Source organism: Lotus japonicus, chromosome 4 (assembly GCF_012489685.1).
Source record: "Lotus japonicus ecotype B-129 chromosome 4, LjGifu_v1.2".
Taxonomy (NCBI): Eukaryota; Viridiplantae; Streptophyta; class Magnoliopsida; order Fabales; family Fabaceae; genus Lotus; species Lotus japonicus.
In genome coordinates this window covers 10045716-10116931 of record NC_080044.1, presented here as the reverse complement: position 1 = coordinate 10116931, position 71216 = coordinate 10045716, and the positions used below count along the sequence as shown (strand labels likewise).

The 71216-nt window shown below is 40.8% G+C and overlaps 3 protein-coding genes and 3 long non-coding RNA genes across 9 annotated transcripts; 3 read left to right on the top strand and 3 right to left on the bottom strand.

Annotated features, from left to right (window-relative positions):
* The first annotated feature begins 2685 nt into the window (after positions 1 to 2685).
* On the top strand, positions 2686 to 7747 carry LOC130714662 (uncharacterized). Its single transcript, XR_009011374.1, has 3 exons — positions 2686 to 2916; positions 5543 to 5906; positions 7150 to 7747. It is a non-coding gene; the product is annotated as an uncharacterized LOC130714662 (long non-coding RNA).
* A 7522-nt stretch (positions 7748 to 15269) lies between these two features.
* LOC130714147 (uncharacterized) lies at positions 15270 to 17376 on the top strand. The gene is made up of 2 exons (XR_009011172.1): positions 15270 to 15734; positions 17135 to 17376. It is a non-coding gene; the product is annotated as an uncharacterized LOC130714147 (long non-coding RNA).
* Positions 17377 to 20469: 3093 nt separating this feature from the next.
* LOC130714114 (uncharacterized) lies at positions 20470 to 22647 on the top strand. Its single transcript, XR_009011161.1, has 2 exons — positions 20470 to 21000; positions 22406 to 22647. It is a non-coding gene; the product is annotated as an uncharacterized LOC130714114 (long non-coding RNA).
* Positions 22648 to 26791: 4144 nt separating this feature from the next.
* On the bottom strand, positions 26792 to 27568 carry LOC130710126 (uncharacterized). 2 transcript variants are annotated; one of them, XM_057559276.1, is made up of 3 exons: positions 27221 to 27354; positions 27075 to 27140; positions 26792 to 26984 (listed from the first exon to the last, which is right to left on the bottom strand). In XM_057559276.1, exons 1-3 carry the CDS (start codon positions 27344 to 27346, stop codon positions 26919 to 26921), a joined length of 258 nt encoding a protein of 85 aa, XP_057415259.1. In that variant the 5' UTR covers positions 27347 to 27354; the 3' UTR covers positions 26792 to 26918. The 2 variants fall into 2 exon arrangements, 1 of the variants encoding a protein (XP_057415259.1); XR_009010300.1 differs by adding an exon at positions 27398 to 27568 and having other exon boundaries at positions 26963 to 27140; positions 27221 to 27322.
* A 767-nt stretch (positions 27569 to 28335) lies between these two features.
* Positions 28336 to 28799, bottom strand: LOC130710125 (uncharacterized). Its single transcript, XM_057559275.1, has 2 exons — positions 28640 to 28799; positions 28336 to 28528 (listed from the first exon to the last, which is right to left on the bottom strand). Exons 1-2 carry the CDS (start codon positions 28787 to 28789, stop codon positions 28340 to 28342), a joined length of 339 nt encoding a protein of 112 aa, XP_057415258.1. The 5' UTR covers positions 28790 to 28799; the 3' UTR covers positions 28336 to 28339.
* Positions 28800 to 44416: 15617 nt separating this feature from the next.
* On the bottom strand, positions 44417 to 47661 carry LOC130715518 (uncharacterized). Of its 3 annotated transcripts, XR_009011682.1 has the most exons (3): positions 47373 to 47661; positions 44937 to 46805; positions 44417 to 44843 (listed from the first exon to the last, which is right to left on the bottom strand). XR_009011682.1 is itself a non-coding variant. In XM_057565624.1 (2 exons), the coding sequence occupies exon 2, from the start codon at positions 46800 to 46802 to the stop codon at positions 45699 to 45701; it is 1104 nt and encodes a 367-aa protein (XP_057421607.1). In that variant the 5' UTR covers positions 46803 to 46805; positions 47373 to 47661; the 3' UTR covers positions 44887 to 45698. The 3 variants fall into 3 exon arrangements, 1 of the variants encoding a protein (XP_057421607.1); XR_009011683.1 differs by lacking the exon at positions 47373 to 47661 and having other exon boundaries at positions 44937 to 47137; XM_057565624.1 differs by lacking the exon at positions 44417 to 44843 and having other exon boundaries at positions 44887 to 46805.
* Positions 47662 to 71216: the final 23555 nt, after the last annotated feature.

Sequence of the window (71216 nt, the reverse complement as noted above, 5' to 3'; positions counted from 1 at the left end):
CTTAAATCCAATTTAAGGCTGTGCTTACTCTTTTCTCAATTGTCTGACGTCGCCCAATTGATAGACCTTAGCTGATAAGTTTTCGCTATGGGTAAAGGAAATAAATAAAATGATACGCCCTTGATCACTTTATAAAGGTTATGCCTCGTTAAAAACTCTCCCGCCTGGGGTAGAGAAAAGAGTGCATACCTGTTATTCATTAATAGTTGATGCCTCGTTAAAAACTCTCCCGCCTGGGGTAGTGAAAAGAGTGCATCAAATTTTGTCCTACACAACAAACATAGTCTTAAACGATATAAAGAACAAACGTAGTCTTCAACACACACAAACTGAAACAACGAAACATAGACTCAGACACACATAGACTGAACCAACTGTACAACACAAAGCAAACTGGACGATCACCCTGCACTTCAAGTGTAATAGTAACGGAGATGCTGTGCGTTCCAAGCCCTTGGGACCCTTCGCCCAGATAATTCCTCCAAATGATACGCCCCTTGACCAAGCTCTCGCAGAATCCTGTAAGGTCCTTCCCAATTAGGTGATAACTTCGAATCATCAGGTCCCTTTGCCTTTCTACGCAGCACCAAATCACCCACTTTCATTTGCCTCGGAACCACTCTGGAATTGTATCGCCTTTCCGACCTCTGTTTTACCATTGCTTGCCTCAGGCGAACTTCTGCTTGTGTTTCCTCTGTCAAATTGAGATCAACCAATCTATTCATGTCGTTCTGGTCTTCATTATAAGTCGCCACCCTGAAAGTTACATCTTGCAATTCTGCTGGGATCATAGCATCTACCCCGTAAGTCAACTTGAAAGGTGATTCGCCAGTAGTTGATTGAGGAGTAGTATTGTATGCCCAAATTACCGTGATCAACTCTTCAGCCCACAATCCTTTAGCTTCGCCTAGCCGCTTCCTAATTCCATTGAGAATGACTTTATTCGCTGACTCTACTTGACCATTTGTCTGAGGGTGCTCGACGGAGGCGAAGCGCATTTCAATTCCCATTTCTGCACAAAAATTCTTCACACTCCTGCTAGTAAACTGTGTTCCATTGTCTGAGACGATAGTTGCTGGCACGCCAAACCTGCAAACCAATTTTCTCCAATAAAACTTCTGACTTTTTCTGCTGTTATCTTCGCCATTGATTCCGCCTCAATCCACTTAGTGAAGTAGTCTACTGCAACCAAAATAAATCTAATCTGAGAACCTGCTGGAGTAAACGGTCCCAGAATATCCACTCCCCACATTGCAAATGGCCACGATGAACTCATTGAACTAAGAGTTTCAGGTGGCGCCCTATGTAAATCTGCATAAATTTGACATTTTTCACACTTCTTCACATATTCCATACAGTCCCCTCTTAAAGTTGGCTAATAGAACCCTGCTCTGAGCACTTTCGCCGCCAAAGATCTGCCCCCCACATGACTTGCACACACACCTTCATGAACTTCAAACATGATTCTTTCTGCCTCATCTTTAGAGACACATCTCAATAAAGGCACTCCAATCCCTCTTCTGTACAATTGATCGCCCAACAATGTGTAACGACTTGCCTCGCGAACTTGATCCTTAGAAAATGTCAGCACGTCAGAGCCTTCTGCCTCCAAACACTTTTTGATACGCCCCATCCAATCTGAATTTGCTAAAGTCAACACCATCATTGTCTCATCCTCTTCGATACTTGGGCTGCTTAAAACCTCCTGGATGACTGACTTATTGTTCCCTGGCTTCTTGGTGCTTGCTAACTTTGACAGAATATCCGCCCTTGTATTCTCCTCCCTCGGAACATAATTGACCTGCACTGTGCCTATCTGTTTTATCAATCCTTGAGCTTTCAGTAAATACTTAGCTAGCTGTGCGTCCCTCGCCTGATATTCACCCTGAATTTGCCTGGAAACTATTTGAGAATCTGTTTTAATCATTATGCTCTTGACCCCCATCTCGATCGCCAACTTCAAACCTGCAATTATAGCTTCGTACTCTGCCTGATTATTACTTGCTTTGAAGTCAAACTTGAGTGACTGCTCAACTGTCACGCCTCCTGGTCCTTCTAGGATTATTCCGGCTCCACTTCCTTTGACATTGGATGAACCATCCACAGACAAATTCCATTCTCCAATTTCCATAGTTTTCTCACTGGAAGACATTTCATTGACAAAATCTACCAATACCTGTGCTTTGACCAGACCTTTCCTGTCAAAAGTGATTTCAAATTCCGACAACTCAACAGCCCAGGAAACCATTGATGACCCGGGATTTAAGGCTATTTTTCTAGTTTATTTGCATGCATTTTAATATATTAATTAAGATATTTTAGTCATTTTAGGACACTTTAGGCTTATTTCATGCATTTTAATATTTTTATTTAGGTTTAGTATTTTTCTACATTTTATATTATTTTTCTAGATTTTATTAGGATTTAAATTAGCTTTATATTCTATTTAATTATTATTAGGATTTATTTACTTTAATTTAGGATGAGATAAGTTTATTTTAAGGTGTTATCTTATTTTTATCTCTTATATATTTTTATTTTCTTTATTTTAGGAGATGATTTGGAGAAAAATAGAAAAAATCCAAGAAATAAGGAGAAATTCGTGCCTGGCATCTTTCCCAACGGACGAAACCGCTGCAATAGCACCAGATTTCACCTGCTGTTTAATGTAGCGAAAATCAAACCGCCGCGAAAGAACCTGACGGACCAGAACGAAAAAATTACTATAAATTCCGTTTTTGACATACTTTTTGGGATCTTTCCATCTTTTCTTTTCTCCTAAACCTAATAAACACCTTTGGGAGACTTGGAGGCAATTTCGTGGTGGAGAGGGAGGCTAGGCCCTTGAGGGCCGGTGTCAGGGTCATGGAGGAGGTGACAGCTTCTCCGGACGTCCATGGCTCCGTTCTATTTTGGGTTTTGCTTTTCTCTTTACCTATTTTTGTGTTTTGACTCTCTTTTGGTATTTGGAATGATGTTAGTTTGATTTTACTCTTAGTCAAAACATCTTTATGCAATTATAAGTATGATTTTTCATTATTTGGTGCTTCTCTCTATGTTTAATGCTTCAATTGGTTAATTGGTAATTTAAAGAGTTTATATTAATTCATAAATAGATTGAGAAATTGATATGAGTTAATGTAGGCTTAGTTCATAGAAAGGGGAAAAATTCCTATGTCTTAGGTTATTAATTCTCTTTGCGCGTTCATGTATCTTTTGCCAATATGATGGTTTTTAGGATTTGCATGACAATTGAGAAGTTGGTGTGAATTTAGTTAATGAGAGAAACCACTCTTGCATCAGTCATCTTAAGAAAGGCATGTCTTAGGTAGAGTTTAGGTTTTCTAGGTGACAATAGGAGACATTAACTCTTAGGTATGAATATCATGAGTTGGAAAAGAGATCTATACCGAGTGACAAGTCGGGATACTCACCTCTCTAGGATAGGATTATCTAGTTGGAAAAGAGATCTATAATGCTCCTTTTATGATCACTAGGGCTTAAGAGATTAAGGCTAGGTTCTTAATGGGTAGATTCGCTTAGCTAAGAAATTAGTGGGTGAATAACTCTTATCGACATCTTAAATGCTAATTTCATCTTATAAAAGTATATTAGTCGAGAATAAGTTGTAAATCAAGTGAACTCATTTTCCAAATACGCTTTCTTCTTTGTTTACCTCCGTGAACTTCTTTTATCGCTTTATTTTTCTTTTCCCTTATTGAAATTTAAACAAAACCATATTTTACTTTTTAAACCATTCATCCAACATCTAGCTAGTGAGATTAATACGTAGCAACACAATCCCTGTGGAGACGACAAAACCCGATACTATACTACGATTGAGTCTTGAAACGGATTTGATAGTAGTTAGTGGAGGAGAACCTCTTCATTAAATATCCTTTCATCAAAATGGCGCTGTTGCCGGGGATTGTGCTTCCGCTTCTATTAGTTAAGCTACTCGGGTGTTGTTTAGAACATTATCATAGTATGCATTTTTTATGTTATGCTTCTTATATGTCAATTCAATTGATTTGTTCTTGTGCTGAATGCTTGTTGTGGCCTGATCAACTATAACATGATATGAGGTTTGGAATTCTGTGAACCTGACTTAGAATGAATCAGCTAGTGGATTTAATGAGAATTAAGTTCATTAGTAAGGAATTGATTATTTGATGCATAGAATTTTGAGTCATAGTGTCTCATTAAATTATTTGAGTTGTGTTGTGGTGTTTTAATCTGTGTGCTCATTTTTGCAAGGACTAAGTAATTTTACAGGAATTAATCTGAGTAGAGGGCCCAACTAACCATGTTCTGGTGCTTTCAAGTTTGCACCCAATTTGAGTACAGGGAGTTTTTCTAAACCACTCATCTCTCATTTAATTTCATGATCATGCATTTAGCATTAGTTATTTAGATTGCACACACTAGTATGCACATGCCTTGGATTCTTGGTATTCACACTTTTGTGCTTGAATAATGCTTGTTGTTATTTTTAATATATGTTCTGAGTTTGACGCTAGTTGTTATAATAAAATGAGCTTGATGCATGGGTGTGAGTGAAACTTGTGGAACATGTGGAGAGTTAGGTGATAGAGACTTGAGTGAGTTTTGGAAAAGTGCAGTAAGGTTATTAAGATGCCAGGTTAGTGTGGATAATGCATAAAATATGTAGTTTTCCTTTTAATCTTTATATTGAGTCTACACTCTTTTTGGCTGTGAGGTTAAACAAGGGGCGCACATGTGAAAGTAAAGTGTTAAAGATGCAAAAAATGGTGAAAGAATGTGAGTAAGGGAATGGGAAGTATTTGCACCACTGAGCATACCCCCAATCATATTCTGACATTGTTAAATAAAAGAAAATAATTTCGCCCTGAGTTGGTAATAACTGTGAAGGGTTGAGACAAAGCTAAATTGAAAAGGAAAGAACATGTGTGTGCTCATAATAGAATAAAACCGTTGGCCATCATTAGTAAATTCTCAATATAGGGTTGGGGAATTAGGAATAAAATGTGAAGCCCCACATCATGGTATTTTCTATAATTCTTGTTTGCACTTACTAAAAGGGTACTCAGTTTTTAAAGCTTAATTTTCAGCAAGAACTATTTTGAGGAACTCATCTCATGTATCTTTTGTGAAAATATGTTTACTAGCATCTTACTTTGAACTATTTTCTTGAGCTTGAGGACAAGCAAACTTAAGTTTACGCTTGAGGACAAGCTGCCGTTGAGTATAGGGGTATGATGACCCGGGATTTAAGGCTATTTTTCTAGTTTATTTGCATGCATTTTAATATATTAATTAAGATATTTTAGTCATTTTAGGACACTTTAGGCTTATTTCATGCATTTTAATATTTTTATTTAGTTTTAGTATTTTTCTACATTTTATATTATTTTTCTAGATTTTATTAGAATTTAAATTAGCTTTATATTCTATTTAATTATTATTAGGATTTATTTACTTTAATTTAGGATGAGATAAGTTTATTTTAAGGTGTTATCTTATTTTTATCTCTTATATATTTTTATTTGCTTTATTTTAGGAGATGATTTGGAGAAAAATAGAAAAAATCCAAGAAATAAGGAGAAATTCGTGCCTGGCATCTTTCCCAACGGACGAAACCGCTGCAATAGCACCAGATTTCACCTGCTGTTTAATGTAGCGAAGATCAAACCGCCGCGAAAGAACCTGACGGACCAGAACGAAAAAATTACTATAAATTCCGTTTTTGACATACTTTTTGGGATCTTTCCATCTTTTCTTTTCTCCTAAACCTAATAAACACCTTTGGGAGACTTGGAGGCAATTTCGTGGTGGAGAGGGAGGCTAGGCCCTTGAGGGCCGGTGTCAGGGCCATGGAGGAGGTGACAGCTTCTCCGGACGTCCATGGCTCCGTTCTATTTTGGGTTTTGCTTTTCTCTTTACCTATTTTTGTGTTTTGACTCTCTTTTGGTATTTGGAATGATGTTAGTTTGATTTTACTCTTAGTCAAAACATCTTTATGCAATTATAAGTATGATTTTTCATTATTTGGTGCTTCTCTCTATGTTTAATGCTTCAATTGGTTAATTGGTAATTTAAAGAGTTTATATTAATTCATAAATAGATTGAGAAATTGATATGAGTTAATGTAGGCTTAGTTCATAGAAAGGGGAAAAATTCCTATGTCTTAGGTTATTAATTCTCTTTGCGCGTTCATGTATCTTTTGTCAATATGATGATTTTTAGGATTTGCATGACAATTGAGAAGTTGGTGTGAATTTAGTTAATGAGAGAAACCACTCTTGCATCAGTCATCTTAAGAAAGACATGTCTTAGGTAGAGTTTAGGTTTTCTAGGTGACAATAGGAGACATTAACTCTTAGGTATGAATATCATGAGTTGGAAAAGAGATCTATACCGAGTGACAAGTCGGGATACTCACCTCTCTAGGATAGGATTATCTAGTAGGAACTATTAGGATTTCTTGAGTGACAGTCAGAGATTCTATCCACTAGGACATGAACTTCTTGGGTTAGGAACAGAACTTGGGAATGTCTTATCGAGTAGGTATGTGCTATAATGCTCCTTTTATGATCACTAGGGCTTAAGAGATTAAGGCTAGGTTCTTAATGGGTAGATTCTCTTAGCTAAGAAATTAGTGGGTGAATAACTCTTATCGACATCTTAAATGCTAATTTCATCTTATAAAAGTATATTAGTGGAGAATAAGTTGTAAATCAAGTGAACTCTTTTTCCAAATACGCTTTCTTCTTTGTTTACCTCCGTGAACTTCTTTTATCGCTTTATTTTTCTTTTCCCTTATTGAAATTTAAACAAAACCATATTTTACTTTTTAAACCATTCATCCAACATCTAGCTAGTGAGATTAATACGTAGCAACACAATCCCTGTGGAGACGACAAAACCCGATACTATACTACGATTGAGTCTTGAAACGGATTTGATAGTAGTTAGTGGAGGAGAACTGATAAGTGCCAAATTTACCTGATTTTCTATATTAATTTGGGTACTTATCTGTTCTAAATGTGTAAGTTATCTTTCAAATTATCTCTCAAATAGGTTAATTTAGTAAGTAGATAGTTTATATATAGATATTATGTAAGATGTGTTAGTTTTATCATTTAGACTCTTTGGTTTTTATTGTAGGAGAAAAGTCAAGAAGATCCAACTATTTGAAGATCAAAAGGGGCTAAAAATATTGAAGTTCGCTTAAGCCAAAAGTTGACTCGCTTAAGCCAAACTACATGGCAGTAGCAGTGGCAGATATATTGAAGTTCGCTTAAGCCAAATGTTGCCTCGCTTAAGCCAAATTACATGGCAGTAGCAGTGGTTCTGGAAGACAATTCGGCTTAAGCGAGAAATGGTCTCGCTTAAGCCAAAGACCTTACCTGAACGTGAAGAAACCTGCTCGCTTAAGCGACATCTTTATCAGCTTAAGCGAGATTGCTGTCCTGTTTTATAAAAAGCTAGACCAAATCAGAATTGGATGATCTCTTGACATATTTTGGACCTCTTAGAAAGAAAATTGCATAGAGAAGAAGGAAAGGAACTTTGGGAGCTTTGATCCACCATCCATCGTGCTGGAGACACACCGAGGACGGCACGGGTCACCGCTTTCACCTTAGTTTCCTCTTGTAAACTTTGTAAGCAATCCATGGATATGGGTTGCTAAGTTTCTTTGTTGGATTTGGATGTAGCCTTTAACTATGATTTGTTCTTCTTGATTTCTATATGTAATATAGTTTCTATCACATGATTCAATGGTTGTCTCTTGTTCTTAATGCTATGTTTTAGTTTGCACACCTAGAACATATCGCTTGATTCGGCGTAAGAGCGGAAGCTACGACGTCTAGAGTTCGATCTAGGATTAACCATCTTATAAATCTAATTGCTAGGAATAGAGTTAGGTTTGTTAGTCCCTTAAACATCTGAGCTTAAAGATAACTTAGCTTTTCTATGCATGTGAGGAATCAATGTTTAGGAAAGTAAGTTATAGATATCCACTCATGTGAGGAATCAATGAAGTAGGGTAGAAATGGTGTAGATGAATCATGGATAGGAATGGATATTCATATAGAATCATAGGACACTAATAGTTAAACGGTGAACTCCAATTCCAACAGCTTTCTCTCTTGATATCAATCATCTTTTATTCTCGCTTTATTTAATTTACATTAGCATTTGATCACTAAAATTATCAACCTTTTGAAAATCTATTGCTTGAGTAATTTACTAGAGAACGGCATTTGTATTAGCAATTCCCTGCGGATACGACAAAAACCCTATGCTATACTACAATTGAATCTTGAAAGGGATTTGAAAGTAGTTGTGGTAAAAACCTTTCAACAAAAATGGCGCCGTTGCCGGGGAATTGCGTCAATACAATAGCATTGCTTTAGTTTTCTTACTTTGAGCAATTGTGAATATAGTGTATAGTTTTAATTTCAGTTAAATTTTCCTTGTTGTTGCTAATCTCTTGTGTTAGCTTGTGTTTTCTTGTTCATTCAATCGACTAGCTTAAGAGAAAATAGCAACAAGAAGCTTCTGAATCACCCACTTCCAAAGATGCAACAACCATCCTTAAGAGATCAGGTAATGTGGTGTGATATTTGTTTTGATACTCACTATGTGGGTTATTGTCATTTACAGGAAGAACAAGTTCCACCACCACCATACCTACCATATTACTCCCCAGAACATGATAAGATTGCTAGGCTTGAGGATACCTTGGTCCAATTCATGCAGATTTCAATAGTTAACCAAAAGAATACCGAGGCTTCCATCAAGAACCTAGAAAATCAAGTGGGGCATCTAGCACATCAAATAGCTGAATATGGTAAGGTTGTTGTGGAAACAAAAGAAATTGATAAAGAAAATAAGGAAGAAGGTGAGGAGGAAGAAGAAGTAAAAGAAAAAAATGATCCACCAATTCACAACTCACCTCAAAATTCCCCAAAGGTAAAACATGAAGAGGTTGAGGTAAGCTTTGAAGTTTTTTATGATTTTCAGCATCACCAATGCAATGGTATGATTTATATCGTTGAACATACAGATTCTGTAATTGGTGATAGGTTTGATGAAAATATTTCATTGAATACTTCAAAGAATGTATATAGCTTAAATTGTGAATTAGGGTTGATTGAAAAAAGAAAGAAAAAGAATGATTTTTGGATGGCTTGGAAAGGTTTTGATAGAACACTTGATGAAAACCAGGTCAAAAAGCCAAAGAAGCGGAAGGGGTTATACTATAACCCTTGTTTGTGGTCACCATGATAGTTTTTGTGTCAAGCTAATGACGTTAAACAAGCGCTTCCTGGGAGGCAACCCAGTGTTTAGTTAGATTTTCCAGTTTTCTTGTTATTTTAGTAAGTGACATGGTGATTTTGTGAAGTTTCACTTTAATTTGTATTTTCCTGTGCTTCACAGCTTTTGATCACCATATTGAGTATGTTCAAAGGCTTAGAGATCAATGATTTGATGGATTTGTAAAAGATAGGGTTGTGACTTGTTTTTGCATGTGAACTTGAATAAATTGTGCATCCTGTGATTTTCTGTTTAAAACCTGAGTTTCAAAGTTATAGCAGGTCTAATTTGATGCTTACCATGCATATGAATTGATGATTTTTGAGGTTGGTGTGTTTTGAGAAATTGAGGTATGTAGTAGTGTGCTCATGATGAAAAACAAGTCACTCTAGGTGATTTTCTGCATTAACTGTGCAAAATTGATTTCCATAACTTTTGAACAAACTCATGTTTGTGTTTTAATGTTATTTTTCAAATATTAGAATAGGATCCAATGTGAACTATTTGGCTTTGAAGTGAAAATGCATTAAGATTGCTCATTGTGGAGTTTTCTTGATCTTGGAGTGTGCCATATGGCGATGTACTTCAGCTGTGCAGTTTAAGGCCTCTCACAAGTTTTAAATGATATGAATGGTGAGTCTAAGGACTTAGAAAGCTAGGAAAATGTGAAAAGAAGAAATTGAGGTGTTGGGTTGTGAAAATAGCAGAATTGTGTGTAAAGGATGAGTTAGAGTATGAAATAAGAATCTTGTGTCTCTTTTCATGATTTTAGTCTTCACACAAGTTTCTTAGATGATAAGTAAGTGATTTATCCTCTTATGAAGCATTGATAATTGATGAATCAAAATTTGAGGTATCCACTTGTGTAAATAGTCAAAAAGAGTGCTAAATTGAATTCATGTTCTTTAATGATTAACATGTGGAATTCAAGTGAATCACAGGTTTAAATTGAAGATAGAAATGCCTCATCATGATTGAAAATCAAGGAAGAAGAGAAATACAAATTTTGGAGGTTAGACTTGTGAATTTTGGCAAGACTTAACAGTATTATGCTGCATAATTGCAGGTACTTCGCTTAAGCCAGCCAAATGATCGCTTAAGCCAAAATCAGAAAGCAGTTACAGTGTACCAGGGTTCAATTTCGCTTAAGCCAGAGCAAGTTCCGCTTAAGCGACACTCTAGAAAGAAAAGATAGCACAAGAACTGGCATGTTCACTTAAGCAAGGAAATGTCTCGCTTAAGCGAGATACCTATTAAAAACAAAAAAAAAAAACCAGTCACTCTTTAAAAACACAAACCCTACCTCACACACAAAATCATGTATCACTTCCTCTCATACACAAGAGCACGTAACTTAGTTCCATTGCACACACGTGAGCAGGATTTTCAACTCTTTGGTTCAGTTTTCTCCATTCTCTCCTTGTCAATTGTACCAGGGATTTTGATTGTGTAAGCACTTATGAGCATTGAGGAATTTGTGATCTCATTGGGAAAAGAATTGCATGCTTTGAATAGGACTGTTTGAGGCTCTTAAGTTTGGTTACGGGATTGTAAACTCAAATTGTTATATGCTTCATATGTTAAAGGTTGTGCACCCTAGGTGTTTGACAAAATGCATGAATGAAAATGTTAAAATTGTCTTCTACCTAATGCATTAGATCTAGGCTGTTCAGGAGCATATGTTGCAGCACAAACAGGATCGTGATGCTTGGCCTGAGGACATGCCAAATTCCAGGGAGGAGGAGAGAGCTGCTGGACATGGAGATGGAGATGAAGCTACTACTTCTGCAGCAGCTAACTTGAGAGCTGATGATTACATGTTTGATGATCAGGAGCAGGATGGAGTTGAGGATTGATGACCACAGCCACTGATCCAAGTTCACTTTTATTTTCTGTCATTTCATTTTCTAGCTTTATTACTTTTATTCGTTTATAGTACTTGTTAGTATGAACTTGGTATTTTGTGTTATTTTGTTGTGTTCTTAATTGCTAGCACATGTTTGGATTTTGGATTAGGAGTTTGTTTTTCTCACTGTTCTGAATTGCAAATGATTGGTTGTTGGTTTAGGTAATGAGCATGGGCTATGAAAAGCTAGGTTGAGCATGATGTGTGTTTTTAAAAGTTCATAGTTCATTGTGATTGCACTCACTTGGGGTCATTATATGATATGAATGCATCATTCACATGAATGTCATAGGCTCATTTTGAAAATGATTGAAATCAGGGACTCCTAAGCCTAGTGAGGAGTGTAGCCAAACACTTGGTGAGATTCGAGAGATTCGCCATTGTTTTGCACAGTTTTACTTGTTTGAGTCTCTAACTGTTGAATTGCATGGGAATGATAGAAAATGATCAAGGCAATTTTGTTCTTTAGTGTACATAAACTACTTAGCCAAATAAGCCTACCATTGATTAGGAATTCCAATTGCACCCCTTTTGAGCTTGAATTAAAATTTTGTTGTTCTTTGTATATGATCCCGAACTTAAATGAAAAAAAAAATGTTTATCCCAGACTTTTTAAGTTAAGAGAGCATTTATGTGAGGATTGTATGCTAATGTGCTAAGTTGGGGGGAGTGGAGGCTTTGATATCTTTTTGTTTAGTTTTCTATCCTTTGTACATATACTGATGAAAAAAAAATGCTTGTGTATAGTCTATCAAAAAAAAAAACAAAAAAAAATGATTGAAAAAGAATGGAAATGAGAAGAAAAGGGATTATGTGCATGAAATTGTGTAAAAGGGGTGAAAAAGAGGGTTGGTAGAAGGAGAGCGAAAAAAAAATTCATAATTATTGTGTGAATCCAAATGTAATTGCTCTCTTGACTTGAAAGTATCTTGAAAATCTAGAAAAACCAATTTTCTTGATAACCCTGGCCACATTACAACCCAGAAAGACCTTTGTGATTCTTGAGTTTCCATGCAGTTTTAATAGTTGATGAGACAGGTAACAAGTTTGACATGTTGTGATTCAATGGCTGATTAGTGTGAAACACTTACCTCATAGAGAATTGAAGAGTAGTGAACAGTTTGATGAGAATTTGAATGGTTCCCTGATTGAATAGTATTAGATTCAATGTTATGCCAATGGTTTCATGCTGGTGTGTTTTTGTATCATTACTGTAACCATTTGTTGTGGGCTTCACATGTTCTAGTTAGTAATTGATACGTGAATCATGCTTGTGAAAAGAAACTGAGATTAGTAGTTCATAAGCCATGCTCGTTCAAGAACCTTTGTGAATATGTTTTTTTTATAGCCAATACCTTTTGTTTGAGGACAAACAAAGTTCCAAGTTTGGGGGAGTTGATAAGTGCCAAATTTACCTGATTTTCTATATTAATTTGGGTACTTATCTGTTCTAAATGTGTAAGTTATCTTTCAAATTATCTCTCAGATAGGTTAATTTAGTAAGTAGATAGTTTATATATAGATATTATGTAAGATGTGCTAGTTTTATCATTTAGACTCTTTGGTTTTTATTGTAGGAGAAAAGTCAAGAAGATCCAACTATTTGAAGATCAAAAGGGGCTAAAAATATTGAAGTTCGCTTAAGCCAAAAGTTGACTCGCTTAAGCCAAACTACATGGCAGTAGCAGTGGCAGATATATTGAAGTTCGCTTAAGCCAAATGTTGCCTCGCTTGAGCCAAATTACATGGCAGTAGCAGTGGTTCTGGAAGACAATTCGGCTTAAGCGAGAAATGGTCTCGCTTAAGCCAAAGACCTTACCTGAACGTGAAGAAACCTGCTCGCTTAAGCGACATCTTTATCAGCTTAAGCGAGATTGCTGTCCTGTTTTATAAAAAGCTCGACCAAATCAGAATTGGATGATCTCTTGACATATTTTGGACCTCTTAGAAAGAAAATTGCATAGAGAAGAAGGAAAGGAACTTTGGGAGCTTTGATCCACCATCCATCGTGCTGGAGACACACCGAGGACGGCACGGGTCACCGCTTTCACCTTAGTTTCCTCTTGTAAACTTTGTAAGCAATCCATGGATATGGGTTGCTAAGTTTCTTTGTTGGATTTGGATGTAGCCTTTAACTATGATTTGTTCTTCTTGATTTCTATATGTAATATAGTTTCTATCACATGATTCAATGGTTGTCTCTTGTTCTTAATGCTATGTTTTAGTTTGCACACCTAGAACATATCGCTTGATTCGGCGTAAGAGCGGAAGCTACGGCGTCTAGAGTTCGATCTAGGATTAACCATCTAATAAATCTAATTGCTAGGAATAGAGTTAGGTTTGTTAGTCCCTTAAACATCTGAGCTTAAAGATAACTTAGCTTTTCTATGCATGTGAGGAATCAATGTTTAGGAAAGTAAGTTATAGATATCCACTCATGTGAGGAATCAATGAAGTAGGGTAGAAATGGTGTAGATGAATCATGGATAGGAATGGATATTCATATAGAATCATAGGACACTAATAGTTAAACGGTGAACTCCAATTCCAACAGTTTTCTATCTTGATATCAATCATCTTTTATTCTCGCTTTATTTAATTTACATTAGCATTTGATCACTAAAATTATCAACCTTTTGAAAATCTATTGCTTGAGTAATTTACTAGAGAACGGCATTTGTATTAGCAATTCCCTGCGGATACGACAAAAACCCTATGCTATACTACAATTGAATCTTGAAAGGGATTTGAAAGTAGTTGTGGTAAAAACCTTTCAACAAGAACCTCTTCATTAAATATCCTTTCATCAACCATTCTTCCAGCCAGATCAGGCTTTTGCAAAACTTGGCGAAGTGGCAAGTCAGTTTTTACCACAAGTGGAAAGCCTTGAAAATAAGGTCTTAATTTCCTGGCGGATATAATTAAAGCTAATGCAGTCTTTTCAATTTTCTGGTATCTAACCTCGGCTCCTTGAGAAGCATGACTCACAAAATATATGATCCTCATATCATCTTTATTCTCTTGCAACAAAACTGAACTAACTGCATTATCAGATATGGAAATAAACATTGACAATAAAATACCTGGAATTGGTTTGGCTAAAATGGGTGGGCTGGACAAATGATCCTTCAAACTTTTGAACGCCCTTTCACATTCTTCAGTCCACTGAAAAGTTTTGTTCTTCCTTAAGCATTGAAAGAATGGTGCTGATTTTTCTCCAGAACACGGAAGAAACCTGGACAAAGCTGCTATCCTTCCTGTTAATTTCTGCACATCCTTTAACTGAGGTTGGACTCTGCATATCAAGTATCGCCTTACACTTATCAGGATTCGCCTCAATTCCTCTCTTTGTGATCATGAAGCCCAAAAAATTTCCACTTTGAATTCCAAATGAACATTTTTCTGGATTAAGTCTCATGTTATGCTTTCTTAGCTCGCCAAACGCCTCTTCGAGATCAGAACAGTGTGCCATCATTTCCTCTGACTTGACCACCATGTCATCTACATAAATTTCCATGTTCCGCCCCACCTGCTTGTCAAACACCTTATCCATCAGCCTTTGGTATGTTGCTCCCGCATTCTTTAGCCCAAACTGTAAGGCCCTAAGTTCAATTTGGAACAATTTTATGGAAGTTTGAATAAAATTGAAGTTTTAGCTAATGTTTGATAACTGGCAGATTAGAACTGTCAACTTGTGTGAATTTTTAGAGGGTCTTAACGACTTCATTTGGGAAAACTTCCTTCATGAGAGTTGTAGACCTTTAAGTTAAGAAAATTCTCGATGTGGTCTCGTGTAAATCCGATATCTGTAGCTCCAGATATCCCTGTTTTAATGAGCAAAGGTCGGGCTGTACAGTACCTACGAAATTTTATTAAAAGTTGGGTTTGTGTTTTGGGCTTAAACCTTTTTAATTTGGGTTAAGTGGTAGATTAAACTCATAATCAGAAGGTTCTTAGGCTGAATGGAGCATTATGGGCCAAGGAAGGCTGATCCAAGGAAAGAAGCAAGGGTTTTGAAAACCCTGAGGCTTGGTGAGCCGTCGGCTGCCCATGGAAAAGGAAGGGGGCTGCAGCTGGTTTTTCCTCTGAATTATGAGCTTTAATGAGTCATTAATACTCTTTTCTTGGGCTGTATCAGATCTGAAACCAGAACCCTAGCCCACACAAGCCCTGGCCGCCACCTATAGGCAAGGATTAGAGTGAAATCCTTATTTTCTTACATGCAAAACAGCACCAGAAAATATTTCACGTAAACACCAACCAAACAAGCAAACCAGCACCCTTCCCCTTGCTCCTAAGAGGCCTCCACTCGTCACCCTTGCACCACCAGCAGCCACCGCCCACCAAGGAGGAGGAGACACGAGAAAGAGAGAAAAACCGCAAGGAAGGAGAGGAAACGCGAGAAGGAGAGGAAGCACGTGGAGGAAGGAGAATTTTGGACAGCAGAGGAAGCTCTTTCTATTCTTCACTTCTCTCCATCAAAATCCTGCTTCTTTTCATCTAAATTCATTCAAAACCCGAGGTAAGGGCTGGTTCTAGGAATGGGTAGGTTCTTTAGGGAATATGCCATGAATTACCATGAGAAACAACTTGAGTTTTGGACTGTTTTTGCATGATTTCCTGTACATGCTTGCTTGCTGGAATTTTTCTCTTGAAAAGCCATGAATATGATCCTCAAACGTTGTTTATGATCTGAATCTATGATTTTATGCGAGTTGTCATGGTATTTGTTAAGTTTTGTGCTATTTTGCACTTGTTATAACATGATCCTTGCTAAATGTTTGGTTCTGAAATTTTGAGTGGATATTTGGGTTGTTGGGGCTGTACCAAGACTGCCATGATCAAAGGGAAAGGAAGGAAAATTATTTTTGAAAACCATAGAGCCATGGGAGTTTCGCTGCCAGTTTCCTGTACTGGACAGCAGACTTCAGAGCCCCTTTTTACCTGTTTAAGGTCATCAAATGAAAACGTGATTAAAATGAAAGTTGTATATTTTCGAAATATCTTTCCAGACATATAAAAATCATAATTTTTGGTTTAGTAATGTGATCTGGGGGTCGTGTTTAGTAACTGTCACACCTGCTGTTTTTCCTGTTCCGGACAGTTAGCTTTAAGGCCTAATATCACCTAATTCTGGGACTCAAATGAACAAGTGTGTAACTAGAGAGTTGTAGATATTTAAAATAGCTTTCTAGAAATGTATCATACGTGATTTTTTGTTGAAAGATGCATTTTGTGGCTCTATTTTTGTGAAAGTTGTTTCTGCTGTCAATATGTTGAAGTTGCGATGATATATTATGTATGAGTGAATGTTCTTGCGTTCCTTTACGTGGATTATATTTATTTTCTCAGTTAATGGTTCAAGGGTCGCTCACCTAGCCGTAATTCCCTTGTAACCCGTGAATGTTGTGTTGTGAAGGTTGTTGTATAAAGAGTATGATAAGACTCTAGGATTGACTTTAGAGACTTAACAAAGAGAAAAGTGTAATAAACTCGCTTGCAAGTAAATGTGAATAATTTGGACATAGGTCAGGTAGACTATGGTCCATGAGAACGATGGTACCTTGCACGCGAGGGAGTTATTTGGGTTGACTGCGGTCTCCCGTGAACCTTGTGGGCCGGTGTGGCTTCACGTGATTTGGTTGACTGCGGTCACCGTGAACTTTTGTGGATCATTGCGGCTCCACGTGATTTGGTTGACTGCGGTCACCGTGATAACCGTGCCTCTACGGAAGCACGAAGATGGCCATGGAAGTTTTGGTGGGTTGTGTGAAGTGAGATTCCGTTAGTAACTGACTCCTTCCCATAAAAGACATATAATGTACTTATATTATATATGTTGTTGTTGATTTTGTCATTATCATTCTTTTTGTTGGACCTGACCCTGCTTGTTTGCTATGTGTTTATTTGGGGGGGGGGTAGATGGTCGTGAAGATAATGGCGATGACTCATTCTTGGGAGTTGATGCTACGTGACGTGCCAATACCGGAGGACGACTACACTTCAGAGGAAGAGGCTAAGGAATAGGGTTTGGGTTGAGAGTCTTTTGTTTTCTGTTGGGGTTGAGAGTTTCCGAAGTGTTGGTATCGAACAATTTTATTGCTTAAATTCGAATGAACAAGTTTTGATGTAATCTTTATTTTCATTCAGGCCTTTGATTCGTACTCTTTACAGTTGGTTATTTAAAAAGTTTTACGATGTTGGTTACTTCCGCGTGTTTTTGGAAAGGTTATGTTTCAAGAGTTTTCGTAAAATGAAAGGTTTGTCATTAATTGAAGATTAATAAGTGAATCGACGAAAACTCTTTACGAAAATTGGTTAATTAGTTATTGTGTAACACTCGAGAAATCGGGGCGTTACATTGTGGTATCAGAGCTCCGGTTGAGAAACCAGAGCACTAAGGGTTTTGGGTTTACGAGTTTCCGAACTCGTTGATGTTTTTGTTTTTGATAAAGATGTTTTCAAAGCTTCACGGTGAGATTGGGTAGACTTGTTTGCTAAGATGTTTGCTTGGCTGTGAGATTGTCTGTAGTTAGTATCATTGCCGTGATACTTGAGACTAAGTGTTTGATTATATTAAGATGTTTGAACTCTGAGATCGATTGATGGAATGTCAATCGAAGGAAGAGTGGGCTTTGGAATCCCTTTTGCGCCCAAGGTGTACGCCTGTGTGCGTTTGTGTGCACCAGTGCTGTTGGTGAAGCAGAAGGATGGAAGGTCCAGACTATGTGTGGACTACCGACAACTCAACAAAGTGACCGTGAAGAATCGTTATCCGATGCCTCGGATAGATGATTTGATGGATCAACTTCGGGGTGCTGTTGTTTTCTCGAAGATAGATATGAAGTCAGGATATCACCAGATCCGTGTCAAGGAGGTTGACATCCAGAAGACCGCATTCAAAACTCGATACGGGCATTATGAGTACCTTGTGATGCGTCACACAATGGTTTGGGGTGTGTAATGATGCAAGATAAGAAAGCAATTGCCTATGCTTCAAGGCAGTTGAAGACTCATGAGAAGAACTACCCCACACATGACTTGGAGTTGGCTGCCATAGTTTATGCTCTCAAGATTTGGAGGCACTACCTCTACGGCAGTACGTTCACGATCTACAGCGATCATAAGAGTTTAAAGTACTTATTTGATCAGAAGGATCTGAACATGAGGCAGCGGAGGTGGATGGAATTCCTTCAGGACTATGAGTTCACTATACAGTACCATCTGGGGAAAAGCAATGTCGTAGCCGACGCTCTCAGCCGGAAGGCTATACATGTGTCCTCAATGATGGTCAAGGAGTTAGAACTGTTGGAGGCTTTCCGAGATCTGAGCTTGGACGTTACGCTCGCACCAGGAAAACTGAGTTTCGGAATGGTGACGGTGTCAAGTGGACTCTTGGAAGAGATCAAGTCTAGACAAGAGACTGATGAAGGGATAGCTGAGTGGCGAGACCGTGTGACTCAGGGAAAGGCACCAGAGTTCTCTATTGGGAATGACAATATTCTGCGATGCGAGGGACGGATATGTGTGCCTGACGATGTAGAGATGAGAAGATTGATCCTGGATGAAGGACACAAGAGTAGACTGAGTATCCATCCCGAAATGAACAAGATGTATCAGGACTTGAAACTTCACTTCTGGTGGCCTGGGATGAAGAAGCAGGTTGCAGAGTATGTTTCTACTTGCTTGACATGTCAGAAAGCGAAGGTAGAGCATCAGAAGCCCGCAGGGAAGCTGCAACCACTAGATGACCCAGAGTGGAAGTGGGACAGTATTTCTATGGACTTCGTGACGGCTTTACCTTTAACTCGGAGGAAGTTCGATGCAATTTGGGTTGTTGTTGATCGTTTGACAAAGACCGCTCATTTTATCCCAATCAACCTGAAGTACAAGGTGGAGAAATTGGCGGAAATTTATGTGGCTGAGGTTGTGCGTCTACATGGTGTACCGACCAGCATCGTGTAAGACAGAGATCCGAGGTTTACCTCTCACTTTTGGGGAGCCTTGCAGCAGGCCCTCGGAACTAAGTTGAGGTTGAGCTCTGCCTATCATCCCCAAACCGATGGGCAGACAGAGAGGACAATCCAGTCGCTGGAAGATTTGCTACGGGCCTGTGTGTTGGATCACAAGGGCAGTTGGGATGAGATGCTGCCATTGATCGAATTCACTTACAACAATAGTTTCCATGCGAGCATCGGCATGGCACCTTACGAAGCTTTGTACGGTCGGAGGTGTCGTACGCCCTTATGCTGGCATCAAGATGGAGAAAATTTGGTGATTGGCCCGGAATTGGTGCAACAGACCACCGAGGAAGTCAGGAGAATTCAGGAAAAGATGAGAACCGCGCAGAGTCGCCAAAAGAGTTACGCCGACAACCGACGGAAGGAGTTGGAATTTCAGGCCGGAGACCATGTCTTCTTGCGGGTTACCCCGATGACAGGTGTCGGAAGGGCAATCAAGTCCAAGAAGCTTACTCCGAAGTTTATTGGGCCATACCAGATCACAAAGCGAGTTGGACCGGTGGCGTTCAGGATCGCCCTACCACCGTTCCTATCCAACATCCATGACGTTCTTCATGTGTCGCAGTTGCGGAAGTACATGGCAGATGATTCGCATGTGATTACGCCAGACGACATACAGCTGAGAGATGATCTGACAATGGAGGTGCCACCCATCAAGATCGTCGACCGAAGCATAAAGCGCTTAAGAAACAAGGAGGTGCCTTTAGTGAAGGTCGTGTGGAACCAAGAGACTGGTGACGCGACCTGGGAGTTAGAGGATAAGATGCGGGAGTCACACCCCGATTTATTTGTAAACCCTTAAGTTTCGAGGGCGAAACTATTTTAAGGGGGGTGGTATTGTAAGGCCCTAAGTTCAATTTGGAACAATTTTATGGAAGTTTGAATAAAATTGAAGTTTTAGCTAATGTTTGATAACTGGCAGATTAGAACTGTCAACTTGTGTGAATTTTTAGAGGGTCTTAACGACTTCATTTGGGAAAACTTCCTTCATGAGAGTTGTAGACCTTTAAGTTAAGAAAATTCTCGATGTGGTCTCGTGTAAATCCGATATCTGTAGCTCCAGATATCCCTGTTTTAATGAGCAAAGGTCGGGCTGTACAGTACCTACGAAATTTTATTAAAAGTTGGGTTTGTGTTTTGGGCTTAAACCTTTTTAATTTGGGTTAAGTGGTAGATTAAACTCATAATCAGAAGGTTCTTAGGCTGAATGGAGCATTATGGGCCAAGGAAGGCTGATCCAAGGAAAGAAGCAAGGGTTTTGAAAACCCTGAGGCTTGGTGAGCCGCCGGCTTCCCATGGAAAAGGAAGGGGGCTGCAGCTGGTTTTTCCTCTGAATTATGAGCTTTAATGAGTCATTAATACTCTTTTCTTGGGCTGTATCAGATCTGAAACCAGAACCCTAGCCCACACAAGCCCTGGCCGCCACCTATAGGCAAGGATTAGAGTGAAATCCTTATTTTCTTACAAGCAAAACAGCACCAGAAAATATTTCACGTAAACACCAACCAAACAAGCAAACCAGCACCCTTCCCCTTGCTCCTAAGAGGCCTCCACTCGTCACCCTTGCGCCACCAGCAGCCACCGCCCACCAAGGAGGAGGAGACACGAGAAAGAGAGAAAAACCGCAAGGAAGGAGAGGAAACGCGAGAAGGAGAGGAAGCACGTGGAGGAAGGAGAATTTTGGACAGCAGAGGAAGCTTTTTCTATTCTTCACTTCTCTCCATCAAAATCCTGCTTCTTTTCATCTAAATTCATTCAAAACCCGAGGTAAGGGCTGGTTCTAGGAATGGGTAGGTTCTTTAGGGAATATGCCATGAATTACCATGAGAAACAACTTGAGTTTTGGACTGTTTTTGCATGATTTCCTGTACATGCTTGCTTGCTGGAATTTTTCTCTTGAAAAGCCATGAATATGATCCTCAAACGTTGTTTATGATCTGAATCTATGATTTTATGCGAGTTGTCATGGTATTTGTTAAGTTTTGTGCTATTTTGCACTTGTTATAACATGATCCTTGCTAAATGTTTGGTTCTGAAATTTTGAGTGGATATTTGGGTTGTTGGGGCTGTACCAAGACTGCCATGATCAAAGGGAAAGGAAGGAAAATTATTTTTGAAAACCATAGAGCCATGGGAGTTTCGCTGCCAGTTTCCTGTACTGGACAGCAGACTTCAGAGCCCCTTTTTACCTGTTTAAGGTCATCAAATGAAAACGTGATTAAAATGAAAGTTGTATATTTTCGAAATATCTTTCCAGACATATAAAAATCATAATTTTTGGTTTAGTAATGTGATCTGGGGGTCGTGTTTAGTAACTGTCACACCTGCTGTTTTTCCTGTTCCGGACAGTTAGCTTTAAGGCCTAATATCACCTAATTCTGGGACTCAAATGAACAAGTGTGTAACTAGAGAGTTGTAGATATTTAAAATAGCTTTCTAGAAATGTATCATACGTGATTTTTTGTTGAAAGATGCATTCTGTGGCTCTATTTTTGTGAAAGTTGTTTCTGCTGTCAATATGTTGAAGTTGCGATGATATATTATGTATGAGTGAATGTTCTTGCGTTCCTTTACGTGGATTATATTTATTTTCTCAGTTAATGGTTCAAGGGTCGCTCACCTAGCCGTAATTCCCTTGTAACCCGTGAATGTTGTGTTGTGAAGGTTGTTTTATAAAGAGTATGATAAGACTCTAGGATTGACTTTAGAGACTTAACAAAGAGAAAAGTGTAATAAACTCGCTTGCAAGTAAATGTGAATAATTTGGACATAGGTCAGGTAGACTATGGTCCATGAGAACGATGGTACCTTGCACGCGAGGGAGTTATTTGGGTTGACTGCGGTCTCCCGTGAACCTTGTGGGCCGGTGTGGCTTCACGTGATTTGGTTGACTGCGGTCACCGTGAACTTTTGTGGATCATTGCGGCTCCACGTGATTTGGTTGACTGCGGTCACCGTGATAACCGTGCCTCTGCGGAAGCACGAAGATGGCCATGGAAGTTTTGGTGGGTTGTGTGAAGTGAGATTCCGTTAGTAACTGACTCCTTCCCATAAAAGACATATAATGTACTTATATTATATATGTTGTTGTTGATTTTGTCATTATCATTCTTTTTGTTGGACCTGACCCTGCTTGTTTGCTATGTGTTTATTTGGGGGGGGGGGGTGGTAGATGGTCGTGAAGATAATGGCGATGACTCATTCTTGGGAGTTGATGCTACGTGACGTGCCAATACCGGAGGACGACTACACTTCAGAGGAAGAGGCTAAGGAATAGGGTTTGGGTTGAGAGTCTTTTGTTTTCTGTTGGGGTTGAGAGTTTCCGAAGTGTTGGTATCGAACAATTTTATTGCTTAAATTCGAATGAACAAGTTTTGATGTAATCTTTATTTTCATTCAGGCCTTTGATTCGTACTCTTTACAATTGGTTATTTAAAAAGTTTTACGATGTTGGTTACTTCCGCGTGTTTTTGGAAAGGTTATGTTTCAAGAGTTTTCGTAAAATGAAAGGTTTGTCATTAATTGAAGATTAATAAGTGAATCGACGAAAACTCTTTACGAAAATTGGTTAATTAGTTACTGTGTAACACTCGAGAAATCGGGGCGTTACACAAACGGCATAGTCTGATAACAATAGTTCGCCTGATTTGTCATAAAAGCTGTCTTCTCTTCGTCTGGCTGATACATTCTTATCTGGTGATACCCTGAATATGCATCCATGAGGCTAAGCATTCCGAATCCAGACGCCCTATCCACAAGCTTATCAATATTCGGTAAAGGATAAGAATCCTTAGGACAATGCTTGTTCAAATCTGTATAATCTGTGCACATTCGCCACTTTCCATTAGCCTTCTTCACCATTACTACATTCGCCAACCATGTTGGATACTTAACCTCCCTAATGAATCCAGCTTCCAGTAACTTGTTTGTTTCCACCTTTACTGCCTCTGCCTTTTCTTCGCCCATCTTTCTTTTGAATTGAACAACAGGTTTCGCCCCGGGATTTAAAGCCAATTTGTGACAAATAAACTCCGGATCGATACCTGGAAGATCCTTTGCACTCCATGCGAATAAATTCATATTCTCAGATAACAACTTTACCAACATGTCCTCTTGACTTGTAGTTAGATTGACACCAACTTTCAAGTTTCGCTCACCAATCTGGATCGCCTTAGTTTCCTCTTCTGATGTCATCTTGTGCTCAATGAATCCGTCTCGAGGATCCAAACTAATGTCTGATTGTTCTATATCCACTTCATAGACTCGATGCCCCTCTTTCACTGCCTTCTTTCCCATGTGCCCATACTGCTTGAAGCTTTCTGAATAACACTTCATGGCAACTATTTGATCAGCCTTTAAAACTCCAACTCCTCCTTTGCTCAACGGATACTTAGCTGTTAAGTGTCGTGTGGAAATGATCGCCCCCAATCTGTTTAGTGAAGGCCTTCCAATGAGTACATTATAAGGCGAAGTACACTTTACTACCAAAAACTTAATAGCAAATGTCTCCGCATTTTTCCCTTCTCCAAAGACAGTCTTCAGCTCCACATAACCTCGAACAAATACTTTTTCTCCAGAAAAACCTACCAAAGAGCCATCATAAGGTAACAAATCAGATTCAGTTAGCCCCAACTTCTCAAAAGCATCGCCATAAATCAGATCCGCCGAGCTCCCTTGATCTAGGAGTACCCTCTCAATTTCATAATCAGCAATTCTCAACATTACAACAATTGGGTCATCTTCATGAGGTTGAACTCCCTCAAAATCTCGCACAGTAAAAGTTATATCGGGTTGATTGGTCGCCCAACTTCCCCAATCGTTAGAATAAACAACATTAATGGAATGAACATACCTCTTACGAGCTGAATTAGTCGTTCCTCCACCACGAAATCCACCGAAAATAGAATGAATCCGCCCCTTAGCTTTTCCTTCTGACTGCCTATCTTGACCATCACCCTCAATTTATTTTCCATCTTCAGTTCGCCTTATTGAAGTTCTTGCCTCATCAGGATTGCTTCGTCCTTCAAGCTGTTTCATGCATCCAGCCTTCACCAATTTATCTATCTCCTTCTTCAGAGTGAAACAATCATCAGTATTATGTCCCGAAATCCTATGATACTCACACCACTTCTTCTTATCCACATAACCCGTTGACGGCTTTGGCTGCCGTGGAAAACGAATAACGTTCGCCTCCAAACACGAGTGCAAAGCTTCAGTCAAATTAACCGCCAAAGGTACTGCACGATCATTTTGACTCCGAGTCCACGTCATCGAATGTCCTGGCCCACGCAATCCATACGGTTGAGCACGATTTTTGAAATTAGAACGGTTATCAAATCGGCCGTCATAACGGTTGCGATTGTTATACCCTGCGTTGCCACGTTCGGTCCATCCCTTCGAATATTGATCTGCAACCGCTCCCTTCTTCGCCTCAAACTGCTGTTTCTGCCCTGTAACCGCTGCATTTGGGCGGTTGTTCTTGATCTGATCGCTCTGCTCCTCCCTGATGTATCCTTGTACCCTTTCGCGTAAATGCGCCATTGTTTCCACATGTTTTCTACTCAAGTTACTGTTCAAACCACCAAGCTTCAAACCCAATTCAAAAGCTGCAATGCAAATTTCCGGCATTTTATCCTCCAAATGAACAGATAATTGATTGAAACGCCCCATGTAAGACTGCAAAGTCTCATTTGGTCCTTGACGAACATTGAATAATGTCGCCGGAGTTACTTTTTGTGCACGACTGGTAGAAAACTGAGACAAGAATTTTGTAGATAATTCTGTGAAATTGACAATTGACCTTGACGGTAGAGTTGTAAACCAAATCATCGCCGACTTCTTAAAAGTTGATGGTAACATTTTGCACTTCAACGCGTCTGATGCGCCTACAATGACCATTTTAGTGTTGAAACACACTAAATGGTCCTTTGGATCTGAATCGCCATAGTAAGAATCAAGCTTTAACGTCTTCAAATTGTGTGGGACGGCGGTGTTCGCTATTTCCTCTGTGAAAGGTTGAAAATCCACCACCGTCTCAGCCATTCTTCGATCGCCCTCTCGTGAACCCTGAGTCTGATTGAGATCAGTAAGTTGATTTTGTAACTGTTGATTATGTTGACGAAGTTCATTGAGATCGTCCATGATCCGCTGAAGAACATTGAGAGGAACATCATTTTGTTGAACATGATTCCTCTCTCCGTTCGCCCCGGATCGAGTCACCGTCGCGGTGAAAAACGAAGCCTAGGAAAGTATCCTTCGGTCCCACGGTGGGCGCCAATGTTCCGGTATAGAACCTTAGACGTGGGCTAATCAAACTGAGAGCAAACGAAGTAAGTGAAAAACTAAGAAAATTGTGTAAAATGATAGTTCCTTGCCGCTTGGGCGATCCTCTTTTATTTATAGCTTGAGTTTTGGCCCGGCTGGACCATGGGTTGCCCGACCCATTTGTTACATAATAATAATAAGCCCAAAGTAAAATGATCCGGTCCGCCCATATCAGTCCAATTTCCACTATATTTGTTTCTATATCTCTCTTTTTATCATCTATCACATCTCATACTTTCTCTCTCTTACTTTTTTTTTCTTCTTATCTCTCTCCTCATTCCACCTCAAAAAATAATGTGTAAGTAACATTATTGCTTAGGCCCGTTTGGGGTGGTTTCAGTTTTAAGTTGTCAAAATTTTAAACCAGTTTTTAGTTTTAAATTTTCAGTTTTAATAAGGAAAGGTTGGGTCCACCCACGTTCACCTCACCATTAACTGTATTAGATGAGATAAAAGTAAAATAAATGATAAAAAAATGAGAAATTGAATGCAGCCATTCTCTCATGTAAATTGCAGCCACCAAAATCAAAGCCTATGATGATATGGAACCCTACGAATGGCTTTCTACCTTGTTAATAAAAAAAATTGTTAATGGTCAAATTGGTCTCTGTGTTTGTAGTGAGTTTTAATTTTAGTCCCTCCCCGAAAAAAACTGGCCAATATCTCCCTGGAGTTGCAAGCATTTTGGTTCTAGCCCTCACCGGAGGGCGGAGCTCTAGCGAGAGTGTTGAATGACAAGTCATAGCTGACATGGCATGCCACATGTAATTTTTAATTAAAGTTTTAATTCCACATGTGTAAATAATAATTAAAATTAAAAAAAAAATCACAAGAAAGGGTGAGAAGAATCATGTTCCACGCAATTCACTTGAGCCCGTCAATTGCATCAATTTAACAATTGTATTAAGTGCCACCTCAAAATTAAGTCCATTTCTTAAACGATTTTTGCATACAGTTGAATTACAATTCATCATATGCATTTCATCTCTCCTCGACGGGAATTAGATTTCCCACCCCTGGATTTAGAATTGCCACCCTAGTCTTTTTAAAAAAATGCCGGGAATACCCTCCGGGACTTAAACCTCCATACCAGTCCAGAGGTTGATGTTCTGGACTAGTCCGAGAGTTAAACCTTCGGATTCTTTAATTACAGTTAAAATAACATGACTTTAGTCCAATTGCAGCAAATATAACATGACTTTAAAATTGAAAAGTTACTTAATCCAATTTAAACAAAATTACAATACATAATCCAAGTTAAGCATTGGAAAAGTAAAGCAAAATAACAATACGAAATCTAAGTTCAGCATTTCAAAAGTTACACAAATAGTCCTTAATATAGAATTAGTAAAGAACTAATATTAATCTTCTGTTATGTTTGTGAAGCTTCCAGGTGGAGGTGGAGGTGCACTGTCCTTTGAAAATACCTGTATAATGAAAACAGATTCAAATGCTTTGTTGTAGATGTGGAAAAGATTCAAATGCTTTATTTTAGATGTGGAAGAAGATTATCATACCTTGACTACATTGGACAAGGTTATATTCAGATAACAATTAGACTTTCTAGGAGAGAACACAGCGACCTGAAAGCAAAGTGAAGAAACGATGTGATGTCCAAGTTGTCCAAAGAAGCTTAAAATGTTAAAGTTGCCTATAGATTAACCTTTTGGAGAAGCAGAACAGATCCAACAGTTATGTCTTTCGCAAATACGCTTTCAGTGAAGACCTTGTGATGGATACTAGCGCCAACAGTGCCCGTAGGGTCCTGAATCTCAATCTCAGATGTCATGAGAGAAACATGAATCATTTCACTGAAATATAAGGAGGAATAAGGAAATACCTTGAGTGTAACTGTTGCATCTCCAAACCCATTGGGATTGCAGGATTTGATAACACCGATGACGTGATCTACTCTTTCATGATGGTGAGTGATTGCGCCCAGAGGAGTGGCAGATCCGTTTAATTGCAGGGCTGAAAGCCAAGCATTGGATTGGAAATCGGGATCGGTGTCGTGGCCTTCTTGGAGGACTTGCCTAACGAATTGTTGGGTTGAAATGTTTGGTTTGTCGTCGGTGGATCTGCGGTGAATCATGGCGGCCTGGACGGCGCCAGCTGGGCCGGGAATGAGAGGACGAGAGCTGGAGGCAAGGTTGTCTTGGCGTTTGCAAGGGCGGATGAAGGTTGATGGTGGATCTTGTTCCATTTCTTCTGGTTATTTCCTGCAACAGGGGAAGAAGGGAAGTAATGTAATGGTGTAGGATGCCTTTGGTGCATAGGGGACTAATATAGGAAGTAAAGGGATTTATGGTGTAGGAGGAATGAGTAATGGGGTTGGTGGTGAAGATTAATGGTGGTCAGAGTTGGTTGTGTAGGCAGTGATGGTGGTTGAGATTGTAATTGATGGTGGTCAGAGTTGGTTGTGTAGGCATTCTGCTGCTTGATAAGGGTGATCCAGGACTATAAGTTTCGGATCACTCCAGGACTTTAAGTTTCGGATCAATCCAGGACTATAAGTTCCGGACTGATTCATAATTAAATTTACCACCCCCCCTTTTTAAGACGTCCGAGAGTTGAAAACCCGGATTAATATGAAACTTCAAGATTCGTACCTCTAAAACCAGATACTGTCACAGACAGAAACGTGAAAATGCAGTGACAATAATATGGGACAAACAGACCTCGTTACAATACTGGAGCATTGTCTTAATACATGTAGGAAAATATTCTTGCTAATAATATGGTTACAGACATGGTTACAACATTACAAGCATGAATCATATTATCAATCTTCTGTTATGTCTGTTAAATCAAAGTTGGTAATAACACAAGGACCAATCCAAACAGTGTGTTCAGCCATAAATCTATCCAAACGCTCTTTATACGGTTTACACCATTCGGACTCGGGTTCTTCAACGTTGTATTCCCATTGGGGAGCAATTGGCGGCATAGGATGTCCAGACACCAACTTCAGCTACATTTAAGAGTATAGTAGTAAAATTAGATATATTTCAATATAAATTGTTTAACGTGACAAGAGAGTGTATTAATAAAAAAGAAGATATGTATTTAACTGAGGATATACCTGTACAAAGTGATTGGTCACATGACCAATAGCTATGACAGGATGTTCTAACGGTGGGGCGCCTCCTCTCATCGGAAGGTAAGTGTAACTAGATTTTAACGAGATGGAGATGAAAACCACCCGAAACCGGTTAGCAATAAGGTACCCCATCTCCGGTAGATGCATCCATTTGGCTTTAGTGGCTCTACCATCAGGAGGGAGAGTGAGACGATTGTGCATGGCTTGTACCACATCATAACCCCACATGCGTGTATAGTGTTTCTCATAGAGTGTGAGTTCTACAATCAGCTCTTCCCTAACCCGAGGCCAACCGTCCTGACCGTTCTGAAGGTCCAGCAATGCAGCGACGGCTCTGTATCCACAATTACCATCCCCGACAACATCTATCACTTCATGTATATATGGCCATAAAAAAGATGGCAACTCCGGTAAGTAGATTTTGGAGCCGGTGGCCGTCATAGCCTTCTTGTTCTTTGACTTAGGAGCTTGCGATGTTGGAGTTGTTTTAGGAGTTTTGGTGAGCCAAGGTTTCCTCTTGCTAGCTTTCGATTCTTGTTCTTTGGTCTGATTGTCAACATGTTCCCAATGTGAAAGGTCACGCTGGGTGGATCCTATTGATTGACCTCTGGGAGGTTTGGTTTTCCTCTCCTTGGACGATTGATTGTGCTTTATATTCACTTCAGGAGGACACAATGAACTGATTTGAGGACAATAAAGCTCTTTAAGCTTCCTTCTCAGCATACTTTGGCCCGCATCATCCAAGTGAAGGTATGAAAAACGGTAGAAAGGGGGGGTTTGAATAACGTTTTCAGTATAAAACTTCCACCTTAAAGATTTTGACAAATCTTTCGAGAACTTAAGTGCTAAAGATAAGAGATAGAAAAGCACACAAGGATTTTATCCTGGTTCACTTGATAAATCACTCAAGCTACTCCAGTCCACCCGTTAAGGTGATTTCTTCCTTCTTAGAATGAAGGCAATCCACTAATCAGGTAAGAGTTACAACTGCACTTGAAACCTACAAGTGACTAACAATTACACTGACTTAGCTCACACTAAGATTCACTCTCTTAGTCTTCTCTAGGATCCGATCAGCCTTGATCTCCTAAAGGAACTAAACAAATTGTTTATCAAAGAATTGTTTACAAGAGATTTGCTTCGAAAAAGCTAATAGTAAACTCAATGAATTTCAGATGAAAGAAAGCTTAGAAGAATTTGAAAATGTCTTGCGCGAATGTGAATGCTTCTAGCCGCTTCTTTCAGTCTTCAGCCTCTTTAAATACTCCAAGGATTAGGGTTGAGCGTTGCATGGAAAATGCTACCGTTGGAGGGCAGTTCTGGAAAATCCAGCTTCTGCTGTGTCTGAGACTGTTAGGTAGGTCGTCAGGAAGGTACAGTTGCTTTTGTACTTGGATAGCGACTTGACCTTTAAACCTAGGAGACTTCTGATCAGGGGAATGCTTCATATTGGAACTTGTGAAGCCGGTTGATCAGAGTCAGAGGGAAAGCCCAGATCCTCTGACCATTGTTTCTTCTGATTCTGAACTCAGAGGGAAGAACATGGTCTTCAGAGTATCTTGCTTCTGGACAACAGAATTTCACTAATCAGCTTCTGGATCTTCAGAGTCTTCTACACCATCAGAATATCTGAGCCTTCAGTGTTTCTTGGTTATCAGACTTTCTGGATCTTCAGAGCTTCTAGTGACTGAGTCCACATCAGAGTTTGTATAACTTCAGAACTTCTGAAGCTTTTCCACTGTTCATACTGAACATGGTGAATGCGAAAGCGTTGCTTGGGTCGCTCTTTATACACAGTGCTTCTGATTTGTGTGAGATTGAGTTGAGGTCAGAGCCTGTAAGTAGCACACTCAGAAAAACACGTTAGAGTACCACAATTGTTCATATCAAAAGGTTAACTTGTAATCATCAAAACATAGAGTTGTACTACTAGATCAAAACTTGATCTTACAATCTCCCCCTTTTTGATGATGACAAAACTAAGATTTTTGATGAACAATTCTTAAACATTAAACTGAATTCACTCAGAGTTTAGAGATATAGAATAAGACTTATCCTGATGTGAATAGTTTATCTTGCTCATTCTGAATTCAAGTCACTGCTTGATTCTGAGCTTAGCTCCCCCTGAATCTAATACTTGATGAAAACGTTAGTAAAGTCTAGATTCTGAGCTAAATGATATAAGAGTTCAGAGTGAAAAACTTATGACATAGATGAAAATCGAGTAATCAGAGCGCATAAGTAATCAGAGTCACGGACAAGGTATCCGAGTCTTGGGTATCAGAGTCAACTAGAATCACTTCAGAAGAAGTGAAATGTATTCCTTGTATTTGCCCAGTGACACATCTATGGTCATGAAGGTGGAACTCTTAAATTCTCCAAAAGAAAAAATAAATCACACTAACACATCTTACACATCAAAAACTGGGTTTACTCCCCCTTTTTGTCATAAGCAAAAAGCGTGGGGTGTGAAAAACTTAGCTTGAAGTACAAGGTACTCCCCCTTAGAGAAGGTCTAAGTTTAAAGAAAATGAAAACGATGCAAGAATCAGAGTTAGGCGAAATAAATAGAAGAGTTAATGCAAGAGAAGAACGTTTACCACCGGTCAAGGGAGTAAAGAGAAGGGTCAGTTACCAAGAACCTAACCTCGAGAAACTGTAGGAGCATTAACTTTCAGAGAGAAAGTAAGGCCTATATAAAGCGTTGGAGAGAAAGGTAAGCTTCACACCTCGAACAATTTTCAGTAAGGAAAAAAAATGGCGTCATACATCGTAGCACTAGAAGAGCTGAGGAAGAAGACCTTCGAGGAGGACTTGTTCCTTAACATCAGGCATCCAGAGGGTACAACGACCATCTCGGAGCTAACACGGACACTGCTGGAGGAGGACCTGCGTCCAGAGTTGAAGAGAGACCTGAGGGAATTTCTTGCCTTCGTGGAGGAGGTGCAAGAACTCAGCCGGCTTGAACTCAAGCTGCTGGAAGAAAAAGAGAGTTTGGAAGAGAAGCTCAAGACTGCATAAGAGATTCTGGAGAGGGATGAGCTAAAGAACAGGCTCAACAACATCCAGCATGCACTGGAGCGTCTGGAGAAGGATAGGTCAGAGCAGCGCCAGGAGTGCAGAAGAATGAGGAGGGATCCTCCATTCTAGATTTTAGGGAAAGAATGTATGATGTAAACATAAAGAATGTATGATGTAAACATAAAGAGATGATGAATAAAAAGATTTTTGCAAACATATGTGACAGAAATAATATATAGATATGCATAGATAATCACAAACGAACAAAGTAGAATAATTAAATAAAAAGAAAACAGAAGTTAACAAAAATAAAACAACGTTAAAGAAAAAGAAAAACGAAGAGATCCTAAAACTAGGGTTTATCAGTTCGACGCAGAAGTTCCATCATCATGTGCTTCATTTCAATTAGCATGGATTCATGAGTGTCAAGACGCTGTTCCATGATGTCGAGTCTGGATGAGCTTGACTGAGTAGAACCAGAAGGAACATTCTGAGCAGCTTGAGGATCTGGAATGGAAGTAGAAGCAGCAGGAGTAAACACTACTGGTGCAAGTGCTTGGCATCTAAGGGCTTCAGCCTCAGCCTCAAGTCGTTCTGCCTCTAATCTGGCTTGTTCAGCCTGAGCTGCTGCTTGACGTGCAGCTTCTTCTGCTTGAGCTTTCTTTCTCTTGGCTTCTTCAATAGCTTCAAGAAGCTTATGTCTCTGTTCTTGTTCATGAAGAGCCACCCTTCTAGCAAACCTTTGCTTTGCAGCCTCAATCCTCTCACTTCCCTCTGCATGCAGGAGCTGCATCATAATTGGAACTTGAGCCACCAGCCAAGTGCCCAGATTGTTCCACTCATCAGCCACACGTTCAGCATTCTCACTTAGGTCAGTCTGACCGTGCACATTGCGTAGCATCAAAGAGGCTTCATGATAGAAAATATTGATGCACTCAGAGAGAGATGTGGGTCGGAGGTGAGTATAAGGAATTATGGAGAGGTTGGTTTCAGGAGAGGCTGGGTGATTGCTGCTGTGAGCTTCAGAGGCACCTTGTGGAGAGCCAATGTTAAACATTTGAGCATTGGGTTCAGAGGTTCCAAGGTGAGGTTCTGAAGTTTCAACCAGAGGATGGGGTGATCTAACCGAGGATTGGTTAGACACAGATTATTCTGGTTCAGGTTCTGGTTGAATAGGCTCTTGTTGGTCAGGGGCAGGGTGAGCTTGTTGAGCCAAAGGGTCTGCCTTATGTAAAGGGTCGGCCAAGATAGGTTCATCTGGGTCAACTAGACGTTCAGGTCTAGGGCCAGGATATCTCCTAGGGCTTGGACAAGTGAGATAGTATTCTTCTAAGGTAGACACCTTTTCTTTTCTGACCTCCATGAATTTTCTAATGGATTCAGAGTTATTGGAGGGAGAAGAGTCAGCAACATTGGTTGGGAAGGATACAGGTGTAAAGGCTGTGGAAGAGTCTGTATCCGTGGGTCTGAGAGCCAGACGTTCTGATGCTCGTGGGACAAAGTGATCAGAGGTTCTGGGTCCAGGTTCTGTGTGGGTAGGCTCTGGTTGTTCATGAATGATGGGTTCAGAAGTTAAGGGGTTGTATGGAATGGTAAAGGGAGAGGTTGGTTCTTCTGACCTAGAGGGTTGATTTTGGAGCAAATTCCAGAGAGGTGCTTCAATAGGGGAAGGTTGAAAGAACGAAGACCTTGGGGAATGTGGTGGAGAGGTGGTTTGTGCAGCTGGTTGGAACTCAGGAATAGGAGTGAGGGGATTTGAAGAGTGTTTGAGCATGGCAGATATGGGGAGTGCATCAAATAAATTCAAATCATCATCAGAAGCAATTGCAGACTTACTTGAATGTGCTGATGATCTTGTCACTCTGGCAGGAGGTTCAGTCCTTCTGACCACTTCAGCAGCTGGTTCCACCCGAGTAGGCTTCACCACGATTCTGACCTGCTTCTTCTTCTTCTTAGGAGGACCATCCTCATTATCACCATCATCACCATCATCAGGCTTGCTGGTTTCATCTTGCTTTCTCTTGGATTGACCAGCCTTCTTCTTTTTGATCAGAGGGACATCTGATTCCTCAGAAGATTCTTCTAGGATCATCTTCCTCTGAACTTTCTTCTTGGGAGGAGAAGGAAACTCTGGAGCTGGCGGCAGTCTACTGAAGAAGTCATCGAGATCAATTTCGAATCCTTGAGCCCTTAGGTCTTCAACATAGCACCTAATGGCGTCAGGATTGTATGCCTGTGTCCACAGAGGGTAGTCATTCAGAGGCATCCTTCTACTTCTGATCTCAGAAGATGTGTCTTCATGGGCAGGAGCAATCTTCTTCTTGATTAGGCCCATCTTCTTTAGAGAATTTGCAGTGAAGACATCACTGACAATGGTGGTCAGATCCTCTGTGCATCCAGCATTTATCAGATCTTGAATGAGGCCACTCTCAATGAAGAGATCAGACAAAAGTCTCCCGAAGGGAATATACTTGATCGCTGACTTGATGGAGGCAGTGGTACGAGATTTCCGGATACATTCCTTCAAGTAGGAGAACAGGAAGTAGGGAAGGCAGATCTTCTTCTGGTCTTGGATGAAGAACAACATCACCTTCTGGTTGAAGTTGATGTAGTCTGGGGAACTGCCCTTTGGTCTCTGGTTTATGCAGTGGAGCAAAATTTTGTGCCAGATCCTGAGCTTGGGATGAAGGTCCATCACCTTGTAATTCGTCTTGCCCGGTTTGTAATTGGTGTACAGGGCCTTGTTGATCTCATCCTTCGTCTTGGGTTTCAGCTTCGATTCCGTGAATTGGAAACGATACCCAAAAGCAGTGTCTGCACCCAGCAAATTCACGAAAGACTTCTCTGTGATGATGATCTTTCTTCCAAGAATGTGAGATACCACCTGAGTATCATCGCAGTCGGCGTGCTTCCAGAATTCCTTGATCAGTTTATCATACACCGGTCCTCGAAGTCTGTTGAAGTAATTTCCCCAACCTTGAACTTGGACTTCAGGACGAAGATCATACCCATTTGTAGCCAGGTTGTCGAGGTCGAATCTCCATTCTGCCAGGACTTGAAGTTCCTCAGAAGCATATACGCAGTGAACGGCACAGCCCCGTTCTGCAATTGGAATAATCTGCTCTTGAGCTTGACCTAGATCTTGAGTCGGATTCCCAGGGCCCCTTTGACCCGTTGCTAGACCAACTACCATGTGAGGGAACTGGGTTGCATCTGCAGTAGCTCTTCTGGTTTGACTCACCATTTTTGAAGCGGTTGAAGGTTTGAGGTAGAAGATGAAGGTTGAAAGATGAAGAGAGATCGAGAGAGAAAACGAGGGTAAGCGGTTTTGAAAAAGCAGAGAGAGAGAGAGTAAAAACCGGAAGTGAAAGAGATCGTGTGTGTATAGTGGGTTTTGACAAATAACCGTTGTTGATTCAAAAAGCACTTTAAGATCAACGGTTGAAAATTAAAGATAGATAGTAACAGTAAATACACAAATCACACACAGGAGAGAAGCACATCTACACGCAATCATAACAGACTGTCACACGGGCACAAGGAACTATGCATCAGAAATACTGACACACGTGTTGCTGTCTCAGCTTCAGAGTCAGTACCAGTGGGTACACACACTCTGATTGAGTTACCTTCTGGACTAGACATCTTCTGATCAAGAAGTATCATCGTGAGAGGTTCTGATCCATCTTCACTCTGGACAAAAGTCCATGTTCAGATTTTTCAGAATAAAATTAAATCTATCCTCTGCTAAGGGCTTTGTAAAGATATCTGCCCATTGATGGTCAGTATCAACAAACTTCAGAAGAAGTACGCCCTTCTGTACATAATCTCTAATAAAGTGATACTTTACCTCAATGTACTTTGCCCTTGAATGCAAGATAGGATTCTTACTCAATGAGATTGCAGCAGTGTTATCACAATAGATTGGAATATTGCTCTCAAGGATCTGATAATCCTCCAGCTGATGTTTCATCCAGAGCATCTGAGTGCTGCATATTGCTGCTGAGATATATTCTGCCTCTGCAGTTGATAGTGCAATGGTTGATTGCCTCTTGCTTGCCCATGAGACTAGATTGCTTCCCAGAAATTGACAATTTCCAGAAGTACTTTTTCTCTCTGTTCTATCTCCAGCATAAGCAGCATCACAGTAACCTGAAAGCTTATACTCTGATGTTTTCTTATACATCAAGCCAAGGTTAGTGGTGCCTTTCAGATACCTTAGGATCCTCTTAACAGCAGTTAAGTGGGTTTCCCTTGGATCTGATTGGAAACGAGCACATAAATGAACACTAAATAGTATGTCTGGCCTAGATGCAGTTAAGTATAGAAGTGAACCTATCATGCCGCGATAGAGCTTCCGACATACTTTACCACTTTTATCTTCTTTCTCCAGAATGCATGTAGGATGCATTGGAGTCTTGGCCACTGTAGATTCCAGCATATTGAACTTCTTCAGAAGTTCTTTAGTGTACTTGCTCTGATGGATATATGTTCCTTCTGGTGTTTGATCAACTTGTATTCCCATAAAGTACTTTAATTCTCCCATCATACTCATCTCAAATTCAGCCTGCATCATCTCAGAAAATTCTTTGCATAGAGATTGATTAGCAGAACCAAATATAATATTATCAACATAAATTTGCACAATTAAGATATCATCTTTATAAGTCTTGCAGAAAAGAGTTGTATCTACTTTACCCCTTACAAACTCATTCTCCAGAAGGAATGAGCTGAGTATCTCATACCATGCTCTGGGAGCTTGCTTCAGACCATAGAGTGATTTCTTCAATTTGAACACATGGTCTGGTTTCTTCTCATCTTCAAAACCTGGGGGTTGATGAACATAGACTTCCTCGGAGATATAACCATTTAGGAAGGCACTCTTCACGTCCATCTGATGTAGAACTATGTTGTGATTTACTGAGAAAGAGATCAACAGTCTGATTGCCTCCAGTCTTGCTACTGGAGCAAATGTTTCAGTGTAGTCTATTCCTTCCTGCTGGCTGTAGCCTTGAGCAACTAGCCTTGCCTTGTTTCTGACTACATTTCCTTTCTCATTCAGCTTGTTTCTGAATACCCATTTCGTTCCAATAACATGGACACTCTCAGGCTTCTTCACTAAGCTCCAAACATCGTTCTTGGAGAATTGATTCAATTCTTCTTCCATGGCCAGAATCCAATCCTTGTCCTGAAGAGCTTCATCTATGGACTTGGGTTCAATTAAGGACACCAATCCTTTCAGACTGAGCAAGGTCTCTTCAGAGGGTCTGAAGGCAGATCTGGTTCTGACTGGTTCGTCTTTGTTTCCCAAGATCAATTCCTTAGGGTGAGCTGCAGTGATTCTGCTCTTCTTCAGAGTTTGTGAGTTAGAGGGACCAGCTTCTTCCTCTGGTTCATCTTCCTCTGGCTCAACTTCCTCTGGAGCTTTGCCTTTGTCAGAAACATTAATGCTTAAATCAGCAAACTTTTCAACTAGCTTTGACTGGTCAGAGTCAAGCTTATCGTCAAATCTAACATGAATAGATTCTTCAATAGTCTTAGCATCAGTATTATAAAATCTAAAACCTTTAGATCTATCAGAATAACCAAGTAATAGACATTTAGAAGACTTAGCATCAAATTTATGCAATCTATCCTTAGTATTGAGAACATAACAAACACAGCCAAAAGGATGAAAATAAGAAATGTTGGGTTTTATGTTCTTCCACAATTCATAAGGAGTCTTATTCAGAATTGGTCTCACAGAGATTCTGTTCTGAATGTAACATGCTGTATTTACTGCCTCTGCCCAAAAGTGCTTAGCCATGCCAGTTTCTTGGAGCATGGTTCTAGCCATCTCCTGAAGAGTTCTGTTCTTCCTTTCAACAACACCATTTTGTTGAGGAGTTCTGGGACAAGAGAAATCATGTGCAATTCCATAGGAATCAAACAGACTCTCAAATTTGTCATTCTCAAACTCTCCACCATGGTCACTTCTGACACGCACAATCCTACAAGCCTTCTCGTTTTGCACTTGAGCAATGAAGGTAGAGAACACAGCATGAGACTCATCCTTGCGGGTTAGAAACTTTACCCATGTCCAGCGGCTATAGTCATCAACGATAACCATCCCATATCTCTTGCCACCTATAGACTCAGTTTTCACTGGTCCAAAAAGGTCGATATGCAGAAGTTCTAACGGCCTTGAGGTTGAGACAACATTCTTTGCCTTGAAAGGGACTTTTGTGAATTTGCCTTTCTGACATGCTTCACAAAGAGCGTCTGAAGCGAACTTCAGATTGGGTAAGCCCCTGACAAGGTTTAGCTTGCTCAGCTGAGAAATCTTTCTCATACTGGCATGCCCTAACCGTCTATGCCATACCCACTGCTCTTCATTAACAGACAGAAGGTACTTCACATTCTGAGCCTCCAACTCAGATAATCTAATCTTATAAATGTTGTTCTTCCTCTTGCTGTTAAACAGAACAGAGCCATCGATTTGACTTACAGCCCGGCAGGACTTTTGATTGAATATAACATCATAACCCTTGTCAGCTAATTGACTTATAGACAATAAGTTATGTGTTAAGCCGTCTACCAATAACACATTATCAATGCATGGACTGCTATCTACACAAATAGTACCAGTACCAACAATTTTACCCTTTTCATTTCCTCCAAAGCCAACTTCGCCTCCAGGCTTAAGTTTCAGCTCTCGGAACATACGCCTTTCTCCCGTCATGTGACGCGAGCATCCACTGTCCAGATACCATGATTGGTGTTTCAGTGGAGCTATCAAGGATATCTGCAACATAGATAATCTTGTCCTTAGGTACCCACTTTCTGGGTCCTTTCTTGTTAGTTACCCCAGAGGTTCTGATCACCTTGGGTGTCTCAACATGATATTTTAAAGGAATATTTGCATGATATTTAGACATAGAGAAGGATCCCTTTTTAAGAGGGTTTTTAGCAACTTTAGCAGGTAAAGGATCAGGCAATATGGTACCAGAGGGAACAAAGCATTCATACAAGGATTTAGCTTTAGACACAGAGGGCTCATTTCTAATTGGTTTAGAATAGCCAATGCCATGCATTCCATTTCTGCTTACGCCATAGATCATTGAAGCCATTAAGCTTCTATCCACGCTTTTAGCTAGGAATCTTTGAAAAGACTTTTCATACTTAGATTCATTTCTACAATCAGAGGCATCACAGGCAACAATTTCTTCTAACTTAGCAATCTGGTTCTTAAGCACAGAGTTAGAATTGATCAAGGCATGATTATCATTTTTCAAATCAGAAATAATTTTCTCATGTTCAGAAGAAGTCTTCGAAACAGCAGATAAGTTCTTTTTCAGCTTCTTATGCTTAGACAATAAGGAGTTATACTTATCCATGATATCAGACAATGCATGTTTCAGTTCAGAGGTAGAGAAAGAAGCGAATACCTCATTTTCATCGTCTGAGTTAGGATTTCCTTCTGATTCTGAGTCAGAGTCAACAGCTCCCTTTGACTCTGCTTCCTTGTCTTTGACAATAGCCATGAGTCCTTGGACTTCACCATCAGAGTCAACATCCTCTGACTCTGATTCATCAAATGTCACCATCAGACTCTTCTTTGTCTTGAAGTGCTTCTTTGGCTTCTTGTCCTTCTTCAATTTTGGACAGTCACTTTTGTAGTGCCCTGATTCTTTGCACTCAAAGCATGTGACTTCCTTAAGTGAGGACTTCTTCTGACCTGAGGATTCAGACTTTCCTTTTGCCTTTCCAGAGCCTTTGTATTTGCTCTGCCTGTGCTTCCAGATGCGATTGAGTCTCTTGGAGATCAGAGTCAGCTCATCTTCATCAGAATCTTCTGATGCTTCTTCAGATTCCTCTTCTTCAGCTTGAAGAGCTTTTGACTTCTCAACCTTAGCCTTTTCAGATTTAGATTTCAAGGCTATGGACTTTTTCCTCAGATCTTGCATCTCTGAGCGCTTCAGCTCATGGCATTTCAAAATGCTGATGAGTTCTTCTAAACTCATATTCTCAACGTCTCTCGTGAGCTCTATTGAAGTCACTAAAGGCATCCAACTTTCAGGAAGACACCTGATGACCCTTATGACATGATCTTTTGTTGTGTAGCTCTTGTTGAGAGGTCGTATGCCAGCTACAAGCAACTGAAATCTGGAGAACATTTCTTCAATGGACTCATTTGGCTCCATGATGAAGGATTCATACTTTTGGATCAAAGACAATGCCTTTGATTCTTTGACTTTCTTGTTTCCTTCATGAGACATCTTCAGAGATTCGAAAATGCCTTCCGCAAACTCACGATCTGTAATCTTCTGGTACTCTTCATAGGAAATAGCACTTAGAAGAATTGCTCTTGCTTTGTGATGTTGTGAGTACAGCTTCTTTTGATCTACAGTCATCTCTGACCTTGGGATCTTCTTGCCATCTGCATCAACTGGACGCTCGTAGCCATCCACAATAATATCCCAGAGATCTGCATCGAAACCCAGAAAGAAACTTTCCAGTCTATCTTTCCAATATTCGAACCTTTGACCGTCGAACATAGGAGGCTTTGCATTGTAACCATCTCTTTGAGTTTCACTGGTGGTGGCAGCCATTGTTTTTCACACCGGCCCGGATCACTGAACACTGTTAGGTGTGGTAATCAGAACTTGCGCTCTGATACCAATTGAAGGTATGAAAAACGGTAGAAAGGGGGGTTTGAATAACGTTTTCAGTATAAAACTTCCACCTTAAAGATTTTGACAAATCTTTCGAGAACTTAAGTGCTAAAGATAAGAGATAGAAAAGCACACAAGGATTTTATCCTGGTTCACTTGATAAATCACTCAAGCTACTCCAGTCCACCCGTTAAGGTGATTTCTTCCTTCTTAGAATGAAGGCAATCCACTAATCAGGTAAGAGTTACAACTGCACTTGAAACCTACAAGTGACTAACAATTACACTGACTTAGCTCACACTAAGATTCACTCTCTTAGTCTTCTCTAGGATCCGATCAGCCTTGATCTCCTAAAGGAACTAAACAAATTGTTTATCAAAGAATTGTTTACAAGAGATTTGCTTCGAAAAAGCTAATAGTAAACTCAATGAATTTCAGATGAAAGAAAGCTTAGAAGAATTTGAAAATGTCTTGCGCGAATGTGAATGCTTCTAGCCGCTTCTTTCAGTCTTCAGCCTCTTTAAATACTCCAAGGATTAGGGTTGAGCGTTGCATGGAAAATGCTACCGTTGGAGGGCAGTTCTGGAAAATCCAGCTTCTGCTGTGTCTGAGACTGTTAGGTAGGTCGTCAGGAAGGTACAGTTGCTTTTGTACTTGGATAGCGACTTGACCTTTAAACCTAGGAGACTTCTGATCAGGGGAATGCTTCATATTGGAACTTGTGAAGCCGGTTGATCAGAGTCAGAGGGAAAGCCCAGATCCTCTGACCATTGTTTCTTCTGATTCTGAACTCAGAGGGAAGAACATGGTCTTCAGAGTATCTTGCTTCTGGACAACAGAATTTCACTAATCAGCTTCTGGATCTTCAGAGTCTTCTACACCATCAGAATATCTGAGCCTTCAGTGTTTCTTGGTTATCAGACTTTCTGGATCTTCAGAGCTTCTAGTGACTGAGTCCACATCAGAGTTTGTATAACTTCAGAACTTCTGAAGCTTTTCCACTGTTCATACTGAACATGGTGAATGCGAAAGCGTTGCTTGGGTCGCTCTTTATACACAGTGCTTCTGATTTGTGTGAGATTGAGTTGAGGTCAGAGCCTGTAAGTAGCACACTCAGAAAAACACGTTAGAGTACCACAATTGTTCATATCAAAAGGTTAACTTGTAATCATCAAAACATAGAGTTGTACTACTAGATCGAAACTTGATCTTACACCAAGGTATTGAAATGAGCCCACAAAGCCTCAATCTCTAGCGGCATGCATCCACTGTTTGAGGTTTGACTCTCCACAACAGGCACTTGTTCCCAAGAAAGTATCTTCCAGAATGGATCAACTGCTGCATACGGAATTGAGGCCATACTCTGAAGTGCACAAGCGCAAGGTAGTCCATGAGTGACTTTCATCACGCAACCGCATTTCTCACCATGACCCCAAAATCTGTTTTGTTCATCATACATTAGGTGAAGTGCATGTTTAGCAACGAATCCTCTCATATTCTTATACATTGGAGACTTGAAACGGTGCTCTACAATGTTAATACTGCGCTCAAACGATGCTTGTATTGCATTGTGGCGTACAATGGTCAACCTATCAATTGCTTCCCATGAATCGCACAGGTTACCCTTGCCGTTCCTAAGCATCTTCTTCAAGCTTGCATGTGCACTTTCAGCCCTGCATACAAACATGAAGCTAGTCTATCAAGCCTATCAAATGCATACAAAAAATGAAACAAGCCTATCAAATGAATCAATTCTATCAAATGAAACAAGTCTATCAAATGCATACAAAAAATGAAACAAGCCTATCAAATGAATCAATTCTATCAAATGAAGCAAGTCTATCAAGATTGCATGTGCGTAGTACCTGTTACTTGTTGTCGTTCCAAAATGCTTCACTCTGTTTGTCCATGCCTTCACAAATTTCTCCTTGTGAACCAACCAAGTGTCATAAATGTACGATGTGAACCTTGGATGATCCTTACACATATCACACATGTCGCTCCATTCCTCCTCAAATTGTGTAGTTGTTTCCGCATATACCACTTCATTCCACTTTTGCATCACTAAGGCTTTAAAATCCGTTGTGTCAACCCACAATTTGCACTTTGCCTCAACATTCTTGTTTATGTGGAATAGGCATAGTAAATGGGTAGCCTCAGGAAAAATATTCCGAACAGCACTGAGTAAAGCCAATTCCCTATCAGTCACAATCACTCCAGGTAAGCGGGCAGGGTCAGCAAGTAGAGATTTCATGCACTCCAAGGCCCAAACATAGTCAGGTGTGCGCTCACGAGTCATGTAGCAAAATGCAATGGAGTAAGTCAGACCAGTAGAAGTGAGGCCAACCATTTCAAGCAATGGAATTTGAAATTTGTTTGTCTTGTATGTGCAATCCATGATTACCACGTGAGGGAATGTGTTGAAGAGTTTAATAGCATTAGGATGAGCCCATAAAAGTTCCATAATGACACCCGAATCTTCTTCATGTCTTTCAAAGTGAACATAGTTGGCTTCTGCCAACTTCTTCAGCAAATATTGCATCTCTGTAAGTGGCCCGCGGTCTAATTCTTTAACTTTTTTGATGCGATTATACACTTGAGTGATGGTAGACAAGTTACCCGGATTATTTTCCTTCAAAGTGGCCAACATGTGTCTCGGTGGGACCCAATTGTTATTCATGCTGTCGACTTGAACCTTCTCTTCTTCTGTTAGTCGACCAGCATAGGAATGGCCAACCAAAGATCTAGCTGGTTCATGGTTGTGTACCCCTTCCAACACTTTCAGCCACCAATTTTTATCACCCTCCATAGGTCGTCCTTTAAGTTTAAAAGGACAATCACATTTTTGTGATCCGGTGGAGTTGTACTTGAAGGACTTAGGGTCCTTGTACGGGATGTACACACCATGCTTCGAGCACCGCAGAACAATATACATATTTCCACCTTTTCTGGAATAATCAGACCTTCCAGTCACAATCGCATATCCATTGTCCTTCCCAACATTCTTAGCCCATTGTTTAAGGTCATCAACAGTTTCAAATATCTGTACAGGGGTAACATATCATTTTAAAATTAGTAATCAATTCAAGCATCACTAAACAATAATGTCATTATGGTATACGCAATGAATACCTGATCGGTCGACCATAAATGAGTGGTATCCACACTTATAGGCCGAACATTATCTTGTTGTTGAAGCAACATTCCTTCACTGACATCATTATCTTGTTTTAGAAGCAGCATTTCATCATCATAGAAAAATGTGCTCGTCATACTGCCTGCATAAACCAATCTGCCACTGGTTAACAGTCCGTATAATGAACATTCGTACTAATCCGAGACTATAACTCTCGTACTAATCCGAGACTATAACTTTCGTACTAATCCGAGACTTGAACATTCGGATTTATGTCGGGGCAGAAAAGTTGAAGTGATGGTGGTGGCAAAAAATGAAGAGAAATTTAAATGGTAGAAAATATAAACAAACGTATATTATTGGCAAATTATAATGGATGCAATGATACATACCAAGGTGGTGCTGGTTGATGAAGGTTGTTGTTGGTGGTGCATGAAGGTTGTTGTTGGTGGTGCAATGATGGTGGTGGGGGGTTGAGGGGTAGTAAGAAAAGAGGAAGTGAGGGAGTGAGGGTGATCAGAAGTGAAATGTAATGGGGGGTGGTTTGGTGGTTGAGGAGTTTATGCAGGCCATAATGGTGGTGAGGTAGGTGAAGCTATGGAGTAATGGTGCTGAAAAAGGTGGTAGAATCTGTCAGAGGTGTCCGGAAGTTGAAGTTTCATACTAATCCAAAGGATGAAGTTTCATACTGATCCGAAGGTTGAAGTTTCGGATTATATCTTGAAGATTAAACTTCATTACAAGGGTTTGTGTTGTTGAGTGCCAGGTTTTGGTTTCCATTACAAGGGTTGATTATTAGGGTTGGTTATAAAAGTTATTGATTTTTAAAATTATTAGGGTTGATTATAAAAGTGAAAAAGAAAAAAAAAATGTTAAAGTGAAGATAAAGCTCACAAATTATTAGGGTTTAGGGTAAAAGTGAAAAATAAAAAAAAAATATACGTTAAAGTGAAGATAAAACTCATACTAATCCGAAATAGTAGTGCAAAATACATAGTCCCCTAATATCATAATAGTAATGTCAACAAAATGCTCATACAACTAATGTCCCCTACTGTCCCCTACCCCGACGACCTCCCCTACCCCTACGACCTCCCCTGGCTCCTGCCCTGCCGTCCTCCCGGCCACCTGCTGCCCTGCCGCCCTCCCGGCCACCTGCTCGGCCACCTGCTCGGCCGCCGGCTCGGCCACCTACTCGGCCACCTGCTCCCAGACCTCCTCTCCCAGCAGCGTAAGCAATGCCCTGTGTCCCAGCCAAGTCCTGGAGGATGCGAAGTGCTCTCTCCGTTAAAGCGCGGGCCTGTGTGCCTGGCAGCAAAGCATCATTCACCTCAAGTGACAACTCAAGGACTTCTAAAGCCCTACGCAAAGCAGCCTGAAAGTAAATAATAAAAAAAACGCTGTTAGTAAATCACATACAGAAAACCACAAGTGCATAAAGAAAATAGAAATAAAATTTAAAATTTACCACGGCACTGAGATCAATCCTCCTCTCATCCGGTATGATGAAACAATGAGACACTCTAGCGTACCAATCCATGTAACCGCCCACAGCCTGTCCCTCCTCTATAGCAGGGTCGCCCTCAGGGAACAAGTACTGCACATAACCTGCGAATGCCGCATCAACAGCCTCAGCTGCGGGAGATCTATCCATCTCACTAGGGTGGCGCGGGATCGTCTATATATACCCAAACTGTCGCATGACCCGCTCCGGAAGATGAGGTCGCACAGCAGGGGGATAGGGACACCGAATGTAGCTGAGAACAAAGCCCTCTCATCCCGCTGTCGCCATTCCCTGTGGGCCTCATATGGAGTCCAAGTGACGTCGTCGGCCGTCAACTCATCAAGTAGTACTCGCCTCTCGTCAAGCCTAGCATGCCCCGACCGTGACTCTGTCCACCTACGAGCTCTGGGATGGTCCTCTGTGTAAGCCGGGTTCGCATACCGGCGAACGAGCCTGTCTGGAAAGTGCTCAAAGACCCAGGCCATCAACAGGGAAGTGTAACCGCCCATCTGTTTGACCCCGCTGCGAGAAGACTGTCCAAGCTGGTCGTACAACGTGGCAAGGGCCATGGCGCCCCACGCGAACTCCGACACCCGCTCAAGATCCTGTAGCATGCCTATCCAACGGGCGGAGAATGAGTGCCCCCCACTCTTGTCGGCGAACAATGTCGCGCCAACAAGATGCATCAGGTACATCCTGGCTGCATGCTCGTACCGCCACTCTACATTACAATGTAATACCAATTATGATTAAGTAAATATAAATAATAGTTGGAAAAAGTTCAGATAATGAATGAAACAAACCTGCAACAGCTTTCGGGTAAAGGTCTCGCAAGAAGCTGAACCTCATAGTCGGACCCCTAAGCTTATCAAACTCAGCCATGTACAAATCTGCATCCCCCCCTAACAGCAAAGCGCAGGTCTCTGCCACATCATATCTCGAGGCCACTCCTGGAGTGTAGAATCTCCCACCAACCGGGATGTGAAGAAGAGCAGAGACGTCGTCAAGGGTGACAGTCATCTCCCTAAATGGCATGTGGAAACTACTAGTCTCCTCGTGCCACCTCTCCACAAGGGCCGATATAAGCCCTGGATCCGTCTCTACATAGCTGCACCTGACCAGTGGATACAGTCCGCTCCTCTCCACAATCAAGCGGACCTCCCTGTAATTGTCCCCCTCACACGTCATCAGCCCGAGCTTCGTACCAGCAGTGGCAAGCCTCAAATCACCTCGCTCAGAATAACGAGGGTCAGTGGTGCCTAGTAGGGTATGCCACGTCCACGGCGCTATGTGATCCGGGTAATGCTGCAGAAGTGACAACTCAACCGGCCCACCAGGAAACGGTGGATCTCTCTGGAGCGGCGGCATATTCGGATCCTCTACCTCTACATCCTCACCCTCAATCTCAGACTCAGACCCCGACTCCGACTCCGGCTCCTCAACTGCATCAATATCAAGTGAAGAGGTGGAAGGCTCAACAGTATCGTGGGCGGTAACCTCAGGCGTCGACTGAGGAGAAACCTCAGTAGCAGTAACCTCAGGCGTCGAGAGAGCAGGAACCTCAGTAGCAGGAACCTGAGTAGCAGGAACCTCAGTAGCAGGGGCAGGAACCTCAGTATCAGGAACCTGAGTAGCAGGAACCTCAGTAGCAGGGGCAGGAACCTCAGTGGTCGCCTTCGGAGCCCCCTTCCTAGCACCCTTCCTAGCCCGCTTCCGAGAAGTCGACACATCTGTATCATGATCACCTCGCCTATGAGAAGCGTGGAGATAGGCACGACGATCGGCCAACTCTTCAGACGATACCCTCTTAGTTTGCTTTGTCCTCGCCATAATCTATCAGAAAAAATAAGGAAAACAGATTAATAGCTATGTAATGAGTAACTAACTAGTTGAAGCAATCCACAAGTATACACAGTAAACTAATGTTATGAAATTTCAATACAATTCAAATAATGTTATGAAATTCAAATGTGAAATCTCAAGTTGGTTATGTCCTTAACCACTACCCTAAGATAGCCAAAAGCATGGAAATTATCTTCACCCCATTCATCTTATCATGAAAAACAATAACAGAAGCAATAGGAGAGACAGTACTGAATCTCTCAAGTCCGAATCTTGAAGTCCTGAACCAGTCCGAATCTTGAAGTCCTGAACCAGTCCGAATCTTCAAGATTCGAAGTACGAATATCCCCAAATTCGCACCTCAGAACCCCATATACCCCAGAAATCACAATAGGAATGAAATTTCACCAAATCAACTCATAAAAAGGGATTCGAAACCTAACCTAATCTGAAATACCTAAATTTGAAACCCTAAATTTGAAATCACAACACCAACTCATCAAAATACACATGATTCAAAATACAAATGATTCTTGGTCGTGGATTCCAACAAATTACCTCAGTGTGGTCGGTTTTGAATCACAGATGATTCTTGGTTGCTTTTGGTCGTGATGTGTGGGTCGATTTGGGTGCCTCTGGGTCGCTTCTCCTGAACCAGTCCGAGAGTTGATGTTCTGTCCCGTTACAAATGTGAATCTGAATTGATAGTTTTGTTCTATTATTAACTGAGTCCGACATTTGAAAATTCGGAGGAGTCCGAATGTTATACATTCGGACTAAAACACGGAGGGGCAATATTGGTTTTTCCCCACTTTTAAATGGGGTGGCAATTTTAAACCCAGGGGTGGGAAATCTAATTCCCCTCCTCGATCCTTCTTCCCACAATCTCGATGCCCATTCTGTCCTCCTTCATATCCTCGACAGGAATATCCAGTTCAATCAATCGCAATTCTTTCCTATAAACGGATCTGAAATCAGTCTCATCCCTCCTACTTGTTTGAATAAATCTGGGTGGTGGGCATCGCAAGGGGTGAGGCACATATCTGAAAATCTGGGATGATCAATTTTAGGTTTTTGGGTTTGTTCTATTGGGGGGTGGGGGGTTGGTGGTTGGGTGAAAAAGAGGGAGAGGACTGAGGTCGTGGTGGTTGTAGGTGAGGGCGGAGATTTTTGCTCTATATGCTTCTTCTTCTCTGGGTCGTTGGGATTTTCGATTGGTTGGGGTTGGTTTCTGGGGTTTTGGGGGTTGGTTTTTGGGATTTTGGTGATTGGGGGGTGATGGTGGGGGTGGGGGCGATGGGTTCCTAGGGACGAGATGAGGTTCTAGGGATGGGGATGGGGTTCCTCTATTCTGGGGGTTTTGTTTTATCTATTTTGGATTTAACTCACATCATTCCTCTATTTTGGATTTTTTTCATTTTCTGGGTTTGATGATGAGTTTGAAGATCAAGATGAAGATGAAGATGATTGAAGAAGGATAAAGGGGAAGAAGATGAAGATGAATAAGAAATTTGAGTTCTTGTATTTTTTTTTTTTGAGAGCAAAGAGAGGTTATTCATTAATAATCAAAAGAAGAACGTTCCAAAGGGAATGAAAGAAACAAAACCACAAAGCCACCCACAAGCCAAAAACAAGCACCCATGGAGAAAAAGTGTAAAGATCCTAACAAAACTTCGCCAGAAACCATGCCTTCGTTGCGCGCGTGAAATACGGGCCGGAAGGAGAGGGGGGCTAGACAACTGCGGCTCAGCAGCGAGATCCACGCTCACCGATTTGCGAGGACGACCCCTAGGCCGACGAGAGCCACGTTCTTTGTATTTTTTAACTTAATAAATAATGTAATTTTTAATTTTGAATTTGTTGTCATCAATTTTGTTAAAAACAACCTGATGTCCTAGCCGATGTTGTGACATCTGCCTTGATGAAGGCCAGGACATCCGCCCCTGCTGGCATGCAAGTGGGTCCCTTGTGGTTATGCTTTATGGTATGATCTGTGCTTACTTGAAGGTCAAGTAACTGTGTGTTGGGAGCCAGTTGCGGGTTGTTATTGTTGAAGCAAATCTGTGATTAAAAAGATTTGTTTCTATTTTTACTTGTTGATCACTCATATCAGACCTTGAAAGATTCTCTGCTGATATGAGTTGGATCAAAGTGTTCTTCAGCCCAAATAAACCCTAGCCGCCTCTGCTGAAGTATATATTGACAAAGACCTGAAGCTTGAAGTTGATCGAGAGAATTACCTTGAAGATCAAGTGTTCTTAAGAGTGTAAGTTGTTCTTTGTCTTTGTTAGTTGTGAACTCGTCTTGCTCACTGATTCTATAAAGTGAGACTGAGTTCTGTGTTGTGTTTGAATCTCAAACAAACTCTGTGTTATTGTTGTTCACCAATCACTGTGGCAGTGATTGAGGAAAAGTGAGAGGGGCTCTCATACTTAGGCTGTGGTTCTAAGTAGAATACCACTGAGTAGATTAGGTTAAGAACAATGAACTTGATGTGTTCATGTGGGTCTGTAATACCTAGTTCTTGAGATAGTGGAATTCCTTTTCATTGGGCGAAAGCTAACCAGACGTAGGTGTAGTTTCACCGAACTGGGTTAACAACTTCCTGTGTCTTGTTTCCTTTTAGTTGTTTGTTGTTTTGTGTTCAGGTCTTTCAGTTGTATGATGTTCTAATCGATTATCCCAGCATTGTGCAGGACATTTGTTCTAAGGGATCTAGAATTTCAATTGGCATCAGAGCAGGCACCCCTGTTCTGTGTGGGTGAGCTCCAGGGAGATATTTTCTTGATCTCATGGACAATAAGGAGGGAGGATCGATCAACAGGCCACCAATCATGGATGGCTCCAATTATGATTACTGGAAGGTTCGAATGATAGCCTTTCTCAAGTCTATTGATATCAAAACTTGGAAGGCTGTTGTCAAAGGCTGGAAGCATCCTGTCAAAGCTCAAGCAGAAGGAAGTACATCTACTCCTGAAGAAAAACCTGAGGATGAATGGACAAGTGCTGAAGAAGAAGCTTCTCTGGCAAACTCAAAAGCAATGAATGCTATCTTCAATGCTGTGGACAAAAACATGTTTAGATTGATTAATACTTGCACTGTTGCCAAAGATGCTTGGGAGATTTTGAAAACAGCACATGAAGGTACAACCAGGGTGAGGATGTCTAGACTCCAGATGCTTACTACTCGTTTTGAGAACTTGACAATGACAGAAGATGAGACTATTTCTGAATATCACATGTGTGTGCGTGATCTGTCAAATGCTTCATTTGCTCTGGGAGAACCTATGTCAGATGAAAAGCTTGTGAGGAAAATCTTGAGGTCTGTAACCAGCAAGTTTGCAATGAAGGTCACTGCTATTGAAGAAGCTCAAGATATCAGCAGTTTGAAAGTGGATGAGCTGATTGGTTCTCTGCAGACTTATGAGTTAAAGTTGGGTGAAAAACCTGAAAAGAAGACCAAAAGCATTGCTTTTGTATCCAACACCACTGAAGGAGATGATACTGATAGTGAAAGTGAGAATCTATCTGAAGCTCTGGCCCTTCTTGCTAGAAAATTCAACAGAGCTCTAAGGAAGATAGACAGAAGGACTAGGCCAAATGTCCAGGACATTAAGTCAGACAACTATAAAACCTACAATTCCCAGCGAAAGGTCAAAGAAGAGGACAAATCAGGCCAAAACAAGGGTGTTCAGTGTCATGAATGTGAGGGTTATGGTCACATTAGATCTGAGTGTGCAACCTACTTGAAGAAACAGAAGAAAGGCATGGTAGTGACATGGTCAGATGAAGATACTGAGGATGAGGAAGAATTATCTGTCAACAAGGTTAATGCTTTCTCAGGGGCTGTCAATGACTCAGATTCCAGTGGTGATGAAATGACATTTGAGGATTTGGAAGAGACTTACAAACTCCTACATGTTAAATGGAAGGAAACTTGCAAACATCTGAAGGAGCAAGAAGATGAGATGAAACAAGTTAAGACTGAAAATGAAAACCTAAGGGAGACCATTGATAAACTGCAAGATGATTTGGATAAATGGAACTCAAAATTAAAGGATGTTGAAACTGTTGAAAAAGCCAAGCTTCTGTTAACCATAGCTGATCTTCAAGAGAAAGTAGCTACATTGACAGCCAAACTGGAAAATACCTACAAGTCAGTGCGTATGCTGAATAGCGGATCTAATATGCTTGAAGAGATTCTGGAAGAAACAAGCAAGCAAGGAAAGAGTGTTAAAGGCATTGGTTTCAGTTACCAGTCTGGGAGTAGAGGAAATCAGAAAGCATCAAGGAAGTTTGTAAGAGCTAAAGAAAACTCTGAGTTTAAAAACCCAGAGAACTATCAGAGGTCAAGCCCGATGTCACAACATATGCCTCCACATCCTACTACTCAGAAGGCTACTGCTCAAATTCCATGGAGATTTCATTATTGTGGTAGGTTTGGTCACATTAAGCCCTACTGCTTCAAGCTATACGGATATCCTCAGATCCAGAAGGTTCTCAAGACATCTAAGAGAGCTTGGGTACCCAAAGGAGAAGTTTCATGTCTTATAGCACACACATCTTTTAGAGTCTCATCAAGTGAAGACTGGTATTTTAATAGTGGCTGCTCAAAACACATGACTGGGAATAAGGAGTATCTGGAAAATCTCAAGGAATACTCCAGTAAATCAGTCACCTTTGGAGATGGGGCTAAAGGAAAAATCAAAGGCATTGGGAAGTTGGTAAACACTGGATCTCCTAGTCTGAACAACGTTCTTCTTGTCAAGGGGTTGACAGCAAATCTAATCAGTATAAGTCAGTTGTGTGATCAAGATCTGGATGTGAAGTTTAGCAAGACTGAATGCATGGTTACCACTAGTGATCAAGAGATTGTGATGAGAGGTGTCAGGTCCAAAGACAATTGCTACATGTGGATTCCACAAAAGAAAGCCCAAGTGTCTAGATGTTTGATATCAAAAGTGGATGAGTTGAATCTATGGCACCAACGTTTAGGTCACATCAATCTCAAGAGTATGCAGAAAGTTATCTCTAAAGATGTTGTACGAGGGCTACCAAAACTGAAAATAGATGAAGAAAATATATGTGGAGAATGCAAGATTGGAAAGCTGACCAAAACATCTCATGCAAAGCTTCAGCATCCAACTACAACAAAAGTCCTTGAACTTCTTCACATGGACTTGATGGGACCCATGCAGGTAGAAAGTCTAGGAGGTAAGAAATATGTTTATGTCTGTGTTGATGATTATTCCAGGTTCACATGGATTGACTTCATGAAGGAAAAATCATAAACCTTTGACATATTCAGAAGGCTATGTCTGAAACTTCAAACTGAGAAGAATTGCTCTATAGTAAGAATCAGAAGTGATCATGGAAGAGAGTTTGAGAACTCCAAATTCTCTGACTTCTGTGATTCAGAAGGAATAAGCCATGAATTCTCAGCTCCAATTACACCTCAGCAGAATGGAATTGTTGAAAGGAAAAACAGGACTCTTCAAGAATCCACCAGGGTTATGCTTCATGCAAGGAAGATTTCCAACAAGTTCTGGGCAGAAGCCATGAACACAGCCTGTTACATTCACAATAGAGTAACCATTAGAGCTGGAACCACAGTCACTCTATATGAACTCTGGAAAGGAAGGAAGCCAACTGTGAAACACTTTCATATCTTTGGGAGTAAATGTTATATTCTGGCTGATCGTGAACAAAGAAGAAAGCTAGATCCTAAGAGTGATGAAGGAATTTTCATGGGATACTCTACAAACAGCAAAGCTTACAGAGTGTACAATTCCCGAACAAAGGTAATGATGGAATCTGTAAATGTCTCTATTGATGATCAACCAAAAAGAGAAGACACTGGTGCAACTGAAGATGATGATGGTCCACATGTCACAGCCGATGTCCCAACTATTGACCTCGACATTGAATCAGAAACCAGTTCTGATGAGCAAGATCACCAGATGACCCCTGCACATAAAGCTCCATCGATCAGAATTCAAAAGAATCATCCTCAAGAGAATATTATTGGTGACCTCAAAGAAGGAGTTACTACCAGGGCTAGAAGCTACATTGCTCATGAATGTTTTATATCCAAGGTAGAACCCAAGAATGTCAAGGAGGCTCTGACAGATGAATACTGGATAAATGCTATGCAAGAAGAACTTGATCAATTCAGGAGAAATGAAGTATGGGATCTCATTCCTAGGCCTGAGGGAGTAAACATCATAGGAACCAAGTGGATTTTCAAGAACAAGTCAGATGAGAATGGTGTAGTAACTAGAAACAAAGCAAGACTGGTGGCTCAAGGATATACTCAGATTGAAGGAGTAGACTTTGATGAAACCTTTGCTCCAGTGGCTAGGTTGGAATCCATAAGACTTTTGCTTGGTGTTGCTTGTCTTTTGAAGTTCAGATTATTCCAAATGGATGTCAAAAGTGCTTTTCTAAATGGTTATCTGAATGAGGAAGTTTATGTTGAACAGCCAAAGGGATTCACAGATCCACATCATCCTGAACATGTCTACAAACTCAAGAAAGCCCTGTATGGATTAAAACAGGCTCCTAGAGCTTGGTATGAACGCCTTACAGAGTTTCTGGTGAGCAATGGTTATTGCAAGGGAGGAATAGACAAGACACTATTTGTGAAAAATGAAAGAGGAAAACTCATGATTGCACATATATATGTTGATGATATTGTGTTTGGTGGGATGTCGAACACGATGGTGGAACATTTTGTCCAACAAATGAAGTCAGAGTTTGAGATGAGCTTAGTTGGTGAATTGAACTACTTTCTGGGACTTCAGATCAAACAAATGGAAGACTCAATGTTTATTTCCCAGAGTAAGTATGCTAGGGGCATCGTCAAGAAATTTGGACTTGAAAAATCTGGACATAAAAGGACTCCTGCTGCTACACATATCAAGCTGTCTAAAGACAATCAGGGAGAGGATGTTGATCAAAGCTTATATAGAAGCATGATTGGAAGTTTGTTGTACCTCACTGCTAGCAGACCTGACATTACCTTTGCTGTTGGTGCTTGTGCAAGATATCAAGCTGCTCCAAAGACCAGTCATCTCTTACAAGTGAAAAGAATCATTAAGTACATAAATGGTACTTGTGACTATGGGATTCTTTATACAAATGATACTAATTCTTCTCTTGTAGGGTATTGTGATGCAGATTGGGCAGGGAGTGCTGATGATAGAAAGAGTACATCTGGAGGGTGTTTCTTCTTTGGAAACAACTTAATTTCTTGGTTTAGCAAGAAGCAAAACTGCGTGTCTTTATCCACAGCTGAAGCTGAATATATAGCTGCTGGAAGCAGTTGTACTCAGCTTATTTGGATGAAGCAGATGCTCAAGGAATACGAAGTTGAGCAAGATGTCATGACATTGTACTGTGACAATTTGAGTGCTATCAATATTGCCAAGAACCCTATACAACATAGCAGAACCAAACACATAGATATCAGACATCACTTCATCAGGGAATTAGTGGAGGATAAAATTGTTACTTTGGAACATGTCCCCACAGAGAGACAATTGGCTGACATCTTTACCAAACCCTTAGATGCTGCTACATTTGACAAATTAAGAGGAAATCTTGGGATTTGCCTCTTCGAAGAAGCATAGCAATTAAAGCCCCTTTTCTGTCTAACGGCTAGTTTCCTCGTAACTACCATTAACTGCCGTTGTGACATCATTGCTTCCTTCTCACTCAACTGCTATATAATCATCATCAATGACTTCATCACAATCTCACCACAAGTTGCCAATCTTGCTCTAACAATTTCTGATTCTCATCAATTACATTTCTCTCAATTTCTTGTTTTTGTTCGTTTGCTTTACCAGTTCATCATGTCTTCAAGCAAGCAAGAGTCTGTGAAAGGAAAGATAGAGAGAACTGCTGGTGGTGCTAGGGTTATGGGTTTGCACACAAGTTCTTCCTCTCAATCTAAGAAGAACTCAAGAACTCCTTCCAAGAAGCACTACAAGTCTCGTGCAACCCCAATGCAAAACCCAGAAGCCCCTGTGCCTGAGGAAGTCTCCAATACTTCTGTCTCTGCAAATGTTGAAGACGATGTCGCGACATTGTCTGATAAGCATGCCAAGCATGTTTCACTCTCAAAGGATTCTTCCTCTTCATCCAAGAGTTCTGATTCCAAGGCTGCAAACTCAATGGATGCTTTGTCAGAGGAATCGATGAAGACCCCTCCTATTGTTCATGATGTATCTGATGATGAAGATTCAGAGGATGTGCCTCTGGCGAGTGTTGCTACCAGAATGCTTAAGCGAAGAAGAGCATCTGTTGAAGAAACCCCTGTTGTCCAGAAGAAGAAAACCAAGATCACTACTGGATCTTCAAAATCAAGGGCAACCGATGCGTCACGGAAAGGCAAGCAGAAAGCTGTGGAATCATCAGGGAAGAAAGCCAAGAAGACTATTGGGAAAAAGCATAAAGTTTCCAGAATTGATTTGGAGACTGAATCAGATGTTGAAGGCGATGTCCTGGACATCACTGCCTCTGAGAAGAAAATGTTCTCTGGTAAGCGTATTCCCTCAGATATTCCTAATGTTCCTCTAGATAATGTGTCTATTCATGCTCCAGAAAATGCCTTCAAATGGAAATATGTCTATCAACGACGTGTTGCCAAAGAAAGGGAGATTGATTCTGATGTGTTAGCCTGCAAAGAGATCATTGCCTTGATAGCAAAAGCAGGGTTGAGGCAGACTGTGATGAACATAGGAAAATGTTATGACAAGCTTGTGAAGGAATTTATTGTCAATCTCTCTGATGATGTTAATAATTCTGCCAGTCCTGAATTCAGGAAAGTGTTTGTCAGGGGTAAGTGTGTGAATTTCTCTCCTGCTATCATCAACCAAACCCTTGGAAGAAGTGTGGTTGAATTTGTTGAAGAAGAACTTTCTCTGGATACGGTTGCTGAGGAATTGACTGCTGGAAGAGTAAAGAAGTGGCCTGCTAAGAAGCTTCTGTCAACTGGGGTTCTGAGTGTGAAGTATGCTATTTTGAATAGGATTGGAGTGGTGAATTGGGTTCCCTCTAACCATACTTCTGCTGTTTCTGCTATGCTTGCCAAGCTTCTCTATCGCATTGGGACTGAAATTGCTTATGACTTTGGCAACTTTGTGTTTTCCCAAACTTTGAAGCATGCAGATACATGTGCAGTGAAACTCCCCATCTCTTTTCCTTCTTTACTGACTGCTATCATTCTGAAACAACATCCTAATATCCTCACTGTTGATGATGTTCCTGTGCCCAAAGGCCCTCCCATCACCTTGGACCAACGGTTGTTCCTGGACCCTCATGTCCTGGACATTGATCTGCCATCCAGTAGGACATCTGTTCCTGCCTCTATGTCTGCCTCAGGCACTCACAGTGTCATTGCTGAACTTGAAGCCATTTCCAAGGAACTTCAAGAGACGATCAGGATTGCTGCTGCTAGGAAGATTAAGGTGGATGCTCTCATTCAAACTCTCCAGGGGGAAGCTGGTCAAGAGGGTGAGCATACAGCTGATGTTGCGAGGGAAGGATCTGCAGAAAATGATGAGGAACACTCCTCTTCTTCTGGTGTTTAGTGCATCTCCTAGTTGATTTTTAGTTGGCCTTGGTTAAATTCTTTCCATCTTTGCCAAATTTGTGCTAAAAAGGGGGAGTAGTAGTTTGTTGTGGTTTGTTTTTTTTTAAGACTTGGTATTCTGGTTATGTTATGTAATAAGTATGCAGCTTTGTCAAGACAAGACCAGTTCAGGAGATATTTTATGTTCAAGTTCAAGTGCTACAAGCTAGCTTCTGTTCAAGTAGTACCAAGTGTGCTTGCTTAGTTTGTACTGTGTTGCATATGGGTTCTATATACTTTATGCAGTGTTTATTTGGATGCATCTTTTGAGGGGGAGTTCCTCCATGTTTTGGCTGTTGTGGATGCATTGGTTTGAGGGGGAGTATTTCTGCTGCTGACTCTGATGATTTTGATATTTTTTCCCTCTCTGGTAGTGAAGTTGTTTTTAGTCAAAATTTGACAAAGGGGGAGATTGTTGTTCCTTTGTTGTCATCAATTTTGTTAAAAACAACCTGATGTCCTAGCCGATGTTGTGACATCTGCCTTGATGAAGGCCAGGACATCCGCCCCTGCTGGCATGCAAGTGGGTCCCTTGTGGTTATGCTTTATGGTATGATCTGTGCTTACTTGAAGGTCAAGTAACTGTGTGTTGGGAGCCAGTTGCGGGTTGTTATTGTTGAAGCAAATCTGTGATTAAAAAGATTTGTTTCTATTTGTACTTGTTGATCACTCATATCAGACCTTGAAAGATTCTCTGCTGATATGAGTTGGATCAAAGTGTTCTTCAGCCCAAATAAACCCTAGCCGCCTCTGCTGAAGTATATATTGACAAAGACCTGAAGCTTGAAGTTGATCGAGAGAATTACCTTGAAGATCAAGTGTTCTTAAGAGTGTAAGTTGTTCTTTGTCTTTGTTAGTTGTGAACTCGTCTTGCTCACTGATTCTATAAAGTGAGACTGAGTTTTGTGTTGTGTTTGAATCTCAAACAAACTCTGTGTTATTGTTGTTCACCAATCACTGTGGCAGTGATTGAGGAAAAGTGAGAGGGGCTCTCATACTTAGGCTGTGGTTCTAAGTAGAATACCACTGGGTAGATTAGGTTAAGAACAATGAACTTGATGTGTTCATGTGGGTCTGTAATACCTAGTTCTTGAGATAGTGGAATTCCTTTTCATTGGGCGAAAGCTAACCAAACGTAGGTGTAGTTTCACCGAACTGGGTTAACAACTTCCTGTGTCTTGTTTCCTTTTAGTTGTTTGTTGTTTTGTGTTCAGGTCTTTCAGTTGTATGATGTTCTAATCGATTGTCCCAGCATTGTGCAGGACATTTGTTCTAAGGGATCTAGAATTTCAGAATTAATTAATAATTTTATTTTATTTTAATTATTAATTACACATGTGGAAATATAAATAAATTAAAAATTACATGTGGCATGCCACGTCAGCTCTGACCTGCCACTCAGCACTCTCGCCGGAGCTCGGCCTCCGGTGAGGAATAGAACCAAAAATTTTGCAATTGTAGGGAGATATCGGCTAGTTTTTTCTGGGGAGGGACAAAATCAAAATTCACTACAAACACAGGGATCAATTTGACCATTAAGCCTAAAAAAAATTCAAAAGCAAATTGAATATTGTTCCGGTCTAAATCTCCGGTTTGGGCTAAGCATTTAGGCAACAAAAGTAGAGAATGACAAAATAGCAAATGAGCAAAAAAGTGTTGGATCCCCCACCGCATGGGCGGTGTCCTCTTTATATATTATGAAGTTTTGACCCGTTCGGGTTATGGGTCGCCTGGCCCAATAGTACAAATTAGGTAAGCCCACATAATACAAAGGCTGTAAGCCCGCTAACAGTACACAAGCCCACAAGACACCTAATCTTAAAAGCCATTTTAAGGTGCAGCGTGTCTTTTAGATAAGCCCACAATACAATACTCAAAGCCCTTTAACATATAAAGTCAATAACGCTAAACTTAGATAACTGTTACATGCAAAAGATGACACATAAAAAACGACATAAGCTTCGCCCTTGTCGATTATTGAAGTTACTTCACTTGCTCTCTTTTTTAAGACTCTGATTGAGATCTTTTCCCGTCACTTCACCACCATACTCCTGTCATAATCACAAACAAGATATGCAAATATTTTGAAACTTGAAACTATCCATTATACCTCATGATGAAACGGCGCCTGACAGTTTCCCAAAACCCATATCCACTCAGCATTTAATTCCCACTGACATTTCTGTATCAAACGGTACAAAAATAATAATTATCTAACTCAAACCCTTTACACCCATTCATTTTCAGAAAACGTTTCATAGGTAAAAATTGATGGACCATCAAGAGACACGTCTTGGAACTTACATCCTCCATTACAGGGCGAATCGACGCGCCTGCTCTTCACCCCACTATAAAGCTTGACCCTAAAAACCTTTTTTTTTACCATTCTCCACTCTTCTTATTTCTCAGTAACTTTCTCTAAAAAACATTCGCTGCTCTGCCTCAAGTGCTTGAAGAATTTCTGGGAATTTCGCCAGAAACACTTCCCAACTCCTTCCAGGTCTTGTCATCCCTCTCCCTGGTAATCTCTTCCTCCCTTCAACTTTTATTCATCTTTTCTATTTCTCTATCCTGTCCATCCCCATTTCTTTTAAGCCTTTTCCCTGTTTAAACTTAAAATCACTCTATCACTTCTATAAAGATAAATAATTTTCCTCAAAACTTAGAACCTGTTTACCCAACCTACTTCACCACTTACTCACAGAAAACTCCTACCTGACAAACCCCATTTCCTCTTAATTTTCAGGAAACTTCGCTCTCAAAAATGGTTGCAAAAAATCCTCGTAAATCACCTAAGAAACGTAAAGAACTTCCTGTTGCCGACTCCCTATGGATCTCACGATCAATTGCTACTAGATACAGCGACTTCTGCACTATTCCCAAAGTGATGGATTTGATAACCCAATATAAGTTTAGGGCTGATGGTAATGACGCACATTTAGACATAGTCGCCTGCGCCCCTGATGAACCCTGTTGCTTCGGTAAACCTGACCCTAATGGTAAAAATCACACTTACCTCTTTAAAACCCTGTTCCAAGACCTTGAATACAAACTCCCCCTTCCTGACTTTACCTGTTCCAGCTTAACCTTAATGAACATCGCCCCTACCCAACTTTCTGCTAATGGTTGGGCTTATTTTCGAGCCTTTGAATTATTATGCGTCTGCCTAGGCATAATACCAACCTGCAAGAAGTTTTTCTTCTTTTTCGAAACTTCCGGCATGAAGGTAAAAGGCGAATATATTTCACTATCCTCTGCCAGGGGGCGTGGGGTATTTACTCTCTTTAGGAGTAATTTTAAACACTGGAAATCTAAATTTTTCAAATTAAAGGAATCCGAAGAAAGTAAAGATGTTTTCTACTTTGATGATGGAACCCCACGATTCCCTTTCTATTGGACTGATAAGCCCCAACTTATCCACAATGTTCCCGAATCCTCTCTTAGCCCTGATGAAAAATATGAAGTTGATTTCTTGTCCACGATTCACTTGAACCTTTATGATTTCTATGAAGCATTCAAGAAAAGAAACTTAGCCCGTTTTGTTGGTAAGAACATTTTTTCTTCTTAACTTGACTCACCCAAAAGTTTATGCAAAATCCTAACTGCTTTTTTTCCTTTTGTATTCTTCAGCGAAGATGTCTCGCCTTTCCGAAGATGACATTCTCCGCTTCCGCCGCGAGCAACAGGCGTTGAAGAAGAAGCAACCCCCTGCTAAGTCCCTGACCGAACCTGAAGGAAGTCACTCTGAAACTGAGAAGAATCCAGCCCAGAAAAGAAGAAAAAGAAATCAGAATTCTGAGAAGTCTGCCGAGAAAATCGCCATACAAACTTCACTGGAAAAATTCGCCACCAAAGGGGCGAATCAGTATGGTTCTTCCAGCACTCCACCGCCCTCGTGGAAGTACGAACTGAAAGAATTTGAGGACATGACTTCTGAGGAAGTTACTTCCTTATGGGATTCCCGAATCAACTTCAACTCCCTTGTGGAAACAAACCTTGTGTTTGAAGCTGATAAGGAAAAGATAAGAAAAATTGGGCTTCAGGAGGCATGTCAAGCTGTCATGACCAAGAGCTTGGAAATTGCTGCAATTTCCAAAATGATAGAAATTGAGTCCAACGGCTTTGATGGACTTTCTAGCGCTAAAAAACTTGAAGACAAAGAAAAAGAGAATGAGAAATTGAAGTCCACCATGAAGCTGTTAGAAAAATCCAACAAGGCCAACGAGAAGAAAGCCGCAGATCTGGCTTTAGAACTTGAAAAATTGAAAAAGACTCTGGAAGAAGATGAAGCCTTACTGAAGGCGAAAGAAGAAGAAACACAAAAAATGAAGGAAGAGGCGAACTCCTTGGCCTCAGAAAAACAAATTTTGAACAAGACTGTTGATGATCTCTCTGCCGAAGCGGCATCTTTGAAAACCTCCATTCTTTCCCAACTTGAAGCTGGCTTTAACAAAGCTAAAGAGCAAATCTTGTTCCTAAATCCCGACGTGCCTATCAAGACTGAAGGCGTTGATCCTTATGCTAGGATCATTGAAGGAAAGTTAATCACGCCCAACTTTGATGAGGAAGAAGAAGAACAAGAACAAGAAGAAGAAGAAGAAGAAGAAGAAGACAAAGACAACAACAACAACAACAACAACAACAACAACAAAGAGGGCGAAGGGGAAAGAAATTGACCCTTCCTGAGAAAAGTTGAAATGATGTTTTGTTCCCGTTGGTCTTATACCAAACGGTTGATTTAGTTTCCTGCTTTTTATTTCCTGCATCTCCCGTTTTTAATTAAATGTAACGCCCCCCTCTAATATTAATGCAACAAAGTTTAAGTTCAAAATCTAAGAATCACCCCTATACTATGCTTTAAAATCACTTATCTTCCTCTAAAATCTCCCATTCCTTCTTAAAAAGTAATAACTCAGTAATCTAACTCGAAAGTTATTGTGTTCTCTAAACTTAAAGTACTGCTCTAACAGTATAAGAATATGAAAATAATGTACTGCGAAAATACCTTTCTTCTGGATTCGTTTATCCACAAAGGCGTTGATCTTAACAAGTTGTCTACCTTATGAAGAAGGCTTTGACAAATTCCTACAAAACTCGAAGCCCTGGGCTTATTCAAAATTTTCTGTTTCAAGAAAAAATTGATTTTTCTTTAACAACTATTCTTTGAATTCATAAGGCCTTTGCATTTTGAAGTGAATCAAAAAATAAAAAGATCAGAAGCGCAATTTGTTCTGATATAGAAATTTGCTCGCTTGGAGACTTTGTGCTTAAGTTGGACAAGCTTAATCCAAGTTAAGGCTATGCTTATGAATTCGTGGCCAAACGCTCTAGTTTTAAGAGACTTACTCTTTCTCAATTGTCTGGAATCGCCCAATTGATAGACCTAAGTTGAAAAGTAACTTAAAGGCTAACAAAGCACTTAAGAAATTTTTAAAGGTTATGCCTCGTTAAAAACTCTCCCGCCTGGGGTAGAGAAAAGAGTGCATACCTGTTTTTTCATTAACAATTAACGTCATGCCTCGTTAAAAACTCTCCCTAATGGGTAGAGAAAAGAGTGCATGCTACCAAGTCTTAATAGACAAACCACATAGTCTTGACACTTAAACAAATACAGAAACCACAAACAACGAACACGACGTAGTCTTTGAACAGAATAAAACACACTGAAACGAAACAAACAGAACACAACTTCAACTTTAGTAATAACGCAAGTGTTGTGCATTCCATGCCCTTGGAACCCTGCGCCCAGATAACTCCTCCAAGTGGTAAGCCCCCTGCCCCAAATCTCTCAGAATTCTATAGGGACCTTCCCAGTTAGGTGTCAGCTTTGAATCGGTTGGACTTTTTGCCTTTCTTCGCAATACCAAATCGCCCACTTTCATGCTCCTAGGCACCACTCGTGTATTATAACGCCTTTCTGACCTTTGTTTGACTGCAGCCTCCCTTAAACGGACTTCTGCTTTTACCTCATCTGCCAAGTTCAAGTCCACTAGAACATTTTCCCGATTCTGGTTTTCTTTATATGTAGTCACTCGAAAAGTCATGTCTTGTATCTCCACTGGAATCATTGCATCAACTCTGTAAGCAAGCTTGAAAAGTGTTTCTCCAGTAGTGGATTGGGGTGTTGTGTTGTAAGCCCAAACCACTGTGATCAATTCATCCGCCCATAATCCTTTTGCTTCGCCCAATCTCTTCTTCACGCCATTCAAAATCACCTTGTTTGCTGCTTCAACCTGCCCATTAGATTGCGGGTGTTCAACTGAAGCGAACCTGTTTTCAATTCCCATCTCTGCACAAAAATCTCTAACCTTCCTGCTTGTAAACTGTGTTCCATTATCAGAAACAATGGTTGCTGGCACTCCAAACCTGCAGATTATCTTCCTCCAATAAAATTTTTTAACCTTCTCAGCTGTAATCTTCGCCATTGACTCTGCTTCAATCCACTTTGTGAAATAATCCACCGCCACCAAAACAAACTTGACTTGCGCCCCTGCCGGAGTGAATGGACCCAGAATATCTACGCCCCACATTGCAAATGGCCATGAAGAACTCATTGAACTTAAAACTTCAGGAGGTGCCCTGTGAAGATCAGCAAAAACTTGGCACTTTTCACATTTCTTAACATATTCCATACAATCGCCCTTTAACGTAGGCCAATAAAATCCTGCCCTCAACACTTTCGAAGCCAAAGATCTTCCTCCTATATGACTAGCACAAACCCCCTCATGCACTTCAAACATAATCCTTTCTGCATCCTCTTTACTAACACACCTTAACAATGGTATTCCTACGCCCCTCCTGTAAAGTTGTCCACCCATCATTGTATAACGACTCGCCTCTCGTATCTGGTCTCTTGAAAACAAAGCTAAATCTGATCCATCCGCTTCCAGGCACATTCGAATTCTATCCATCCAATCTAAAGTTGCTCCGCCCGTTACCATCATAACATCATCCTCCTTCACACTTGGACCCTTCAAAGTCTCTTGAATCACAGACTTGTTGTTACCTGGTTTCTTCGTGCTTGCAAGTTTGGATAGTATGTCAGCCCTTGTATTTTCCTCCCTCGGAACATGATTTACCTGAAACTTGTCCATCTGCTTCAACAATTCCTGAACCTTTACCAAATACTTAGCCAACTGAACATCCTTCGCCTGATAATCTCCCTTTATCTGAATTGCCACAAGCTGAGAATCAGTTTTTATTACAATACAACGTACATTCATCTCCAAGGCCAGCCTCACCCCTGCTATTATTGCTTCATATTCTGCTTGATTGTTGCTCGCCTTGAAGTCAAACTTGAGAGATTGCTCAATAATTACTCCACCTGGTCCCTCCAAAACTACACCAGCTCCACTTCCTTTCAGATTTGATGACCCATCCACAGACAAAAACCATGCCACTTCTTCTGGTACTCTTTCTTCCGGAGACATCTCATTCACAAAATCGATCAAGCCCTGCGCCTTTATTTGTCCCTTCTTCTCAAATACTATACCAAATTCTGACAATTCAACAGCCCAAGAAACCATACGCCCTGCTAAATCAGGCTTTTGAAGTACTTGGCGTAGGGGAAAATCAGTTTTGACTTTGATTTGAAAACCTTGAAAATAAGGCCTCAATTTCTGGGTGGTGATAATCAAGGCTAGTGCAGCCTTTTTCTATTTTTTGATACCTTATCTCAGCCCCTTGTAAAGCATGGCTCACAAAATATATAATTTTCAACTCCTCTTTACATTCTTGCAATAAGACAGAACTCACAGCATTATCTGATATGGAAATGAAAATTGACAACGGAATACCTGGAATTGGTTTTGACAATATGGGAGGCTTAGCTAGATGCTCCTTTAGAGTTTGGAAAGCCTGTTCGCACTCATCTGTCCATTGAAAAGCTTTGTTCTTCCTCAAACAGTGAAAAAACGGAGCTGCCTTACTCCCTGAGCATGGTAAAAATCGTGACAAAGCCGCAATCCTTCCTGTTAGCTTCTGCACTTCTTTAACTGATGTTGGGCTCTGCATTTCTAGAATTGCTTTGCACTTATCCGGATTAACTTCAATTCCTCTCCGAGTAATCATAAAGCCCAAAAATTTTCCACTCTGAATTCCAAAAGAGCATTTTTCCGGATTTAAACGCATGTTATGCTTCCTGATTTCTCCAAAAGCCTCAGCCAAATCCGTACAATGACCGCCCATTTCCTCTGACTTGACCACCATATCATCCACATAAATTTCCATGTTACGCCCCACTTGCTTTTCAAAGACTCTGTCCATCAATCGTTGATAAGTTGCTCCTGCGTTCTTAAGCCCAAACGGCATGGTTTGATAGCAATAATTCGCTTGATTCGTCATAAATGCTGTTTTCTCTTCATCTGGCGCATACATTCGAATTTGATGATAGCCCGAGTATGCGTCCATCAAACTCAACATTCCAAATCCCGAAGCCCGATCCACCAACTTATCTATGTTTGGCAATGGGTATGAATCCTTTGGACAGTGCTTGTTTAAATCCGTATAATCTGTGCACATTCGCCACTTTCCATTACTCTTCTTGACCATGACAACGTTCGCCAACCAAGTAGGATACTTCACTTCCCTTATAAAACCTGCATCAATTAACTTGTTAGTTTCTGTTTTCACCGCCTGCGCTTTCTCTTCACCCATTTTACGCTTCAACTGGGCGATCGGCTTCACACCAGGGTTCAATGCCAATTTGTGGCAAATGAACTCTGGATCAATTCCTGGAAGATCGTGTGCACTCCAAGCAAACAAATCCATGTTCTCAGCTAACAATTGCACCAGTCTGCCTTCCTGGATTGGAGTTAAATTTACCCCAACTTTCAAATTCCTTTCGCCCACCTTCACTGTCTTCGTTTCCTCTTCTGGGGTCACCTTGAAATCTGAAAAGCCCTCTCTTGGGTCCAAACTAACCTCATCTTGATCAACATCAACTCCAAAAACTCTATGTCCCTCCTTCACTGCTCTTTTTCCCATGTGACCATACTGCTTGAAACTGTCAGAATAGCACTTCCTAGCAACCACCTGATCTGCCTTCAAAGTTCCAACTCCGCCCTTATCCAATGGATACTTAACTGTTAAATGTCTTGTTGAAATAATCGCCCCAAGCTTGTTGAGCGATGGTCTTCCAATAAGCACATTATACGGCGATGTACACTGTACCACGAGAAACTTAATGGCAAAGGCTTTCTCATTTTTACCTTCACCAAACATAGTATTTAGCTCCACATATCCTCTAACAAATACCTTCTCACCTGAAAAACCGACTAACGCCCCATCATACGATAACAGATCAGTTTCCGTAAGCCCTAACTTTTCAAATGCATCGCCATATATCAAATCTGCAGAACTCCCTTGATCTAACAGTACCCTCTCAATTTCGTAATCAGCAACTTTTAACATCACCACAATGGGATCATCTTCATGAGGCTGTACTCCCTCAAAATCTCTAACAGTAAATGTAATATCGGGCTGATTGATTCCCCAGCTTCCCCAATCGTTTGTATAGACAGCATTAATGGAATGAACATACCTTTTCCTTGAAGAATTAGTCATACCTCCTCCTCGAAATCCTCCAAATATAGAATGAATGCGCCCTTTAGTTTCACCTCCAGCTTGCTTCTTTGGTTCAGACTCTTCAATTTCCTTCCCTGTATCATCACGCTTCGTTGAGGTTCCAGCTCCCTCTGACTCCTTTCGCCCATCCAGTTGACGCATGTAGCCTGCTTTTATTAATGCCTCAATCTCTTTCTTTAGGGTAAAACAATCATCTGTATTGTGTCCCGCGATTCGGTGGTACTCACACCACTTACTCCTGTCCACGTTGCCTGGTGGGCGTTTTGGTTGTTTAGGAAAACGAATTGTGTTCGCCTCCAAACACATGTGCAATGCTTCAGTTAAATTAACCGCGAGTGGGGTCGACCTGTCTTGTTGGTTTCTGGTCCACGTCATCGATCCATAACCACGATTTCCATAAGGTTGAGCACGATTTCGAAAATTAGAGCGGTTATCAAAACGACTTGAATTATTGTAACCTCTCTCTCCTTTTGTAACCGCTCCGCCCGAACGCTGATCGTTAACCACCGCCTTTTTCGAATCTGACTGCTGTTGTTGGCCAGTTACCGCCGCACTCTTACGGTTTCTCTTTATGCGATCACTTTGCTCCTCCCGAATGAAACCCTGTACCCTGCTTCGCAACTCCGCCATTGTCTCCACGGGCTTACGACTCAAACTGCTGTTCAAACTTCCTGATTGAAGACCTAATTCAAAAGCCGCAATGCAAATTTCAGGCATTTTATCCTCCAAATGCACTGACAATTGATTGAAACGCCCCATAAAGGATTGAAGGCTTTCATTATGCCTCTGTTGCAAATTAAACAAGGCTGCTGGAGTCACTTTCTGGGCGCGACTAGTTGAAAATTGGGACAAGAATTTCGCCGATAAATCCATGAACCCTGCAATTGAACGCGGTGGGAGCGATGTAAACCAAGTCATTGCTGACTTCTTAAGAGTTGAAGGAAGCATTTTACACTTCAGAGCATCTGAAGCGCCCACGATAACCATTTTGGTGTTGAAATACACCAAATGATCCTTAGGGTCAGAATCTCCGTAATAAGAATCAAGAACCAAAGTCTTCAAGTTATCTGGAACGGTTGTGTTTGCAATGTCTTCTGTGAACGGTTGGAAATCTACCACCATCTCTGCAATTCTACGATCGCCCTCATGCAAGCCCCGATCTTGGTTGATCTCAGCAAGTTGAGTTTGCAGTTGTTGATTGTGTTGACGGAGATCAGTTAGATCCGCCATGATCTGTTGCAAAATGTCGGGCGGAACATTTTCATGGTTAACATGATTGTCCCTTCCGTTTGCTCCAGATCGATTCACCATTTTTAGTGAGTTTGAAGCCTAGGATTGAATTCCTCGGCCCCACGGTGGGCGCCAATGTTCCGGTCTAAATCTCCGGTTTGGGCTAAGCAATTAGGCAACAAAAGTAGAGAATGACAAAATAGCAAATGAGCAAAAAAGTGTTGGATCCCCCACCGCATGGGCGGTGTCCTCTTTATATATTATGAAGTTTTGACCCGTTCGGGTTATGGGTCGCCTGGCCCAATAGTACAAATTAGGTAAGCCCACATAATACAAAGGCTGTAAGCCCGCTAACAGTACAAATATAATCAATATAATCAATATATACAAAAACATAGTGATTTTCATTGGGCGTAGGATTTGCCCGCTGCTCCATACATGAATATATACGGCCCTGTTCAAAATTGCAATTTTTTTTGTTGGATATTCATAAAATCAAATTGGAATAGATATTTTGCATTCAACTTGGGGTGGTTGCAATTGCAGATTAGGAAAAGAGATAGAAGTAACAGAGAGACACAAAAGGGTGAGAATTAAAGAGAGAAACAAAAGGAGTGAGGAAAAATAAGGTGAAGAAGACAGTCACCAGAGAGATAAGAGCTTACATCGATGGAGAACCAGCGATGAAGAACGACAGAAAAGGATGGAGAGAGATACGTGAACGTGTTATGCGTGCACGATCTCAAAAAACTGAAAACAAAAAAAACATAAAACCTATTTTTATTGTTTTTAAAATATAGTGAAAACCATTTTGAAATGAGCTTAAAACTGACTTCAACCCCAATTTTAGCCGAACTGGATTTGTTTCCAAAATTACTTTTCAAAACTTGAAACCAAAAACTTGCAACCACCTCGAACATCCCCTTAGATAACAATTTTTAGGATTTTCACTTTTATGATCTAATCCTATAAATAACTTTAAGTTAATATCAACAATGCCTGAAGAGGCATGGACAAAAATACTTGTATGGAGAAGTCCTTGATACTTGTGCTTAGTGAAATCTTAGTATAGTCAAGGATGCGGAAATGTGAGAGCAGAGAAGGAGTCAATGAACATCATCATTTTTATCATGCTTCACCCCCTGAACCAAACGATACTAACTCAAGCAACAATGATTTTAATCGTTTGGAATTCCAAGTTATTGGATGGCACAATTCAAACCCCCATTTCTTGTGCTACTTCTGATCAACTTCTGATTGAGATTACGGCACATAACTTATTCAATGTATCCCTTCTAATCAGTACATTATAAGTCGCCTTGCATGCAATAACCAGATACTTCACTTGCATTATCCGCACAAATTCTCCTTCACCAAATGCAGTGGCGATTTCCACATACCCTCGCACCTTCACACACTCGCCCGTGAAGCCTACTAGACATCCTGCGTAGGGCCTTAAATCAGACTCCTTGAGTCCCAGCCTATCAAACGCATCTCCATAAATAATATCCGTCGAGCTTCCTTGATATAAAAACACATTCTTTGTGACAGAATTGTTGACCCTAATGGTGACCACAATGGGATCATCTTCATGGGGCATAATATGTTCAAAGTCTTTTGGGGTGAAAATGATGGCCGCGTGATTTACCCAACAGTCCCCAGCATAGACTGCATGAACTAAATTTACCGCCGCAACATACCGCTTCGCCTTACTAGACAACCTTCCACCTCCAAACCAGCCGGAGATGGATGAGCAATGACCACCTGCAGGCTCGCCCAGCTCATCAATAATTGCCTTTCCTTTTTTCGTCGTTGTTGGTGGTGTCGCCTACAATGGGGTCGTCTGCGCCGGCTCTGTTATGATAAAGCACTACAACAAACAGCGCATTTTGCGGCGGTTTCCTGAGGCATTTTGCGGCGGTTTTAACCGCCGCTAAATGCAACTTGCGGCGGTTGCCAAACCGCCTGGGTTACAGCCGTCGCTGCGCTTCCTGCGGCGGTTATTACAACCGCTGGAACAACCGCCGCAAAATCTAATTTGAGTTTCTATCTCTTCACTGCCAGCTTTGCTTCTTATCTCTTCATGGCCACTTGTCTCTGTTTCTTCATTGTTAAGCAAATAAAAGTGGCTTTACATTCTATTCTTTAATATATCATGAAGAAGTTGAGTGATCAATTTGATCACTACAACCAGCAACATTAAATGTTGCTGCATAGTTGCTGACAATTTTAGTAGAGAAAGAGATGTCAGTATATCAAGATTGGTCTGGTCTAAAACTGAATCCAGATGAGAAGAAAATGATTTTTTCCGAGTCTGATGATGATGGTGATTCTGATGACGATGGTGACAATGTTCAAGATGAGGCTCCAGTTACACAGATTAAGTCTGACGATCCGGTGGGGAGGGAGGTAGCGGTGGTTGACGGTGGCGATGGGCTGCCGGAACAGACGTTTCAAGATTTATTGGAGGCGGGTTACAGTTATGATGAATTGATGGCTTTGAAGAGCAATAAAAAACCGGTAGAGGATTGTGTGGAGGAGTTACCAAGGGGAGGAGAGTTACCAAATAATCAGGAGCTGCGTAGAAATAAGGTTCAATTTTTAACGGATGGTCAACAAAGTTTGGAATTTGAAAATCCTGTTTTAATGCCTCATAATCAGCTGCGTTCTTATTCACGTGGTGGTGTCACACTCCTTCCTTGGCCTCAAAACCAACGGTTTTTCCTTCCACGCAATTAATGGGCACGATGGGCCAGCAGAGCACGTTGAGCCGTTTTAGAGATCAAGTGTCAAGGCTAGGTTTATTATTTAAAGGAGTTCTTGCTGGGCCCAGACTTTCCATTCATCAGATTAAAAAACTAGCAAGGTCAACTGCCAGTGGGTCAAAAGTGAAGCGGTTAAGGTTGAACGGGTCGGTATACAATCTGAAGTGGAGAGCATTGAATCAGAAGGACCACAGTACTCCGATAATGAAATTTTGGAAAAAGCAAAGCAGAGGAGAGGGCGAAATAAGGGTGGTGCGTTTGGATCCTTGAAGGGAGGTCGTTCAGCACCCAAAGCACAGCTAAGGAGAGGGAGACCGCGGGGGAAGAAGAACAAAACCATTCATCAGCAGCTGGTGGCTTCTCCTATGTCAGAGGATGATTTCGATGGTGAGGGTTTGAGTGCAAGGGCGCGCCAAGTCTGGAAAGTGGGGAAGAAAGTAGGTGTGGTATATAATGGTGCTGAAGAGGATATGCTGAAGAGGCTTGAGATTCAATTGAAAGCCAACCATCCTGATTTGCAGTGATTTTGTTGTAGGGAGTCAAGGGGATGAAGGGGAAACTTTGGGTTTCATGGATTGTATGTGGCATGAACGTTTCATCGAAGCGCATGATCATTAAGATTTAAGAAGGTTATCTATGCTCTGTGCAGTTGTGTCAGAAGGTTCAAGTGCTGGTATTGTGTCTCTGTGGCGTGAGTCAACTGAAAGTGTAGCAGGGATAGCTCGGTGGTGACTTGGATATTGTGGGCTCAATATTGATGACAGAGGCCACTTGAGAGTTATTGGCTTTCCCTACGGTTTGGGATTACAAATGCTGGTTGGAGTACATTGTTTTGTTGTCTCTAACATAAATTAGCAGTGAGGGAATTTACATGGTAAAAGTGCAGGGGTTGGTAGTTTGTGTTTTCAGTTTATGTTTTGCAGGCTTTGAGGCAAGTTGAGTTTTGACAAGTTTTTAGGTTTTCTGTGATGGGGTGTTTTTTACGGGTGGGTTTGCAGTATTATTGAGGTTCACATACCATAAAGAGTGCTGTTTGGAGACAAGGTTTTGGGCTCAATGAACATGTTATTATTTCAGGTGTTGCCCGAGCTATTTGGAGACAAGGTTTTTGGTGTTGCAATTTTGTCCCTAGGCTGGTTGGTAGTGGCTTGTCTGATACTAGTTTCTTTGCTTTTTTAGTGGGTT

What these genes read in the sequence shown, in the direction of transcription:
- LOC130715518 (XM_057565624.1), bottom strand. Translation starts at nt 46,802, where the DNA reads ATGGCGAGGACAAAGCAAACTAAGAGGGTATCGTCTGAAGAGTTGGCC.
- LOC130710125 (XM_057559275.1), bottom strand. Translation starts at nt 28,789, where the DNA reads ATGGGGTACCTTATTGCTAACCGGTTTCGGGTGGTTTTCATCTCCATC. An exon ending in TGACCAATCACTTTGTACAG is followed by an intron (nt 28,529 to 28,639) that starts GTATATCCTCAG and finishes TCTTAAATGTAG; the next exon opens with CTGAAGTTGGTGTCTGGACA.
- LOC130710126 (XM_057559276.1), bottom strand. Translation starts at nt 27,346, where the DNA reads ATGACATCTGAGATTGAGATTCAGGACCCTACGGGCACTGTTGGCGCT. An exon ending in CTGTTCTGCTTCTCCAAAAG is followed by an intron (nt 27,141 to 27,220) that starts GTTAATCTATAG and finishes CTTTGCTTTCAG; the next exon opens with GTCGCTGTGTTCTCTCCTAG. An exon ending in CCTTGTCCAATGTAGTCAAG is followed by an intron (nt 26,985 to 27,074) that starts GTATGATAATCT and finishes TTCATTATACAG; the next exon opens with GTATTTTCAAAGGACAGTGC.